At 55.5% G+C, this 69,821-nt stretch overlaps 2 protein-coding genes across 7 annotated transcripts; one reads left to right on the plus strand and one right to left on the minus strand.

Annotated features, from left to right (window-relative positions):
- Positions 1-608: 608 nt before the first annotated feature.
- LOC111156141 (mahogunin ring finger 1) lies at positions 609-55,359 on the minus strand. 5 transcript variants are annotated; one of them, XM_022516814.1, is made up of 17 exons: positions 55,165-55,359; positions 32,298-32,416; positions 30,879-30,967; positions 30,138-30,284; positions 27,526-27,643; positions 21,243-21,309; positions 20,545-20,594; positions 18,360-18,407; positions 17,670-17,738; positions 15,909-16,068; positions 14,178-14,287; positions 11,898-11,963; positions 10,066-10,292; positions 8,525-8,642; positions 8,255-8,300; positions 6,823-6,921; positions 609-2,370 (listed from the first exon to the last, which is right to left on the minus strand). In XM_022516814.1, the coding sequence occupies exons 1-17, from the start codon at positions 55,250-55,252 to the stop codon at positions 2,279-2,281; spliced, it is 1,713 nt and encodes a 570-aa protein (XP_022372522.1). In that variant the 5' UTR covers positions 55,253-55,359; the 3' UTR covers positions 609-2,278. The 5 variants fall into 5 exon arrangements, with proteins under 5 accessions (XP_022372522.1, XP_022372524.1, XP_022372525.1 ...); XM_022516815.1 differs by lacking the exon at positions 609-2,370 and adding an exon at positions 3,875-4,136; XM_022516818.1 differs by lacking the exons at positions 609-2,370; positions 55,165-55,359 and adding exons at positions 3,877-4,136; positions 33,725-33,740.
- A 5,771-nt stretch (positions 55,360-61,130) lies between these two features.
- Positions 61,131-66,513, plus strand: LOC111156159 (UBA like domain containing 1). Of its 2 annotated transcripts, none has more exons than XM_022516853.1 (3): positions 61,131-61,400; positions 65,020-65,079; positions 65,418-66,513. In XM_022516853.1, exons 1-3 carry the CDS (start codon positions 61,131-61,133, stop codon positions 65,769-65,771), a joined length of 684 nt encoding a protein of 227 aa, XP_022372561.1. In that variant the 3' UTR covers positions 65,772-66,513. The 2 variants fall into 2 exon arrangements, with proteins under 2 accessions (XP_022372561.1, XP_022372562.1); XM_022516854.1 differs by having other exon boundaries at positions 65,493-66,513.
- Positions 66,514-69,821: the final 3,308 nt, after the last annotated feature.

Raw genomic sequence — 69,821 nt, forward strand, 5'->3', positions numbered from 1 at the left:
TCCAGCAACCAGAGCCACTGGGTCTTGTTCCTGCTCAGTGGTCGTACTAGGCTCACTGTGGCCTCAGGGCCTTTGTGGGCACCCGGGGGCTCGGCTGAAACACCCCTCAGAGAAGCCCTCCTCCACCACAGGTTAACTCAAGTACCCCGTGGAGCTCCAGCTTGTCACCCGCCGACTCCTCCCACAGCCATCACGCCTGGGAAGCTTCGGATCACTTGCACAGTATCTCTGGACCTAGAACACAAACTCCCGAAGGCCTGACCCATGCTGGTTTGAGGCACGGTAGGAGCTCAGGAAATATCTGTGAAGACGGGGATGGCTCTGCTGCCAGAAGACGAGCCCCAACCCCAGAGTCCGCGTCACTCCAACCCAGAATCAGCACAGGGACGACCTCAGCTGTAATAAACAGCAGGTCACGCGCTTCACATACCATCTCATGCCCTGTCGTCCTCTTGGAAGTCACGTGTCACTGACCTCTCACACACGGCGTGCTCGTGCTGCAGTGGGGGCGCCCAGAGCCACCAGGAGCCGCGCAGCCGTCCTGCCTCCAGACTAGGCCAACAGCGGAGGTCCCTCAGGGCAATGTGCAGAGGAAGGAGCGGACAAGATATTGCTGCATGATTTTATTACTATAAATATACAGTAAAAACGAACCAAAACTAGCCAATCAGAGTACATCAAATGATAGCACATTACGTCCAAGACAGGCCAGTCTGCATCCTGGCCTTCAAACAGAGTACTGGCACCAATACCAACGGTTAGAGGCCAGGGCTGGCGGGTCAGGAGCAGGAAGGAGCGGGAGGGCGGGAGGGAGGCAGCCAGGCTGCGTGTGCGGGTGTCTGCACCTCTCGGGGTATGTGCGGGCATGAGCACACGGCGGGCAGCAGGGGAGGGCAGGGGGGCCAGGGAGTCTGGAGGCTGGGGGAAGCTGGCCTGAGCATGTCTGAGAGCCGTGTCTGGGGCAGCACCCTGCTCACAGGCTCAAATGGAGAGATGAGTCCCCTACTGCTAGTTTCTCTCCTGAGCACACTGCGGAACGAGCCACAGGGAGGTGCTGCGGTGGGGGCCAGGGCTTTGCACACACAGGCCGGCTGGGCCACAGGGCTCCGTGGACCAGTGCCGGCTGCCCCAGAACCATCCTTCCCAGGGCAGCTCCTCAGGAAGCGGGCCACTCTGCACCCCTCACCCCAGACCAGGAAAGTCTTCCCACCTCAGGGACCTGCACAGACCCAACCACCTGGAAGGTCCCTCCCGGGGCAGCTGTCACCTAGGACACCAGGGCTGGATGCCCCCTTTTTGCCTTTGTCGTCGAGAAAGTTTTGCTTTAAAAAAAAAAAAGGCAAGGTCACCTCAGACAGGATCTGCCACGTGCATCCCCCAGGCTGGTCCACCACAGGGACCCCAGATAGAACAAGTCAAAGAAAAACCAAGGGATGCTTCGGTGGTCAAGAGGGAGCAGGGAAGCCACTCAGATCCCTCCCTGGGGCAAGTGGACAGCAGCCCCACGAACCCAGCAGAAAGCCCCTCACCTGCCGGCACCTGCCACATGACCAAAGCCACTTCAGAAAAGGCGCGCGGGGCCAAAAGGGGCCACCAGTCACTACCTGCCGTCTCGGCCCCTCAGTCAGACCCAGCCCCCAAGGGCTGAGTGGGCCTGAGTGAGGAGGGGTAGCTATGGGAGGCAGCCTTGCCCCCCAGGACTGGAGCAGGAAGGGGAAGAAGCAGCAGAGGGCAACAGCCAGGCTGCCAAGGACACAGGCGCAGGGGGGAGGGGACAGGCACTGTTTCCTTCATTGACCATGACTCAGACCCCACTTCCTTTCCACCTCGGCCAACAAGACCCTTAGGACATCTCCTGTGAAGACACCACCTCACCCACCAATACACTTTTCTTCGGAGAATTTGTGCTGAGTTCTTGGGATGTCAAGTCCCCAGTAGCTAGGATGCTGGGAGAAGCTGGTCCAGGCTGCATGTGGGTGGTCAGGCCCCAGTCCCAGCCACTGAGCCAATGGGACGTTTGGGGGAAACCTCAGAACCCAGAATAGAAAGCTGTTGTCCTTCATCTTGTACCATTGACAAATACATCGACTGTAGAAAAAGGAATTTGTCAGAGGAGATAGTCCACTGTGCTCTTCAATCAAGGGTTGTGTGGCCCCTCAGAGCCAGCGGCCACGCAGAGCGTGCAAGACGGGAGAGGCCAGGGGTCACGCAGAATCTGGTGGCCCCCCGGCAAAGTCTGGGGAGCTAAGGGCTCCATGCTGCCAGCCTGGCCAGGCTCTCAAAGTGGGGTCAGCTCGGTGGCCCCAGGGTCAGGCCGGGGTGGGCCAGCGGTACGGAGGCTGTGGGGCGTCTCCATGGAGGCGGGTCTTCCTGCGGGCAGGAGCAGAGGAGAGGGGGGTCATGGGTGCCCCAGTCACCCACTCAGCCATCGGGCTCAGCTTCCACCAACCATGACCCCCCCCCCCAGAGAGCAGGGCCACCCAGCACCCCCTACACTGTGTGTGTGTGGCAGGACCACACAGAGATCTAGAACTCCAGCCTCAGCAGAGTAAGGGGGGGCGCCTGTCTCTCCTGGAACAGAACCCAGGCAACAGCACCAGCTGATGCCCCAAATAGAATGCAACAGGTGCCATGGGCTCCTGCCCCCCCGGGGCCTCCTCCCTCACCTGGCCCCTGCTTCCTGGGATCTGACCAGCCACTATCCTTCACTACCGAATTAGACTGGGACTCGGGCAAGCACAGGCAAGCACTTGGACCTGGAGGCAACTCTGTGCTCAGAGCAGCCCCCAGAGCCCCACCCTGCCTTCTTCAGAGGCCTCCTGATGCCACGAGGGACTCTGTCCCTGGATGGAGGGTGCCCCCCGCTGACACAAGCCCATAGCAGCAAGTGACGGGCACAACTACCAGAGCTACAGAGGGACGGCTGCCCGCCGCCCATCCACTGAATACGGGCTCCACGGGGAGAGCCTTCAAATCACAAACCAAGGAGTGTGTCTGCCCCGTCACCTATGACACAGACCCTGAGGTGAAGGAACTAATTTCTTAGGTGGCTTTGTGTGGGGCGTCAGCTCTGCCATGCAGCCTGCAGGCAAAATACAGTTCTCTGGAGCTCAGCCTGACCTCTGTGCATTTTCTACTTCTGGAAGTTTCACCTTGATCACAGCACTCAACATCCACTGACATGGAGACCAGGACCAACTTTATAAAAGTGTTGGGCCCGACTTCAATAAAGATGAATATTTGTCAGAAGAAACATTCAAGCAGAAGAAGAGTTCGTGCGAGGACATAAATGCAGGTGTCAGAATGAGCAGACAGACATGGAAGCTCGGGACAGCTGGCCAGGAGGAAGGCCGCACACCAGCCTGGGGCGCATCTCCCCGCAGGGGCTGCTGGGCCCTCACTGCCAGGATGGGCCGGGGGCCCTGCTGGAGCGCTCCACCCCACGCACGTCTGGGAAAGCTTGGGCCACTAAAGGCACCGGCTTCTCCACTACCGGACTTCCAGAACCACTACTGTCACGTGAAGGAGGGGAAGAAGGTCCTAAACGCAGTCACCCGTCCGGCTGGCGCTCTGAATGACCTTCCGTGGAACGGTCGTTTGGCAAGGTCACCCAGGTAGAGGCCATTTCCCAATCAGGGAGAGGTCAACCTCCCATGGCTTCCTAGTACATGGATTTCAGCCATGTGCTGGTATTCCGGAAAGTTCCACAGGTAGGCTGGGGGACAGGTTAGTCAGCAGCAACGGGGGTGTCTCAGCAAGGACTAAGTCACCATTCCTAGGACCTTAAAGGCTAACAAAGCCTGCCTGGGCCACCTAGTCCAGACAGAAAGAGCTCCGGCTCCAAAAGTCTGCCAATGTCATATCCCTAGGGACCACCTCTTAGGAGCAAAGGTGTAGCACGTTTGGAGAGTTCTGGATTCAGAATTCAAGACCCCGGGGAAGACACGGACGTGGAAGAAGCCCAGAAAAGGGCAAGGCACCCGCAGGGAGGGAGCAGGAGAGGGAGAGGCAGCTGGGGAGGTCCTCAGTCCAGCACCATCTAGGATGCCCCTCAGAGCCACCCCGCGACATGGATGCAGGCGATCACGTACCAGCTTACTCCTCTATACCAACAGAGCAGGAGTCAGGCCCCAGGGCTGTGCAGAGGAGGAGAGAGATGGAAGCTCAGTTAGCAAAGCACTGACAGACCCGCACATTCTGCAGCGAACGCACTGCTTTACAACAAGACTGCCTGGGTGGGGACACACGGGACTAAATGCCCACAGACTCACGTGCTGAAATAAAGGAGAACAGAGCACGGGCCACAGCCCAACGCAGATGGACTCAGCCCAGGGAAGCGCGCACAGGGCAGAGATCTGGGCAGGTGGGGTTCACCTTGAGGAAGGGGGATCCCGGGGGGGCCCCCCGCCCCACAGGACCGCCCACATCTAGCTTTCCCACACGGATCTGCCCAGCCTCCTCATCATCCCCCTATCAACACTGAGAACACGAAGGTTCGCTACACCGTGCCTGTCCTTCTAGGGACAGCTGTGCAGCTGCCATAAAGAACAAAGACAATCGAGTGCACGTCCCCGTTCTCGAACACACCCCGATGTGGAAGACGTTTAGCATTCTTTGCTAAGCGAGACCCCGTAGCAGGATAGAGCGTGCCGGCTCAGGAATAAAGGAAGACAGGTACACGTATGCTTACGACGGTATGCACGTCTGCAAGGCCCCCTGCCCAGCCCGCAGGTACCATCGGCAATGCCCGTGGGGAGCAGCCCCTCGATGCACATGGCAGTGCCCAGGGCACAGCACACAGTGTGCACAAGCCGGGGGGTAGGGGGTGTGGGCCCCAGAGCCTCAGTATCGCCCTCCCCATGGGCTCCAGTGGGGCCACAGCTCTGTGGCTGGATTCCGGCTTCTGCTGCCCCAAACACAGATTTCAGCCTCTCCGTTAGCCCCTCCACAGCTGGCCTGCCCCCCACCACCTGTGGAGCCGAAGGAGGCACATCACTGGCCTGGGGTTGGGGGGTGAGAGAGGCAGAGAGCCTGGTGTCCCGTTCTGACCTCCAGACACCGTGGGGCAGGGACTGGCACTGCTGGGTGCGCTCAAGGTATCCCTTCAACCACAGGATCACAATTCTTGACTGTGCTTCTAGGAAGTCCCTCTCTGGGCTCTCCCCATCCCCCCGAAGCTTGTAATTATATGGAAATCACTGAAGTTCCTTGAAAGAACTTACTGGAATTTTCTGTTGCTCTATGGGACGCTGGTCCTAAACATGGCTTTCACCCATGGGTTTCTCTTGGGGCCGGGCCTCAAGTACTGATGGCACTTACTGCCCTTGCTACCCCTGATGACCGTGCCACCCTCTGGGCTAACCGGACCCTTTGTCTGCACAGCCCACTGCTTATCCAGATGCTGGGGTGGGCGGGACAAGACACCTTCAAACCAAAGCACATCACAGCCAGGCCCGCTGCACGGGTCACCGAAAACTAGGGCAGGCGGCGGGGCAAAGGTGCTTCCTAGCCACATGGCACCGGCCAGACTTTGAGGGCATAATGGTTATTTATCTTGATTTTAGATCCTCAGATGGTTATCTTTTTTTTAAAGATTTTATTTATTTATTTGACAGAGAGAGATCACAAGTAGGCAGAGAGGCAGGCAGAGAGAGAGGAGGAAGCAGGCTCCCTGCTGAGCAGAGAGCCCGATGCAGGCCTCGATCCCAGGACACTGGGACCATGACCTGAGCCGAAGGCAGAGGCTTTAACCCACTGAGCCACCCAGGCGCCTTTCTGACTCTTTTTTTTTTTTTTTTTTTAAAGATTTTATTTATTCCTCAGATGGTATCTTAACAGGCAGCAGGCACAAGTCTCTGAGGGCCCCCGACTCCTGTCCCCCATCTTTGGAGCCCAGGACTTAAAGATGAGTATCTTGACCCACAGGAACAAAGAAGAAAGGAGTTGGGGGCAGCCAGCAGGGGGGCAGAAGCCTTTGAAAAAGGGGGCCAGAGGGGTGCCTGGGTGGCTCAGTGGGTTAAAGCCGCTGCCTTCGGCTCAGGTCATGGTCCCAGTGTCCTGGGATCGAGCCCCACATTGGGCTCTCTGCTCAGCAGGGAGCCTGCTTCCTCCTCTCTCTCTCTGCCTGCCTCTCTGCCTGCTTGTGATCTCTGTCAAATAAATAAATAAATAAATCTTTAAAAGGGCGGGGGGCAGAGAAGCAAGGCCCTTCCCCCACTGCCCTTGGGCCTTGCAGGTGCCCAGCACCCCACCTGGCCTCCCAGCCCCGGCTTGCGATGTGCGGCTTCACCTGGGCCCCGTCAGCCCCTCAGGCAGGAGGTGGAGGACTGGTGGCCTGCGTCAGGCCTGGGGCACGCAGGTGGCTTTGTGTGTGTAGCTCCCTGGGGCCGAGGCCCTGCTGTTGGGGTACCCGAACAGGGCCTACTGGGCCCATGGGTGAAGTAAGAGTGGGAGATAGCAGCGGGGCTAGATCTGCCTACCAGGCCCCAAGCAAGAGGTGGATGGAAAGAAGGACAAGCAGTCCCTCCGGCCTTCCTGATGCTAAAGTGGCTCTAGGTGCGAAGGGGCCTCACGCACAAGCCCTGCCCCAGACAGCAAGCGGCTGCACGGGGTAACTGTGTGGCCAGGGTCTGGCTGTGCTTTGGGGTCAATGGAAGGAGTGTGGGTAGAGCCAGGGAGAGAGACCTGGGCTCCTGACAAGCCAGCCCCTCCATGACCAGTCCAGCCAGACCCCCAGCTCCATGGGGACAGTCACTGCACACTCCATGTGGATGGACAGTGACAGTATACCCACCCCCCAGCCCGACTGCCCAGTGCGGTTACCTGGCAGGTAGACATCGGCGGGCAGGCGGGGCTGGCCGTGGCTGCAGGCCTCAGGGCTGCCGTCCTGTAGGACATTCTCAAAGGATGGCACCCGGCTCCCTGCAGAGGACGGGGCAGGTCAGAGGCCTATAGGCGGAAGGTGGTCATTGACCCTCTGGTCAGGATCCCCAGGAGCCTGTCTTCCCTCACTGAGGGCTCTGCAGCAGCTGCGGGCCAGACCCTACCCCGTCTCCCTCCTCTGTGCTTAGGGCCTGAGAGGCCAAGGTTTGCTCTTCATTACTACTCTCCTCTCCCAACCCTGTTTGGGGTTTTGTTCTTCATGACAGAAACACTACATACTCCTGTTTACAAAAACAAGAAGGTAATAGATTGAACGTCTCCTGTTTCTCCTTCCACCTGGGCCACGCGCCCTGCAGTGGGGAGCTAGTGTGGCCCACGTCAGACAGGAGCAGCAGGTCCCCTCCGGCAGAAGGGGGGGGTCTCAGGCCCTGGGATGGGCACAGGCTCTGCCCAGGAAGGAAGGAATGGCAAGAGAGGGTCGGGCCCATTCTGAGGTGGGGAGCCTGCTCCTGGGAGGGACACAGGTCAAAGCAGCACAATGCTGGCTGGGGAGCCTGCTGGTAAGGAGGAGGTCACAGCAACAGGGTGGCTGCAGGTTACTCCAGGGTCTCTACCATGCCAGCCAGCCAGCCACGGCTACTTTCTGCCTGTCACCTCCCAATTAAATGGTGGGGGGGGGGTGCCAGGGTGGTTCAGCCATAAAGCGTTTGCCTTCGGCTCAGGTCATGATCCCGGGGTCCTAGGACATAGCCCCACATCAGGCTCCCTGCTCTGCGGGGAGCCTGCTTCTCCCTCTGCCCCTCCTTCTGCTTGTGCTCTGTCAAATAAATAAACGAATAAAATCTTTAAAAAAAAAAAAAAAATGGCTGTGAGCCTCCTGCCACACCCCCCAAGCCAGCAGGGGGAGGCACCCCGTTATATACCACAACCACTGGGAGGTCAGGGCCTGTTAGTGGCAGGTGGGACTCAAGCCCCAGCAGGCTCTCTGTGCTAAAGCTCCCCCACTCCGGACAGGTGCAAAGCAGACCCAGGGACACGCAGAGAAGGGGCCTGGCTAAGCTGTGCACCTGCACTGGCGGTCCAGCGCACAGCCCCAGGAGGGACCCTGAGTCTCTCCGGGCGCCAGAAGGGCAGCCCGTACGGGACACACGCAAGCAGCTGGCTGCCTGCGGAAGGATGGCCGCTGCAAAGCGCTGGCTGGGCGTGAAGGAAAATCAGGCCGACCGGGGGGCTGTGCACAGGGAGAGCCTGCAGTAAGGAGTGCGGGACGCCCAGGAGGGAGCCAGCCTGCGCTCCCCAGAACCGCAGCAAAGTCTCCCGGGAGGCCTCCCTACAGCGAGGCCGCACACGCTCCTCAGGTTACTCAGCTTACCCTGCTTCAGGGCCACCGCCTCGTCCGCCTCCTCCGTGACAAAGCTCTAGGAGACAAGGACAAAGAGCGCCTGCAGCTCCGGGGCCGCCAGCCGGGGATTTCCTGCGCAGCGCCCCCGCCCTGCCCCGAAACGAGGCGCACCCCCAAGATGAGGAAACTGGCTGAGGCTGGCCCATGAGCAAGTGGCGGAGGGGGACCGGGGCACACTTCGCCCCAGGTATGGAGTCCACCCCCACAGGCACTGGGGACAGGGTAACAGAAGGGGCTCACCTCGGGGGAGCTGCTGAGCGCCAGCCCCGCCCCACTCAGCGGGGGAGGGGCGTCTGAGTCCTGGGACAGCTTCTCCTCATCCTCTTCGTGGATGGGGGACGACGGAGATCGCAGGGTGCTGGGGACAGAGAAGACAGGAGGGGAGGATGGGAGGACGTGCGGAGGATAAACACCAGCCCACCATGGCCAACGGTGCCCGTGGGTGAGACTGCACACCCGGAGGGCCCGGGGGGAGGCACATGCGCCAGGGGGCACTGTCTGCCAGAGGACAGCGGCTGGACAGTCTCGGAGGCACGGGCCTGACCCCGGCTCTGTGGTTCCAGGGGGAGGAGAGCATCACAGAAGTAAAGCCCGGGAGTGGGGGGCAGGGGACGGGGCAGGAGAAACCCCATGCTTCTTTCTGGATCTGGAGGGGCCCGGCCACGTGTGCAAGTCGCTGCAGCGTGGGGGGTTTTACAAAACTTCCACCTTTTCTTAAGAAAACAGAACCCGTAAAGAAACCAAGGGTATCGTGCAGAGCAAGTAAGTCAAACAGAGAAAGACAATTATCATTCGATCTCACTTCTATGTGGAATTCAAGAAACAAAACAGAGGATCATAGGGGAAGGGAGAAAAAAATAAGATAAAATCAGAGAGGGAAACAAACCATGTGACTCTTAATCACGGAACAAAGCGGAGGCTGCTGGAGGGAGGTGGGTCGGGTGGGGCGACTGGGGGCCTGAGCAAGAAGGCGGGCGTGTGACGGAATGAGCGCGGGGTGCTGTGTGCAACTGAGGAGCCACTGAACCCTTCCTCTGAAACTAACTTGAATTTAAGTTAAAAAATAAACACATGTGTGACAAGAGGGAGCACATGTCTCGCATCTGTCCAGCAGAAGCGTGACCAGACTCTCTGCTTGTTGGGCACAACACGGGCGCCAACATGCTCCTGGTTTCATGGCGGCCCAGGTTTGGTGCCACAGCTGTTCACCCAGCAGGACGTGCCCATGCGACAGCCCCCAGGACGTCCCGGGACCCTGAGACTCAGGGGGCTCCCACTGTGTCCTGTGTGGCCTGGGACAGGGACGGACGCTGGGCACTCGTGGCCTCTCCCAGGGCATCTTTCCAGCTGCTGTGTTCTGTGTCCTTTGCTATAACTGACCTTAGCTGTAACCTAACCTGCTACTGGTTCTGGGAGTCACTCTGGTCAATCACCCAACAAAACATTCTAAAACTAATGCCGCAAATACACCAGCTTTGTACATCTTTGTTTTCTTAGTGTTATATTTATTTAAAGCAACGGAGCGTGCATGTGAGCAGGGGGAGCGCGACAGAGAATCTCAAGCAGACTCCCCATGGAGTGTGGAGCCCGATCCCGGCATCCCGGGATCCCAGGATCATGACCTGAGCTGAAGTCAGATCGTGAACAAACTGAGCCACCCAGGTGGCCCCCTGCTTTGCACTTCTTACATGATACCACATGCTTCCCCGACCCTCGCCACGGAGCAGACGTGTGGGTTCCCACGTACCACACCCCAGAGGGAATCCCGGCACCAGCCTCACCTGTCAGGGGATTTGCTCCTTGGCTTGCCCTTCTGGTGGCTGCTTTCCAGGATTCGATCCATCCCCGCAAGTGGACAACTGGCCTGGGACAGGCCATCTGAGACGCCTGAGTAGGTGATCTCTTCATAAAGGGGGGCTGAAGGGATGGCCGGGGAGATGGCCCGAAGGCCGTTGAGCGCCTCAAGTAAGGAGATGGGCTCATAGCCAGGTGGGATGCTGTCAGAGCTCTGTGGGGACAAGAGTGGGTGAGGGATGGGCTGGCCACACTCCCCGTCTGCTGCCCTGGGCCACAAAGCCCTAGACGCTGGCCTTGTGCCCCAGGGACATGCTACTCCCCCGAACCTGCCTTCTGACCATCTCCTGTCCACTCCACCTTCCAGGGACCTAAATCCCCCTCCCTCAGAGGGGCGCCCAGAACTCCAGAGCACCTCCCCAGGGCTCTCTCAGCCGTCAGCTGTAGCACGCAGCCTGGGATGCCCGAATGGCCCACTCTGCCACAGATGAAGGAAGAGAGGCCACCTAGAAGAGCCCCCCCCCCGACCCTTGGTCTCGGCCAGCCCCTACCTGGCTTTCTGTTCCTGCCTGGCACGGGTGGAGAGTGAGGGCTCAGAAAGAGAAAGGAGGCTCAGGAGCGGGTGGCGAGCAAAGCCATGCCAAAGGCGGGAGAGGCCAATAGAGCTGCGTGTGTTCTAGATCAGGGAGGGCCTGGCCCCGCAGGGAGCTTTGCCCAACACAGGCATCTGGCCCAACTCGAGATCCTCTGTGTGCCTGGAACAAGCATCCACTGAGGGGGACACGTGTTCCAGATGGTTCTAATGGGCACCCCTGGTTCAGAACCAGTCTTTCCTCTTGCTAGGAGTGGAGCAAATCAATAGCCTGAGTCTCGCTTTAGGGTTAGTGTGGGGAAACGCCCAGCTGCTGGGAGATGTTAGGCCGTCAGGCTGTTGTGCAGGTGGGACAGCCACCTGCCTCGCTCTCACTACACAAGGCAAAGGGCAAATGCCCAGCAGTGCTCCCAGGGTGAAGCCCCTGCCTGCATGCCCACTCTGCTGGGAGGACGGAGGGCTGCCTTCCAGGGCGGCGATGGGACCAGAGGAAGGCAGAGGAGCCAGGGTTAAGGGTTCCCTGCCCTCAGCGAGCACCTCCTGAGTCCCCTGGTCACCTGGGCCCATGGAGCCTTGCATCTGCTCCCAACGTGCCTTCCACTTAAAGGCCAGTAATACTATGAACCTCCTCATCCTCCGAACTGGAAAAACCTCCATCTCGGGGCTGGGCTTCCAGGGACTTCCACCTAAGTTCTGCCAAGGGACCACGAGGGTCAGTAGAGGCCCAGGTAGAGGCCCCCGCCTGCTCCCTGAGATGCAGGGAAAATGCCAGAAAACCACATCCTTGGCCCAAAGAGCTAACATCCAAGGGGGAAAGAGCAGGGATGCGGGACGACAAGCAAGCGCGAGGAAGACAGTTTGCAAAAGCTAGCAAGTGAGTTCCACCTCCAACATCGTTCCACTGCCAGCAAGAAAAAAAAGGGAAACGAGGCCACTGGGGACCACGGGCAGAAGCAGAGCTGGCGAGAAGGGGCGGCCCGAGGTGGGCGCTGCTGCCGCCTGACAGCGGGGTCAGAGACATCGGCTTTTTGCTGACAGACCTTGAGCTTTGCTCGTTCCACAAAACTCCCTTCCAGGGCAGGGATGCCGGGACTGGGGAGAGTGGATTTGACAGATTAAATTAACCAAACACGTTAGCCTGGGGTGAAAATGACTTCCCACAGTTGTCACTGGTTGAATCATTAAGGCACGGGGCAAAGATGTGGCCATAGGGCCAAACACACTTACTGTTTCCCTTTTAGGTTTCTTGCTGGCCAGTGAGGCGGGGTGCGCCTTTGATTTTTTAAAGGGACACTGTCAAGATAAAAATCATACGTTTTACGACTGCCACCCCCCAAACGGCGCTGGAGCTGGCGGGCTGGGGGCCTCCCAGGTTTGCTGGCCTCTAGGGGTGCCGTGAGCCTGTGCTTGGCAAGTGTAACCCGCACGTGAAGTCCGGGGACCTGGCCAAGTGCAGATTCTGCAGGGCCTGGGCCCAGACATCAATGCAACTCCCAGGAATTTTGCCGCTGGTCGAGCCCGTCCCTATCCCACTGCCCACTTATGGCCTGGGTCACCCCAAGAAGGTGGTCCTGGCCAGCATAGGCATGAGGCTGGCCAGGCGTTCCCCACGGTGGGCCCAGCTCAGCAGGGGAAAGGGACACCGCCCCCTGTCCCTCTAGGAGGCTCAGCACTGCCTCATGAACTTATCACCAATGTCCAACTAGAAGCAGCCGGGGCAAAAAACCAGCCCCAAATCGCCCCCACTCCTCAATGATCTTAATGGTGTCACTGAAGAAAATCTGGGATCTCTGTGGCACTACATGGAAACTGCTTATACCGGGAATGTGGCAGAGCACAGGAGCCCATTCATTCGGCTCCCTTAACCCTCTGCAGGGGAAGGCACAGGCCCTCCGGGACACGGGAAGCAAGCAACCCAAACCCGTCTGCCCAGTGGTGTGAGCGGCATCTCCGCTCTCTCAGGATAAGAGAGTAAATGTGGGAAGGTCAGGCCGGATGCTCAGACTCCAGGGCAGGGCCTGGGATCGAGGGGCACACACAAGGAGTAAGAAAACCCACCATCCATCCCCGAGCTCCCATCCCGCAGAACAATGACTCCAATCCCAGGAACAAATCACATCTTAGGGCCACTCCTCTCTCCACTAAAACTGCATTGCTGGAAAAAATATTCAGTGTTCGTAAATCCAGCCCAACACCAAATTCACCGGAGGGCTGTTTCGGAAGGAGGAAGCCCTGATACTGACAGGGACCCAGCAGGCAAAACACACAGTCTGGTTGGCCAGGAAGAGTGGGGGTGATGGGGACCCCACCTCTGAGGCGGCCTTGCATCTGCTCCAGGTACACAACCACGGCTTCAAATTTCAAAAGAGAAGCCAAAAATCTGAGTCTTAAGGAAATGTCCAGACTTGTAAACACTGGCCCAATATTTGGAATCACCATAGAGGCCAAACACATCACCCCCTGGCCCAGGGCAGAAGGCCATCTCGTGGATGCAAGAACCACAGGGTGTGGGTCCTTCTCCTCTAAGAATCACTGAGTCCAACAATGGACCCACTGGCTGCAAACAGCTGTGGCCAGCTGGGGCCCAGGAGCTGCAGACCTAGGGCTGCCCCTGCCTGTCCCGCCCACCCACGCCAGCCACCCCATCCTGCCCCATCTGTCTCACCGTGTCTCTCTGCCAATGTCTCAGTACCTACTTTTCTACTCTCATCCAGGTCTGGGTCTCTCTCCATGTCTCTGTGACTCTGTGTCTCTGCCCATCTCTCTCCATGTCTTTCTCTGTCTCTGCCTATGGTTCTGGGTCTCTTCGTCTCTCTCTGTCCGCCTATCTCTTGAGGCAGAAAGCCATCTCTCTCTCCAAAGCCCAAGTCCACGTTCCCTCACGTGCCTACAAGCTCTACCTCCCAGTTTCCCAGGAAGCAAGTGAGGTGGGTGGCTGTCAAGGCGCTCCCTGCCCCCCATGTCCAGGCTGGGCACCACCTCTCAGTGGGCAGAGTGTGTGTGTGTGTGGGGGGGGGGACATGGGACAGGCATCCGCTGGGCGGGACCTCACCTCCTAGAACCCACACAGTGGCCCTGGCTGTCTGGCAGGTTGAGTGACGGTGATGGATATTCAAATTTGAGGCAGGGTTGCATGCCATCAGATGGCCCTTGTTCTCAGAGAAACTACAACACTCTCGAGAGCTGGGGCTCACTGGGCCCAGCCTAGGTCACCCCTTCAAACTCACCACCACCTCTGGGGACCAAGGCTGGCCCACCAGGCAGATGAGGATGGAGAGAGCCAGCAGGCAGGGAGAGGCAGACAGTCTGGCCCTGCCTTTCCTTTCAGCCCCCAACCAGGGCCTCTCAACATGGCCCCACTGGGAACCTAAAGCCATCCTAACATGAAGGTAAGCCCTGAGGGCATCCAGACACCTGATGGGCTCTGCAAGTGGGCAGGGGCTTCCTCCAGACACCCTCCTCTCTGCCCCACACCACCCCCCCAACACAGAGGAAAAAGGCACTTACTGAATGCTCATCATGGTCCATGCTCTGGGCCAGAACAGGGCTGAAGGAGACAGGGGACAGGGCTCCCGGCTTCTTCCTCACCGCCCGGATCTGCAAAAGGGCCCGGAAGGCTGTGGCAGAGGAAAGGGCTCACATCAGGCAAGGGGCAGCCGGTTCCAGCACCACTGGGCCCCTCGGGGCTCCAGGGACATTGGCCACCTCCCCCTCCCCATTGGAGGTCCTAGAATAAGCTACGTCTCCAAATCAGAGGCAAACAGAGTCACACGAGAACGCCCAGAAGGGAGACAGGTGAGGCCAAGAGTGCATGACCCCGGTTCAGGCGGAACTTCTGGGGCAGCGGGCAGGGTGCCACTAGCCTCCCACAGGCCAAACCCTGGACCATGCAATGATGGTGCGTCTGTGTCACACCTGACGACCAACTAAAAGCACCCAGTGCGCCCTGGACACTGGCCAGTCTCTTCCTGGAAATCATACCAAGGGCAAGCAGACGCACGTATGTGAATGCCCCTGACAGGACGATCTCTACTCAGGAAAACCAGCAGCAGCAATGGGGAAAGTAAGTTAGGGTGCAGGCTACTGGTCGTCCTGGACCATCAGCTTCCCTAACAAGAGGGTAACGCTAATGAAAAGTGCAGGTCGCGCACGCCGTCAACAGCCGCACACTGTACCAGCACCCGCTGGGGCACCCACGTCTGCAGCTCTGATGGCGGCTGCCTCGGGCTGCAGGCTCAGAGACAAGGGCCCCTAGGCCTCCACACCCGGGAGACAGGGTCCGTGGGGAAGGCTGGCGTTCAGCTCCTGCTCCCCGGCTCCTCGCCTGTCCCTCACAGAGGAGAGGCTACTGGCCCTGCTGCCTGACCCTCCAGGGCTGGCACACCAGCCCCCTGCAGGTTCCCCACCAACCCCTGAGGTCTCATCAGGGCTCTGGACCCCCACCACCCCACAGCCTCATCCTCCACTGCCACATGCCCGGCCTGCCCTGTGGCCCCTGCACGCAGCTGTCTCTCCCAGAAGGACAACCCGTTTAGACCCACCCACCCCTTACTAGCTGTGAGCCCCGAGACAGCGACAAGACAGGTGTGGCACTGGGGGCCGCCCGGCTGCGCAGTGACTCAGGGGTGCAGGGTGAGGCACGAGGACTCCCAGGCGGCCCCAGGGACGCTGACTGGCGCACCAAGGGGTAAAAGGGCAGGAAGGCTTTTTCCAAAAAGCTATCCTTTCCCCACCAAATGGAAACCCACAGCACCCGGGGTGGGCTCACTTCTCTCCCGCAGCCTGGGCTCCCACACTGCCAGGACCCACCCACCAGCCTGATGCTCATTTTGACCCAGTGGGATTTGTTTTGCCCTGAGAATGTTTAGATTCCCTCCACCAGACGACAAACACTTGAACCAGAATTAACTTGGAGAAAATGTCTACAGGGTTCCCAAGAACCTATCCCTCAGTCAGCTTTCCACCTCACCGGGACTATTTTTTTAAATCAAAAAACATTTTCCACAAAACACTTCAAGACTGGATTTGCTGGCCAGTGTCTGTCCAGGTCCAATTTCACCACAAGCTCCCACCCGGCCACATCCTTCCCAGCCATTAACTCCAAAGTCTAAATTTTGGAAGATGTCAGCCGCGCACGTGCCAGCATGGTTGCCGTGGGTCCCCACCACCCGCACCCAGTATGGCATCAAGCTTGCTGTGCCCAGGGCAGGCAGCTGACAGCCCCCCGGCCCCACTCACGCAGCCGGCAGATGGGGCAGTTGCTGGCCTGGTAGCGCAGCGTGTCCGCGCACGAGTTACACAGGCACAGGTGCCGGCACGGCAGGATGAGCGTGTCCCGAAGGTCTGACAGGCACACCACACACTCGTTGCTGTTGTCACTGTTCTCCTCGTCTGAGGGCTGCAGGGGGACACCAAGGGTCTGAGTGTCAGCGGGTTCCCAAGGACCACAGGCAAGAGCTGGGACAGGGGTGGGGCAGGGAGGTGTTCCTGTCCCTGGCCGCCCCGCTGGCTGTCCCCTGCTTCCCCAGAGGGAAGCCAGTGAGCAGAGGAAGGTCCTGGTGGAGCAGCAGTCCTCAGGAGACACGGCCCAGAGCTGACCCAGCCTGTGCCTGCCCCAGGACAGAGACAAGGATCTGTGCTCCACCAAGAACACTCAGGTCTCGTTCTACTCATCAGAACCACAGAGAAAACACGGGAAAGACCCAACAGTTCAGATCATGTCCTGCACAGGCCACCCACTTACTGGGCTGAAACTGGAAAAATCTGGTAAGTCTAACTTATCTAATTAGCATCTGGATCAAGAGTCCACGAACAACAGCCCCACCACCTGTTTCCACACCCCAGGTGCGGCCAGAAGCTGGCTCTGCCCCCTTGTTTCCGAGTGGCTACGCTGTGAGTGCGTGATCTGTGCCATCGGGCACAGAGCGGATCCGACAGACGGCCAGTCAAGGTGGAAACGCACACGCAGGCCGCTTAGGGACAGTGGGCCACCTGCGGCGTGAGCGCACGAACACTGAGAGCTAGCCTCAGAGAACAGGGGCCTGACCGAACTGCCCTGACTTCTGGCTTTCAGCCGGTCCCAGCTGTCCCAGAAGCTCACGTGTTAAGACTTCCAAAAACATTTAAAAAGAGATGACAGTTTCCCTGTGCCTTTCAAAGGATGACAAGGGTACAGGCTGATTCTCTGCCACCCTACCCTGGCCGGGCCAGACCACAGCTCTGTCAGCCACACGCTTCAGCTACGTGCGGATGGGGGACAGGTCGGCTGGCAGGGGCAGCACTGGCTCACCCTGACGGGGTGGGAAGGGGCCCTAATGCCAGGCTGTCCCTCCCCACCTGACGGTTGGTGACCCAATGATGTTAACAAGTCAGGGAATTTGCTGGAAAAAGAACTAAATGCCTACAGACTCTGTTAACTTGTCTATTTATTCATTCATTATTGTTAATATTTTTAAGTCATCTCTACTCCCAATGGGAGCTTGAATCTATAACCCCATGATCAAGAACTGCATACCCACCGACCCCAAGAGCCAGGTGCCTCTCTCTACTAACTTTGAAAAATTAAGAAAAAATGGGCACCTGGGTGGCTTAATCTGTTAAGCATCTGCCTTCAGCTTGGGTCACGATCCCAGGGTCCTAGGATCAAGTTCCGCATTGGGCTCCCTGCTCAGTGGGAAGTCTGCTTCTCTCTCTACCATTCCCCACTGCTTGTGATCAATACCTCTTTCTCTCTCTCTCAAATAAGCAAAATCTTTAAAAAATAAATAAATAAAAATAGAACAAAAAATTAAGGTAAAATGGGAGTCTGGGGTCCCAGGGCCTCCTGGGGAAGGCACACAGGGGGACTAGCTCATCTACCACCAGCTGACAGGGCCCTGGCCAGGGCTGGGGGCAGGGCGGGGGCAAGCCCCTCTGGGAGTCTTCTTCCATGCAGGTGGAAAGGAAGCTGGGGAGTGAAGTCCTCCTGCAGTCCCAGCAAATGTCAGCACAAGCGCATACCTTCGTCTCCTGGTTGTTCTTGTTCTCGATGCCATAGATCTCCTGCAGCAGGTAGCTGACCCGGTCCACCTGCAGAACAGACAGGAATCTGGGCACCTGCCGGCTCCCACTCAAGGGCTCCGCTGCACCCACCTGGCCCAACACCACTTCCCAGGGGCTGGGCTCGGGTCCAGAGCAGGTGTGGTTTGAAATTCTGTCCACCTGCTCCTCAGGGAGTAGGCCCAGTGCTAGGAGAATAGCAGAGAACCTGCTTCCTGCCCAACCCATCCAGTACCCGGGGCCATGTGGTGGGGGGGGCGGGGGGCGTCCAGTGGTTCTGCTCACCAGGGGGCATGGAGCCAACTTGTATACAGGTCAGGCAACCGTACCCTGTGCCCACCTTACCATCCCCCTCCCCAGACAAAAACACTTTGGACCCACCCATCACCAGCCACACAAGAGTGACCAGAGTCAGACCTCAAACTATGTTCAGAAGTGGTATGTTCAGAAGTAGCCCTATGGACGCAAACAGACCTTATCAAGCCGGACACAGCTTGGGGCTACAAGTCAGCACTGCGACTTGGTGGGGGCACACACACACCCGATGCAGTAGACCGGACTTCCCAGAGCCCAGAGGATCCCTCCGGAGAGTGAGAGTTTATGTGTCTTTTAAATCAAAAGGGGCCATGATACTTCTTCTACCAGACTTACAATTTGCTTCTGCTTTAAAGGTTTCACAGAGAAGCTGCCGTCGACATGCTACAGGGAAGACAGACAGGTTAACTCAGTCACGTGGCGCCACTGAGCACTCCCAGCGGCAAGCTGAAGGCCCTTCCTTGGCCGTTCCACTTCCACCGCTGAAGGACGGAGCCCGGCCAGGTCTCTCCAAATGGGGGCCTCCGACTGGGCCTCGAAACTACCTGGAGGACTGCCTCCTGGGTCCTCCCAGCTCCCCGGGCAGGGGTCAAGCACACTCAGGTTTACGACCATCAGGCAAGTTCTGACAACAGCCCAGAGCCCCCAGCAGCAAACAGCAGCACCTGGACGGCAAGATCTCGCACAGCCCACTTCTAACCCAGAAAGGGCTTGGCTTCGTTCAGAAGACAAACGTGCACACACATACGTGTACAGAAAAGCCCCAAACCCTAAATACTCTTAAGAACTAAGGAGGGTGTTTGGTAGCATCCGGGGAAACACACCACCCAGAAGTCGAGGTTAGTGAACACCTGAGATCTTGTGACAAGGCCAGTTACCCCTCGTAATCCACAGAGACCAGCACGTGGCATCTGCAGTGCAACGGAGTCCAGAAGGAAAGCAGCCTCTCCTTGCACTCTAAACTAGAGGTCCAGATGGAGCCGGCCATCGACAGCCCACCCGGCCCACCAGAGACACAACCAACAGCCACCATCTCTTCCGACAAGGCCAGGCTTGGGGAGCACAGCTGGCGAGGGAGAGGCCCACCCTCTGGCCTAGGCGCCCCATGTCCCCAGGGGAACACGGGACAAATGGGCCACAGGGGCCTTGGGCCCAGCTGTCCTAACTACCCGGCGAGTCTGGAAAGACCAGATCACTGGGAGGAGCTGGGCGCTGCCCTCAACCTCTCAAGGCTGCAGACACACAATGGGCTGAGGAAGCTGGGGGTCTGCATGGGGTGCAAAGTCCAGAAACAGCAACCTGAGTCTGGTTTCCTCATGGGGGTCCCTGGTCCTTGTCTACCCAGGCCACAGGCTGGTGCCAGAAACACTTTACCACTGCAGGATGTGGGCCAATGTCAAAGAGCCCTGGGGGTGGGGGACATCTGTCATGACATTCTCCAACAGGGAACGCGCCCACTACCTCCAGCAAGGGTCTCGGTAAGCAGGGATCTCCTCCCAACACAGCCAGGCACTTGCCTGCTACATGAACACATACAACTGCTTGGGCCCCACGAACAGCACTGACAGGGAACCAGAACCATCCCTAGACCCCACGACAGCCTCATGCAGAAACGATGGTGAGACTGACCATTCTCTCCCCCCTGCACCCTACATAATGTGGCCACAAAACACGAACAGCTGGGGAGACTGGGGACTCGGGTCTGCGTGGAAGAAAGGGGCAAACCTCGAAGTTCAAATACACATCAGGCGGACTGTAATACTAAGTGAATGCTTACATGTAAATGGTCTCCTTATACATGAGGCACCCACAGGGCAAGGACTCCAGGAGGACCTGGACGTCTTTTCTCTGCCACCAGAGAGGGTCTAGAGCCACACTAGAAAAGTGGCAGACCCCCAACAATTGGTTCACTGAGCATCTACTGCACACCAAGGACACAACAAACAAGGGGCCCAGTTCCGTCCTCATAACACAGGAGAAGTAAGTACCACAAGTGTCTGTCCCTGAAGTCTGAAAGGCCCCAGTGGGGAGTGAGGTCAATGTAGGCCTGTGGCACCGGGTGACACAGCTACTTGGAGGCAGGGTAGAATACACCTGTGAAGACCAGGCCAGGCTGGGAGGTTCCAGTGGGACTGGTGGGGAAGGCAGGGGTCCTGAGAGGTGGTAACCTGGGTGATCCCCACACATCCCAGAGAAAAGCTGGTCTTTGAGGACAGCCCTCCACATGGGTGTCCAGGTCCATGTGGGCAGGTCAGAGGGCGTTCCCGAGGGGCTGGCCCCCTAAAACACACCCCCTCACCATACATCGCATGCCCTTCAAAAACCCAAAGGTGATGCTACCTCGAGGCCCGGCCTCCCAGAGCCCAGAGGAACCAGAAGGCCTCCCATCTGCTCCAAGCCTCTGACGCGAAGCCCATGTGGTCAAGCCCAGACCCCAAGTTCAGACTTCTAGTCTCAGACCACCGTCCTTCTACCCATGCTCCCTGGTCACGGGCACAGTAAGGGGCAGGATGGCACTTACCTTTTCAAAGGCGGCCAAGAGCACATGGGCATGGCCAGTCACTTCCACAACTGCCCGGGAGAGAGAGGAGGGAGTGGTCAGAGCTGGCCTCAACCCCTCCTCTGTCCCCTACCCTGAACTTCTGCTTCTTAGCGGGAGCTTCCCTATGCTCTTCCTAGCGGGTGTTTTGGAGCCCAAAACCCATGGGAGGATTGTCCTCATCTCGCCTCCCTCTGCCTGGGGGGCCTGCTGCTCCTGCCAGCCATTCCTCCTCCAAAGTCACCTCAAAGTGCCCCCTGCTGGCTCTGCACGGAGGAACATTCCAACACGGCTTAGAAGCCAGGACTCCGCGCTCCCATGCTCCCATGTCAGCCTGCCTCGCTGACAGCCCACAGCACGGACCCGCCCTGCTCCATGCCCTCTCCGCTGTTTTCTGTCATGCCGATGAGCGCGGACGCCAGAATCCGAGGCCTGGCTAGCTGTTGTCACTGCAGCGGGAGCCAGGCAGCTGGCAATTCCTGAGTCAGGAGAAGGAGCTGAAGAGAGGGCCCTGCAGCCCAGCCCCAAGACAGACAGTTTGGGGCTTAAACCCCATGGCCCTAAATGCGCTAAGTGGGCTGAGCCAACGTCTTTCATCACTTCTGGAATAAACTCCCTGCAGACTGCGGTGAGAAGGACCCATAGCCCGGAAGGAAGAGGGACGGAGAAGGGCCGCTCACCATCTCCTTCATCCACCACGGCCTGGATGACCACTGGAAACACACCCCGGTCCAGGTCGAAGTTCAACTGAGGAGAAAAGGAGGCGAGAACAGTCAGACTGAGCTGGAGGGGGGAGGCGCCGTGAGCAGGACGGTGACGCGGCAGAGCTCACAAAGACAGACAAAATGGCCACGGAAGACAGCTGTGTACCTCTTTTCCGTTTTGGCAAAACATAAAAAATGATTGAGATGGCAAAGTCATGTAACTCAGTAGCACTAAGTGCATCTGTAAGGCCACATTAACCATGACCACCATCCACTTCCAGAGCGCTCTCATCATCCCAACGGAGCCCTGTCCCCACGACCATGCACCCTCCCCACTGTGTAAGCCCCACTCAACTGTGCACCCACGGATTTGCCTGGTCTGCACCTTTCACAGAAGTGGGACGTCACAGCACGGATCTCTCCCACCTGGCTCGTTCACCGAGCACCACGTTTACGAGGCTCGCGCACGCTGCACGGGTGTCAGTGCTTCCTCCCTGGGCTGAATACTCCTCCACTGCACGGCCAGACCCTGCTCACCCATTTGCCTGCTACGGGACACCGGGGCTGTCCCCCGGGACACCAGCAACAGCGTCTGAGTCCCGGGCAAACGGTGTTCAGCCTTGTAAAGAAAGTGCCTGGCTTGTCCCCATGAAGGGCAGAAGGAAGGGGGCCACAGTGTGGCATGCAACTGAGCTCAAGGAAACACCATCCCCCTCACTTTTCCTTCTCCATGGCTCCCTGGCCAAAGGCCACTCTCCTCCCCACACACGTAGCCTCCACATCTGCTCACCAGCAGAGGCCACAGACCAGGACCCACAGGACAGAGGCAACCAGCTGAGGACACCCCAGGCAGGGTTGCAAGGGGAGGCCAACAAGGTGCCTGTGGGTCCCAGACTGTCAGGGGGAGACAGGACTCGAAGGAACCAGGTACTGGAATCGAGTCTGACTCTACCACCTGAGCCTCAGTTTCCCCATCTGTAACACAGGGCTAAAAGCTGTGTCTGGTGCATGGGGCAGCTGAGAAAACACACAGCGAACACCAGCCATGCAAAGCCTCAAATGTTCAGGCAGCAGGAGCTGAGGAGGAACGTAGCCCCGGAGGACCTCACGGAGTGACACAGGGCACAGACTCCCAGGCACACAGGCCCCTGGGGGCCCAAATGCACACCAGCTGCAGGCAGGGAAGTGGAGGACGTGTTCAGGCCCCCCCAGTACTCAGCCAGGCCTCATGCTCGCTGCAGCCTCAGGGGAGAGGCCTATACCACAGATATCCAGACTTTAAAGGAGGGGGGCCTCTCTGCAAGGCCTCCCTTGCTCTGGGGTGACCCATGGGGGGGTGGAGGAGGTGATCATGTGAGACAGGAAATACAGGTCACCCGCAGCTATCCATGGGACAGAGGCCCCCCTGCAAGCCTGTACCTGCCCTTCCCACCCTGAGTCAGGGCACAGGGCCGCGACCATCCCGCAGTTATCCTGGTGACGCAGACGCTGGGTGACGTTCAGGTGCTGCCCTTATGAGGGTTCGAAGTACGCCGAGGAAGGGGAGCATTCAGGTAAGAGCCCGATGGGGAGCAGAGTCCTGAACACACAGCCCGCTCGCCCCCGCACGTCGGGTCGGTTTCTGGAACAAAAGCCCTGTACTCCTGCAGGCCAGGTGCTCAACAAGCAGCCCCGCGCCCTGCGGAGCCGGGGTGACCAGCGCTGTCCTCCCTCTCACACCGAGTGCGGCCCGAGCACCCACAGCCAGTCGTGTTCCGCTGGTCTGAAGAGACCTGTATGGTGACCCCACCAGCAGCCAGTGACCCCCGCCCTCCTCTCTGGTCTCACGGCCCCACGGGGCGCACAATGGACAGACCCCGTCTTCCTCTCTGTGGCCAGATTGAGCTGTGTTTCCGCCGCTCGACCAAAACAGTCCTGCCGCAGATACCATCCGAAGGCTCCGCGACCGCGTCCACGGAGCCCAGAGTAGCGACCGACGCTCGGCACTCCTTCCACGGACTCAGCGAGGCCTGAGATAAGACCTGCCCTGGCCGGTGCAGGCTGCGGCCAGAGGACCGTGGCGGGAATGAAGGGACACAGAGCCCCGGCTCTCCCTGGCACCCGGGCCCGCGCCCCGCGCCCCTTGAATGCCCGGCCACGACAACCCTCCACAGGAGGAGCGGCCGCCCCCACCCGCCAGCCGGATACCTGTCCTGTGCTGCCATCGCCAGAGCTGCGGCCATGTCACACCGGAGGGACCGGGGAGTGTGGGGACTCGGGGCGAGAACCATCTCCCCTAAAATGCTATTCCCCAGAACTCTGCACCCGACTCACTCCCTGGAGCTGAGTACGCAGCGGCGGGGAGGGGGAGGGCGGAGACTCCCGCCCACCCGCGTCTGAGGGAGACGTTTATTTTTAACGCAGGAAGAGACTTCTCTTAGGAAAGAGCGGACATCCCAGTCAGGTGGAGAGCCGGGCAGCTGACACCGGGAGGGGCCACAGCAGGCTCTCGAGCTCAGGCCTCCTCTTCCACAACACAGGCACGGGTGGGAGCCTCGCTCCACGGCACCTTGGGCTTGCCCACTGCACAGGAGCTTCCAGACAAGGGTCTTTGCAAGCCCCAGGCCAGATGGACACCGGGAAATAGAGGCAAGGCAAAGGACGGAAGAGCAGGGATGTGGCTCTCACTGAAATGAATGGAAGCCCGAGAAAAATGGAAGGGAAACCCAGCAAAGAAGCCACTCCGGCCACGAGGCCATCTCTAAGACGTCCACAATATGATTCAGTAAACAAAGTTATGCATGAGTGGGGACGGGGGAATATGGGAAATCTCCATGCCTTCCTCTTAATTGTGCTATGAACCTGTCTTAAAAAAGTCTTTAAAAAAAAAAATTGGCACCTGGGTGGCTCAGTGGGTTAAAGCCTCTGCCTTTGGCTCAGGTCATGATCCCAGGGTCCTGGGATCGAGCCCCACATCAGGCTCTCTGCTCAGCGGGAAACCTGCTTCCCCCTCTCTCTCTGCCTGCTGCTTTGCCTATTTGTGATCTCTCTCTTTGTGTCAAATAAATAAATTAAAATCTTTAAAAAATAATAATAAAATAAATTATTTTAAAAATACTTTGAGAGTAAACGAGCATGAGCAGGGGATAGGGACAGAGTGGAGAGGGAGAAGCAGACTCCCCGCTGAGCAGGAAGCACAACGTGGGGCTCGATCCCAGGACCTTAGGATCATAACCTGAGCAAAAGACAGATGCTTAATTGACTGAGCCACCCAGGCGCCCCAATAAAATAATTAAATTAAATTAAAAAGCAAGCCACAACCAAGAGAAATGAAAACATACATCCACACACAAATTTGTATAGCATTGTCCGTTTGTCTCCCAAAGCTGGAGACAACCTAAACGCCCATCCACATCCACAGATGAACAGATAAACAAAACATGGTCCAGCCATAGCGGGGATATTACGGGCCACAGGAAGGAACAAAGTACTGACAGCTGCTACCACGTGGGTGAAGACATGGTGCTCGGGGACAGAAGCCAGGCACAAAAGGTCACACACTGTACGCGTCTGCTTATATGAAACGTCCGAACAGGCCAATGCAGAATGACGAGCGGCTGTCGGGGGCTGAGGGGAGGCGAGGGGAGGGCCTGCTGGCAGGCAGAGTGTTTCTTGTGGGGGTGACAAAATCGTCCCGCAGTCGGATGGCACTGATGGCTGCACCACTCTGAACACAGACCCTCTTCAGCTTACGACAGGGTTTCAGCTTGAGAAGCCCCTCGCAAGCTGAAAATACCAGAGGCTGGAATTGCACTTCCCGCGCTCACTTCCGTCAGCCTCCCACAGAGCCTGCTGCACTGGGAAGCACTGAGTAGCTCATGTGATACACTGAGTCCCGCGCCGAGGGAGAGAAACAGAACGGCAGTCAGTCCGTTGGCCGTCTCTGGTCATTTCCCCTCGTGATAGAGTGGCTGACCGGGAGCTGCGGCTCCGGCCACCCACACCACCAGAGAGGACTGAGCTAAAGATCGCTAGCCTGGCGGGAGCCCGTACTCCAAAATTCGAAGTATGATTTCGACCAAGTGTGTATCACTTTTGTGCCAGCGTGAAGCTGAAAAATCAAAGATAACCATCTTAAGTCGAGGACCATCTATCTGGTAAATATCACTGAACTGTACACTTTAAAAGAGCTAACTGGGGGGCATCCGGGTGGCTCAGGTGGTTAGACGACTACCTTCGGCTCAGGTCATGATCCTGGAGTACCAGGATCGAGTCCGCGTCGGGCTCCCTCTGACCCTCCCCTTCTCATGCTTTCTCTCTCACTCTCACTCTCTCTCTCTCTCAAATAAATAAATTGAAAAAAATGAAATAAAATAAAGAAAAGGGCTAACTGTGGGGCACCTGGGTGGCTCAGATGGTCAAGTGTGGGCCTTCGGCTTAGGTCATGATCTCCAGGTCTTGGGATCGAGCCCTATGTCAGGCTCCCTACTCCAAGAGGAGCCTGCTTCTCCCTCTGCCTCTCCCTGCCGCTACCCCTGCTTGTGCTCTCTTTGTCAAATACATACATACGTACAAACATCTTCCAAAAAAAAAAAAAAAAAAAAAAAGTGAGCTGATCTGAGAACACATTAGCTGAGGACCTGAGGACATAATCCGAGAAGGTGAAGATGAGGAAGGGGTCCTGGGATAAGTCCACATGAGACAGGCCCACGTGGCTGCCCACCACACCCTCTGCACCTGCCACCACCCCCGCCACGTCCACCGTGCCACACGCTGACAAGCTGCAATGTGGGCCCCTGCTGCGCCAAGGGAGGAAAGGGGGTCCCCCCATGTGGCACTTCAAACTGGTTTAATGAGCCAAGTGTGCCCCCAGGACAAATGACCGCACCAGGAGTCTGGAACCCAAACTGTCCGCCTGACTCGGCACATTTGCAAACTCGCAAGGATGTGTTCTGCGGCTGAAACGCCAGCCAAGGAGCTGCCCTAGGAGCAGAGGTCACCAAAGTGAGGTGCAGCCTGAGCCCAACCCTCCCCACAGGCGACCACAGGGTGGGGGTACCCACTTGTCTGCCCAACACCCTCTGCCTACCCAGCCCCCTCCTTTCTTTGGGGAGAGGCTTTCCCCCTTTCACAGGAGGGTGGGCAGGACCACAGGCACTTGCTGGGTACCCCAACCGGGAGTGTGGACATGCAGGGATGGACCTGACGGAATGGGGCTGGGGGCGAGGCTCCAGTGGCCCCATCCTTCTTTCAGCGACACAACAGCAGCTCCTGCTGCTTTGCCATCAAAGCACCCTGACAAGCACACACACAGCCGAGAGCAAACACCGTGGTGCGGCCTTCCCCTTCTGACACCATCCACCAGCCCCAACCTTCCTGCCCAATTCCTACGCCACCCATGCCCCACTGCCCCGTTCCTTCCCCCCGATTTATTTTAGTGATTTACAACTGCCGTCTTTAAAAAAAACTACAGAATTCCGCTAAACGAGAACCGCCTGACACAAAAGGCCACATATTGTATGACTCCATTTATATAAAACAATCCAGAAAAGCCGAATCCGTCCAGAAAGTAGAGTAATGTAGGGGCTGGGGCTAGGAACAGGGATGAACTATGCATGGGCATGAGGGATCTACTGGAAGGATGGAAATGTTCGAGAATTGGATTGTGGTGATCATGGCATGTAAATTACATCTTAACAGACCTGCTCCAACAATTCAGACATGAATCCAGTGCTGGCACACACACCGTTCACATACAGCCTGTATATGCGTGTGCATGCGTGTGTTCTAGAACTCAGTCCTATCCCAAGATAGGACATCTGTTACAGAGGTGAACCGTGGTGCCTGTATCATGCAGACCGATGGCTCCCACGACCTCGGTGAACAAGCAATCACAGACACACAGACTGTTTCCATTTTTCTGCTACTACAGACAAAGCTTCCATCACCATCCCTCACATGATGTAAATTACCGACCCCAGCTACGGAACCATGGGGTGGAAGGGTTCCGCCGTGCTGCAGTCCTGTGGCCCCAACAAGGCACCAAAGCCGGGTACCACAGCCTGTAGCTGTGCCGATACGTGACTTGAACGCCACTCTTGGGTCTGGCACACACCCAAGAGAGCACACGAACCCAGGGCAGCAGCCACTCCTGATGCGTATCACCCACATGAGGAATCTGAGCACACAGGCCCCGAGGGGTTCATCCCCTGCCACAAGGGGCAGGGAATTCCGGAAAGGGGCCGGGGCCAGGGCCAGAGGGGCCTGCCCAGAAGCTTACCTCATCATCCTTCCACTCGGAGAAGTCGATCTTGAAGGAGGGCAGGGAGAACTGCTGGCTCACCCCTCTCTTGTAGTGGGCGGTCTCGGACTGCAGGGCGGGGCTCTTGGGGCTGTACCTGAAGGGGCAGAAAGGCTGCTGACCCTTGGCGGAGAGCACACGGTCTGCTGTGTCTGGTCCTCAGGCCGCAACCCCCCACCCTGGAGCACAGGGGCCTCTGACGTGGGGGCTGGCAGGAACCAGGCTTTCGGGACCCAGCAGAAATAAAACATGCAGGACCCACACTTTCCTTCTCCTCCTGCAAGTGCCAACCATCCTCTGGCGGGCCGGGGCCCTCAGCCTGCCACCGGCTTCGGCGGCCTCATTCCGCTTGCCAGCTCTGCCTGGAGCCTGCCTGGTGACAAGTCCTCTAGAGCCCACAGCTGCCCAGTAACTACCTGCCTTTCCAGACCCAACTACACCTTTCCATTTGGCTTCTCTGACGTGTCTCCTCTGCTGCACAAACACGGGACAGACACGTACGCTGCGGGCGGCCTGCCCCACAGCCCACCCTCACGCGCACTGCCCGCCGCCCGCGTCTCTGCGTCACCCACAACCCACGCCGGAAGGCACAGGCGTCTGCTCTCCCATGTTCGAGGGCCAGTTGGCCCACAACCGCTCCCTCACTGTGGTCAGTCCCGGCGCTGTCCCGACCGTCACATGCAGGGCCCGTGCTCTGCGGACACTGTACGGTCTTCAGTGTGGAGCGAACACCAGATGGTCCCCAACACCCCACTGTTGCACACAAGGCCTCCAGGACCTCTTCCACATCCAGCCCAGCCGCACACACATGCACCTTCCCAGAGAAGGAACAATGGGGTCAAAGGGCGCTCACACTTTCCATTCTGACCAACTCTGGCTTCTCCCCATTCCCAATCCCGATCCGGACACACAACCCTGACAAAGCTTCCTCCACCTGCCCCACGCCCGCCATTCCTGAGGCATTTCTCAGTCTCTTAGACAAAAGACACTCTGGAAAGCCTGAGACGCTGGTGGCTGGTGGGGGAGCTGTTCTTGTATGCCCCGAGAGGGGGGAGGGGGGCTCCTCTGCCTGCCAGAGGCCAGAGGCACTTTTTTCCCTGTGAGAAGCCAGGCCTCAGCCGGTGGTAAAGATACAGGCTAGGACTCTACTGCCATTCAACCCTGGGCTTTTCTCTGGGACCTCAGATCTGCCCCCTTTCTTGCCTGTCAGGAAGCAGGGAGGCGATCAGGGAATGCAAAGAGAATTCCCAGGCTAAGGTAAAGGTCCCCGGGGACAGGCTTCTGGGTCCTGGAACATACCTGCTTCTCTTTGTTTCGGTGACTTCTGAGCTCACACCACTAAACACCAGCAAACTCCGAAGGGAAGCAGGCCCCCAGCCACTCCTGCCAGCTATCAGGAAGGGGACAGAGCAGCATTTCTTCCCCTAGGGGGAGGAGTCCCCCAGGGGTCCAAGACACAGGCTCCAGGGGCAGCTATACCCTTTGCTCATGCGTCTACTGTCCTTCTGTGAGCAACAGACCCTCAAGCATATGGCACCTCTTACTGTGCCCAAGTGTGACACACACAAAAGCTGGAGTGTGGGGTGGGTGGGCTGCTTGCCAGGTCCCCCTCTCTGTGGCAACCCTCAGACCTCACCCCACTAGCCAGGACTTCTCCACTGTGGCAGGCAAATGAGCAGAAAGGAGAGAACATGGAAGCCTCATCCAACCGTTGGGGCACTGTGGCCCTCCCACATGGGTCCTCCCACCTCCTAGTCAGGGGCCAGAGCAGGTGACCATGGCTGAGGACAAAGATCAGGCAGGCAGAGTTACAAAGAAAGAGCCCACAGGGCACCAGGAGGGCCACAGAGGGACCCGAATGGCGACATCAGCAACAGCACCCGCAGGCCATTGTGCTCACCTCTGGGGGGGAAGGTCCCCAGATACTCCTGGATCTTCTCATTCTTGGCTTATGGTAAGAACACATTTTTAATGGCTTGCATCACTGAAAAAACTAACGTAATCCAATGTTTGGGTCAGTATGGAGCCTCAAAGAAGGAAGTATAGGAAAAGGAACCTTGTCCTCTGGTTGCTGCCAGGGAGGGTACGAGTGGGGGATGGGTGAGAAAATGGGGGTGGTAAGGGCAGCCCCTCAGGGGCCCAGACCCCAAGCCCCGTGAGCCCCATGGAGGACAAAGCATTCACTCCCTGCCCCCCACCAACCCCCACGTCTGCGTTTTCTCCAGTAGCAGCAGCAAGGTCCTTACACCAAGTACAAGACGGCCGCTCCTACCCCCAGCTCAGGAAACTGAGGCACAGGCGGTCCCATGCCAGGAGCTGCTTGGCGGGTGCAGGGCAGGGCCAGCACCTGAAGCCTGAGCCCCAATCCCAGAGCCAATCAGGCCCTCCGGTGGCTTTCCCCAACAGGACCCAAGCAGGCACATTTTTGCTGGTCTGTCCCAGTCTCTGGTGCTGCTGAAGTTGCAGATTTCAAACCTGTGACGCCAGCAGGACCCTTATTGCAAATAAACCCTCCGAAAGCTCAAGCACACAACTCGGACACAGAAGCACAGCGGCCGGGCCGCAGCGCTGCCCCTGGTGCGGACACTCACACTGCCATCCCGTTCAGGAACTCCTCCACCGCCTGGCAGTAGATGGTGATGGCCACCCGGGCGTCGGCGTCAAAGGTGAACTCCAGGCTGTAGAGGACTCGGGGCTTCTCGCTGTCCTCTGAAGGGCTGTCGGCACCATCTTTGTACCTGCCCGGGAGGCAGAGGGACAGGCGGCAGGTCAGGGGCTGTGCCCAAGTGCCCCCACCCTGCGCGGCACACATGTCCCCACCACCACTGGCGCTCAGTGGTGGCCACCTGGAAATGTGGGGGCCCGCTCCCTGGGGGCAATGAGGGCCGACACCGCATCGCTGTCCTTCCCTCGCCTCCCGCCCACAGGAAGGGAGGAGTCGTCCCAGCTGGAGACAGCCCCGGATGCCTCAAGCCTTCCAGGTCTAAAGCAGCATCTCAGCCCACTGATGCTGGACACTGGCTCAGTCCTGGCTGCGGGGCTGCCCCATGCACTGCAGGGGCTGAGCAGCATCTCTGGCCTCTGCCCCCCACGGACCCAGAGCACTGACCCCCGAGCTGTGACAGCGGACACGGGCCAGCTGCCAGCTGAGAAGCCCTGGTTCAAAGACGAAAGCTCCACCAGCAGGGCCCTGCTGGCCTCTCCCGCTGCACCCACACCCCAGGATCAATTCTGGGGCTCGACACCCGAGGTTAGCAGAGCCCAAGGTCGCTCGTCGCTGCCCCCCATCCCAGGCACTAGGGGCCACAGAGCAGGGCGGGACGCAGCCTTACCTCACAAGCCGCAGGGAGTCCTTCCGGATGTTCACCAGGCTCCTGAGTGTCTTCACTGGCTCATGGGGGGCAGGGGTGACGTATGGAAACTAGGAGGGAAAAACCCAAAGCAATGCCCAGTGACTCCCTCGGGTGTGTCAGGGACAGAAAACAGGGATAATCGAAGCAACAGTCACGTCCGGACTCCCTGGCCCTTGTGCTCGTTCATGAAGGAAACCATGGGCAGCGCAGCCAGGGAGCGAGGGAGCAGGGCCCAGGCCACCCTGGAGAACTGTGGCCCCACGGATCTCACCACGGTCCTCCAGTTCCGGGAGGACCCTCGGCAAGCGTTTAAGGTGGCACAAGGGACCCCAGGGGCGGTGAGGGGGTGGGGAAGGATGGTGGTCAGGAAAGATTCTGGAGGGGACTTGCACACACACACACACACACGGAATCATCTGGAAAGTTCCGGCCTGCAATAGCACATCAGAGCTTTACCAGATGTTGGCACTGGGGAAACAGAGCGGAGGGCATATGGATCTCTCTGCATCACTTCTCACCGAGGCAGGTGAGGCTATGATGGTTCCAAAGTTTAAAAAATAACGGATTTATGGAGGTCTGTAAAAGCCAGATCCTGCGTGTGAGCTGAGGCTTCAAAGATGGAAGTGAGGTTGCTTTCTTGCTCTCGTGGACTCAGGAGGCTGGGGGAGACCTGGCACCACCCGAAAGCCGCACTTACACGGCACTCACACGGCACACCAGGCCCCGGCTTCTTGCCTCCTGTCCACTGAAGGACCAAGATTTCATATCATCCAGGTGCTCTGCTGTAGAACAGCCTAAAGACTCCTGGTCCAGAGGACATCCCACCTGGGATGGGGACAGGACCAGGGACATCCCAGGATTCAGCAGCCTTAGGGAACAGAGTCCAATGTCTCCTGATAGAGAGGGCCTCTGGCCTGGCCCCTCACCCACACTGGGGACCGTTATTTCAAAGTACAAAATACCCAATCTCTGCTTGGCAGCCCCCACCCCACCAGCCCTCACTCATCCTTCTCTCTCTTTAGTCTCCATTTGTGAAATGTTCTCTTCTTCATTGTCCACACCCCCTGCAGGGAATGGGGTGGGATCTGTCCTCCACCTCCACAATCCCCCCAGCCCGTGGAAGAGCCCTAGGCACACAGCAGGTGCCAAATGTGTTTTGAGTAAACGGACAGCATGGATAAGCGTGCAATTCTCTGGTGACTAGTGAAAGCGAACCTGAGGGAGCCCCACAGCCTGGACAAGCCCCCCGCACACGCACACACGTCCCGCCAGCTGCTCTGCCCGTCTGGGGCTGCTCCGTGCCTGCTTGTCCTTGAAGCTGGCTATGGACAGCGGAGGGGAGGCACCGTACCGTTGCCACCCCCGTGCCTAGCCCCAGTGAGACCCACCTGGACCCACCTGGACTGGGCGATTGCCCAGGAAATTCAGATCCATGTTTTCTCCAAAGAGGTAACCTTCAGGGTGGGGGGTGTCAAATTTCTCACCTCCCATGAAAAAGTGTGAGGCAAAGTAGTTTCCTGATTAAAAAAGGGAAACAAAAGTTGTAAATTATAAGGCTCGACACAGCCCAGGGGAAGCGTGATGGCCAGAGGCTCAGCCCCGAGAACAACCAACTCCATTTGGAAAGAAGCCTCGCAGGCGGTCCCTCCCACTCACAGCCGGGCCGCAGCCCTTCAACCCTGTCAACCTCTGCACCCCAGTACCCTCTTGCTCCCAGACCACCCCTCCCCGCTCAGAGGCACACCCTGTCCTCTGCTCCGCTATCCTTTCCCTCTGTGGCAGCCCGAGTTGTGTCCTCCCCAAGGATACGTCTCAGGTCCTCCCCTACACCCTTGTGTGTGAACTTAGCTGGGAACAGACTGAAGTACAAAAGTGGTCAAAACTCACAGTAAAACTCAGTAAAGTATCAGTACTCAGTATCAGTAAAACTCAGTCAAGTGACTCACAAAATAAAAGGATGTAAAGTACAACACCATGTATCTAAAATGTGAGGAGGAAAAGAACAAGGAATGGGTTCAAACTTAAGTGACCCTCAACTTAGTACAGACTGCTCTATGCAGAGGCTGTTACATACGAGCTAAATGGTAACCACAAATCACAAACCAGTAAAAGATACGCAAAAAAACAGAGAGAAATCCAAGTATATCATTAAAGAAAGCCCACTAATGGGGCACCTGGGTGGCTCAGAGGGGTGAGCCTCTGCCTTCAGCTTGGGTCATGATCACAGGGTCCTGGGATCGAGTCCCACATCGGGCTCTCTGCTCGACGGGGAGCCTGCTTCCTCCCTCTCTCTCTCTCTGCCTGACTCTCTGCCTACTTGTGATCTCTCTCTGTCAAATAAATAAAATCTTTTTAAAAATTAAAAAAAAAAAAAAAAGAAAGCCCACTAATCATGAGAGAAGAGAGCAGAAGAGAGGAATGGAGAAAAACCACACAAACAACCATAAAACAAGTAATAAAACGGCCACACATACACACACATCAATAATTACTCTGAACGTAACTGGACTGAATACGCCAATCAGAAGACAAAGTCGGTGATGGAATGGGTAAGAAAACAAGAGCGATGTATATGTGGCCTCCAAGAGACTCATTTCAGGCGTAAAGACACACGCAGATTGAAAGTGAAGGGGTAGAGAAGCATTCATCATGCAAATGGTGTGAAAAGAAAAGAAAGCTAGGGCAGCAATACTTAAATGGCACAAAACAGACTTTCAAACAAAGACTGTAAAAAAGAGATAAAGGACATCCAACATGGGCACACCCAACTACACAAGTTAATAACCACCGCGAGGGAAGTAACTGGTAATAATTAACACACTTACATCAATGGACAGATCTTCCAAACAGAAAATCAACAAGGAAACAGTGGCTTTGAATGACACAGTGGATCAGATGGATCTGACAGATCTATTCGGAACATTCCATCCTAAAACAGTAGAATACACATTCTTTACAAGTGCACAGGGAACATTCTCTAGAAGAGATCCCACATTAGGCCACAGCACAAGTCCTGACAAAGTCAAAGATCAAAGTCACCCCATGCGTCTCCTCTGATGACAACACTATGAAACTAGCAATCAACAAGAAAAAACCTGGGAGACCACAAATACATGTTACTGAAAAATGAATGGATCAACCAAGAAATCAAAGAGGAAATTAAAAAATATATATGAAAATGAAAACACAATGGTCTAAAATCTTTGAGGGGCCCCTGAGTGGCTCAGTGGGTTAAGCCTCTACCTTCAGCTCAGGTCATGATCCCAGGGTCCTAGAATCGAGCCCCCCATCGGGCTCTCTGCTCAGCAAGCAGCCTGCTGCCCTCTCTCTCTCTGCCTGCCTCTCTGCCTACTTGTGATCTCTGTCTGTCAAATAAATAAATAAAATCTTTAAAAAATAAATAAAATAAAATCTCTGAGATGCAGCAAAAGTGGTCCTAAGAGGGAAGTTTCTAGCAATATAGGCGTACCTCAAGAAGCAAGAAAAATCTAAAATGAGCACACCTAAGGGAGCAAGAGCAAGAACAAATAAAACCCCAAACCAACAGAACAAGAAAGTAATAAAGATCAGGGCACAAATGTAATAGAAACTAAACAAGTAACAGAACAGATCAATGAGACCAAGAGCTGATTCTTTGAAAAGATGGACAAAGCTGATAAACCTTTAGCCAGACTCATAAAAAATAAAAAGAGAGAGAGAAACTCAAAATCAGAAATGAAAGAAGAGAAATAACAACCAATACCAAAAAATACGAAGGATTATAAAACAATACTTTTAAAAATTATGACAACCAGGAAGAGATAGATAAATTTCTGGAAACATACAATGTCCCAAAATTGAAACAAGAAGAAACAGAAAATTTGAACAGACCAATTACCAGCAACGAAACTGAACCAGTCATCAAAAAACTACCAACAAACAAAAGTCCAGGACCAGATGGATTCACAGGTGAATTCTAGTAAAACATTTAAAAAGGGTTAATGATATTGAGATACCACCTTATACCAGTCAGAATGGCCAAAATTAACAAGACAGTAAACAATGTGTGCTGGAGAGGATGTGGAGAAAGGGGAACCCTCGTACACTGTTGGTGGGAATGCAAGCTGGTGCATCCACTCTGGAGAACAGTGTGGAGATTCCTTAAGAAATTAAATATAGGGGCGCCTGGGTGGCTCAGTGGGTTAAAGCCTCTGCCTTCGGCTCAGGTCATGATCCCAGTGTCCTGGGATCGAGCCCCGCATGTGGCTCTCTGCTCAGCAGGGGGCCTGCTTCCCTTCCTCTCTCTCTGCCTGAGTATCTGCCTACCTATGATCTCTGTCAAATAAATAAATAAATAAAATCTTCAAAAAAAAAAAAAAAAAAAGAAGAAGAAGAAGAAATTAAATATAGAGCTTCCCTATGATCCTGCAATTTCACTACTGGGTATTTACCCCAAAGATACAGATGTGTGAAAAGAAGGGCTACCTTCTTTTCATACCAGCAATGACACAATCGCCAAACTGTGGAAAGAGCCAAGATGCCCTTAAACAGACAAATGGATAAAGAAGATGTGGTCCATATATACAATGGGATATTATGGCTCCATCAGAAAGGAAGAATACCCAACTTTTGTATCAACATGGACGGGACTGGAGGAGATTATGCTGAGTGAAGTAAATCAAGCAGAGAAAGTCAATCACCATATGGTTTCGCTTATTTGTGGAGCAAAAGGAGTAACATGGAGGACATTGGGAGATGAAGAGAAGTGAGTTGGGGGAAATCGCAGGGGGAGACAAACCATGACAGACTGTGGACTCTGAGAGACAAACTGAGGGTTTTTTGGGGGGTGGACGGTGGGGGGGGTGAACCTGGTGGTGGGTATTGTGGAGGGCACATATTGCATGGAGCACTGGGTGTGGTACATAAACAACGAATTTTGGAACACTGAAAAATAAAATAAAATTAAAAAAAAATAAAAAGGGTTAATGCTTATTCTTCTCAAACTGTTACAAAAAAATAGAAGAGGGGCGCCTGGGTGGCTCATTTAGTTAAGCATCTGTCTTTGGCTCGGGTCATGATCCCAGGGTCCTGGGAGTCCCTGCATCGGGCTCCTTGCTCATCAGGGAGTCTGCTTCTCCCTCACCCTGTGCCTTCTCCCCACTGCTTGTGTGCACGTGCACTCTCTCTCGCTCAAATAAACAAAATCTTTAAAAAATAAAAAAACAGGGGCACCTGGGTGACTCAGTGGGTTAAGCCTCTTCCTTAGGCTCAAGTCATGACCTCAGGGTACAGGGATCGAGTCCGGAGCCCGGCACAGGCGCACTCTGCTCAGTGGGGAGCCTGCTTCCCCCTCTCTGTCTGCCTACCTCTCTGCCTACTTGTGATCTCTGTCAAATAAATAAATAAAATCCTAAAAATAAAATAATAAAAAAGTAAATACAAGAGGAAGAAAAGCTTCCAAATTCATTCTACAAGGCAAGCATTACCTGATACCAAAATCAGATAAAGACAGTACCAAAAAAAGAGAACTATAGGCCAATATCTCTGACGAACATAGATACAAAAATGCTCAGCAAACAAATCCAACAACATTAAAAAAAAAATCATTCATCATAATCAAACGGAATTTATCCCTGGGATGCAAAGGTGGTTCAATATTTGCAAATCAGTTAATGGGATATATCACATCCAGAAGAGAAAGGATTAAAAACCATATGATCACCTTAATAAAGGCAAAAAAAAGCATTTGATGAAGTACAACATACATTCATAATAGAAACCCTCAACAAAGTAGGTTTATAAAGAGATAACATACCTCAACCTAATAAAGGTCATAGATGAAAAACCACAGCTAACATCATCCTCCAAGGGGAAAAATTGAGAGCGTTCACCTAAGATCAGGATCAAGACAAAGATGTCCACTGTCACCACTATTATTCAACAGAGCACCGGAAGTCACAACCACAGCAATCAGAAAAGAGAAAGGAATAAAAGGCAGCCAAACTGGTAAGGAAGTAAAACTTTCACAATCTGCAGATGACATGACGCTATATATAAAAATACTGAAGACGCCACCAAAAAGCTACTAGAACTGATAAATGAATCCAGTAAGCCTGCAGGATATAAAATCAATGTACAGTAATCCACTGCGTTTCAGGGCGCCTGGGTGGCTCAGTCGTTAGGCGTCTGCCTTCAGCTCAGGTCATGATCCCAGCACCCTGGGATCAAGCCCCGAATCCAGGCTCCCTGCTCCGCAGGAGGCCTGCTTCTCCCTCTCCCGCTTCCCCTGCTTGTATTCCCTCTCTCACTGTCTCTCTGTCAAATAAATTAAAAAAATCTTAAGAAAAAAAAGAAGAGGGGGTCGGGGGTTGGGCGAGCCTGGTGGTGGGTATTATGGAGGGCACGTACTGCATGGAACACTGGGTGTAGTGCATAAACAATGAATTCTGGAACACTGAGAAGAAATAAAATAAAATGAAATGAAAAAAAATTAAAAAATAAAACAAGAAAAAAAAAGAAATCCACTGCATTTCTATACATTAAGAATGAAGCAACAGAAAGAAAACTTTTTTTAAAAAATCCAATTTACGGGCACCTGAGTGGCTCAGTTGGTTAAGTGACTGCCTTCGGCTCAGGTCATGATCCCGGGGTCATGGGATCGAGTCCCACATCGGGCTCCCTGCTCAGTGGGGAGCCTGCTTCTCCCTCTCTCTCTGCTGCTCCTCCCCCTGCTTGTGCTCTCCCTCTTGCTCTCTGTCAAATAAGAAAAAAAAAAAAAATCCAATTTACAATTACACCAAAAATAATAAAATACCTAGGAATAAACTTAACCAAGGAGGTGAAAGGCCTGCACTCTGAAAATTATAAAACACTGAGGAAAGAAACTGAATATGTCACAAACAAATGGAAAGCTATCCCATGCTCGTGGAGTGGGAGAACAAATATTAAAATGTCCATATTGCCCAAAGCAATCTGAAGATTTAATGCAATTCCCATCAAAATATCAACAGCATTTTTCAAAGAACCAGAACCAAGAATCGTAAAATTGGGATGCAACCACAAGAGACCCCAAACAGCCAGGACAATCTTGAAAAAGAAAAACAAAGCGGAAGGTATCACACTTCCAGATTTGAAGATCTACTACCGAGCTGTTGTCACCAAAACGGTCTAGTACTGGCACAAAAACAGATGCGAAGATCAACCGGACAGCACACAAAGCCCAGACACAAACCCACGACTATATGGTCCATTAATCTTTGGCCCAAGAGGCAAGAATATGCCAGGGGAAAGGGACAGGCCCCTCAACAAATGGTGTTGGGAAAACTGGCCAGCCACACGCAAAAGAATGAAACTGGACCACTTTCTTATGCCATACACAAAAATAAACTCAAAACAGCTTAAGGACCTAAATGTGAGACCCAAAACCATAAAAATCCTAGAAGAGAACAGAGGCGGTAATTTCTCTGACATCGGCTGTAGCAACATTTTTCTAGATACGTCTCCTGAGACAAGAGACCAAAAGCAAAAAAAAAACTAAAATAAACTACACCAAAATAAAAAGCTTCTGCACGGCAGAAGAAATAATCAACTAAATTAAATGACAACCTAACGAATGACAGAAGATATCTGTAAATGACATATCTGGCCAGGGGTTAATATCCAGAATATTTAAAGAACTCATGTAACTGAACACCGAACAAAACCAAATAATCCAATTTAAAAATAGGCAGAAGACATGAGCAGATGCTTCTCCAAAGAAGACATCCAGATGGCCACAAGACACATGAAAAATGCTCAAGGTCACTCATCATCAGGGAAATGCCGATCAAAACTACAATGAACTACCACCTCACACCGGTCAGAATGGCTAAAAATCAACAACACGAGAAGCAACAGGGGCTGACAAGGGTGTGGAGAAAAAGGAGCCCTTGTGCACTGCTGGTGGCAACGCAAGCTGGTGTGGAAGACAGTATGGAGGGTCCTCAAAAAGTTACAAATACAACTACCCTGTGACTCAATAATTGCAGTATTTACCCAAAGAATATAAGAACACTGACTCGGGGCGCCTGGGTGGCTCAGTGGGTTAAGCCTCTGCCTTTGGCTCGGGTCGTGATCCCAGGGTTCTGGGATCGAGCCCCGCATCGGGCTCTCTGCTCTGCGGGGAGCCTGCTTCCCCTCCTCTCTCTGCCTGCCTCTCTGCCTACTTGTGATCTCTGTCTGTCAAATAAATAAATAAAATCTTAAAAAAAAAAAAAGCCAAAAAAAGAACACTGACTCAAACAAATACATGCACCTGATGTTCACAGCAGCATTATGACGACAGCCAAATTATGGAAGTAGCCCAAGTGCCTACTGACTGATGAACAGACGCAAATATGGTAACGTCTACATCTGCGTGTGCGCGCGCACGCACACACACGCACACAGGAATATTACTCGGCCATAAAAAATGAAACCATTTGCATTGGCACTCCATTGCCATTTGCAACCACACAGATGGATCTAGAGTATAATGCTAAACAAAATAAGTCCGTCAGAGAAAGAAAAATACGGTAGGAGTTCATTCATGTGTGGAGTTTAAGAAACAAAACAAACAAACAAAGGAAACAAAACAGACAAATCAAGAAACAGTCTTAACTGTAAAGAACAAACATGGTTACGGGGAGGGGTGGGGAGGATGGGGACTAAGGAGCACACCTGTCACAGTGAGCACAGGGTCAGGTATGGAAGCGCTCGATCACTATATTGTGCACTGGAAACTAACACAACACTGTATGTTAACTAACTAGAATTAAAATTTTTAAAAAAAGGGGCGCCTGGGTGGCTCAGTGGGTTAAAGCCTCTGCCTTCGGCTCAGGTCATGATCCCAGGGTCCTGGAATTGAGCCCCGAATCAGGCTCTCTGCTCCGCAGGGAGCCTGCTTCCTCCTCTCTCTCTGCCTGCCTCTCTGCCTACTTGTGATCTCTCTGTCAAATAAATAAATAAAATCTTTAAAAAAAAAATTTTTTTTTAAGAAAAAAAAAAAAAAAAAGAAGAGTCAAACCAGACTGGGGACACTATATCCAGTGACCAATGTCTTCACACAACAGAGGGAGATTTGGACACAGAGGCCCACACAGAGGGAAGAAGGCAGCGTGACTAGACTACAAGGTAAGGGGCACGCAGAGCTGCCAGCAGCCAGGAGGCAGGAAGGACGACCCCCTAGAGCCCCCAGAGGGACCAACCTCTGTTGACACCCTGACTTAGAACTCCCAGCCTCCAGAGCTGCGAGAATAAACTCTGCTGTTATAAACCATTCGCCCTGTGGCGCTCTGCACTGCAGCCACAGGACACTAACACGGTTTCCCAGGCCTCTAGACTAAGTCGGTTCCCCCATCCCACACCTGAGCCCTGAGCACACTTTCACCTCCGCACAGACCACAGATGAAAACTGTGTGGACCTGAGTATCTGACACCCCCCACCACGAGAAATGAGGTTCTAAGCTGTTCCCCATTATGTCCCTGGCACACTTAGGCCCCAAATTCAGTTTTCGTAAAAATCAATGGATAAAAAGGTCAGCTTCAAATAAGAGAGCTCACAGCTTTGATGGGGAACCATGAGAGTATCTCTCGCCTCTCCCAAGATTCCTGATGTGGTGCTCACTCTCTGTCCCCCATTCCTCTCTGGCACAGACAACCCAGAGAAAAGCCCAGGTGGCCATAGGGCCCGGGATTTGGGGGACACTCAGGCCATGCGTCCCGCAGGCATGGCAGGCACATCTGGGCACCCGAACCTATGTGGGTCCTTCCTGGAGCCCCCAGAAGGAATTCTGAGCCCTTCAAACTCCAGGGCACACCCGGCCCAGAGGCGTGTGTCGTTGCCGAGAGCCGCAGCCCCGGCTACGTGCACACAGCCCTGGCTGCCCAAGCAAACAGGCCCGGAACCAGGAGTCCAGCTTGGGGGCTCGCGCCTACAGGGAACACTGGCAAGGGCATAACCCCAGCCGTTACACTCAGGGCCAGGAACCAGACAGAGCCAACCCCAGTGAGAGTCAGGTGGGGACTAAATAAACAGAACACTCCTGATTTTATGCGATACCAAGCAGCTGCTAACGGGAATCAAACACACTTGGATACACACATGGAAAGACGATCACGGAGTATTTATTAAAAACACAAGCTGAAGGTGTTCCAGGTTCCCATTTGAAAGGTTATCTGCACACAGCTGGGTGCACATAACATAAGTTGTGAGCACACACAGAACGTTCAGGAAGGACGCACACGAAAAGCTGCTGAGAAGTCAGTCAGGACTGCAGGCAACAGGGACAAAAATGCAGACATTCTCACACCTCCCATCTCGCCAGATAACGACACGGACAAGCAGACGGAGGCTGTCACTAGATGGGACCACATGTCAGGTAAAAGGAATGCGCCAGGTCCCACGAGTCAACACGGAGCAGATGCACAACGAGCAAGACTCCCAGGGCAGTGGGAGACCGTCTCGCAGGGAAAGCAGCCGTGCAGCTCTGATGTGGAGCAGGGGCAATACAGGGGCCACAATGGGGCTGCCCTAAAGGGAGATGCGACAGGAAAATGGGAAGCATGGACTGTGAAAGGAGGGCATTTGCTCTTATCTCTGTGCCTTCCTAGGTTTCTCAAATGCTCACGTTTTTTAAAAGGGAACTTTTTTTTTTAAGATTTTATTTATTTATTTGACAGAGAGAGAGCACAAGCAGGGGGAGCAGCAGAGGGAGAGAGAGAAGCAGGCTCCCCACTGAGCAGCGAGCCCGATGCGGGACTCGATCCCAGGATGCTGGGACCATGACCTGAGCCGAAAGCAGAGGCTTAACCATCTAAGCCATCCAGGCGCCCCTAAAGGGGAACTTTTAAAGGAAAGGAAGAACTGAGGACCAAGGAGGCGTGTGCGCTCGTGTGTACACGTGTGCAGCATGTGGTGTACACACCCACAGGTGTGCACGTGTGTCTGGGTGTGTGCTTGTGTGTATACGTGGGCTTCTGTGTGCGTACAGGTAGTTTAGGACCCAGATGAGCAGGCAGAGCTCTGAAGAGGAGGGAGAGAAAAGCAAGGAAACATCATGAAGGGCAGAAACATAAAGCAGACAGACTGGAAGATGGAAGGAGAAGAGAAGAGAGTCCCGGCCCCCTGTGTCTTAACCCCCTGCCCGGCCTTCCCTACTGCCACACGGGGACAGCAGCCAGTGGTGTCACCTCATGGCTGACTACAAAGGGCAGCCGTCTGCACACAATGAATGAGCCTCGCGGGAAGGCCTTCCCAATCAGGCCAGCTGAAAACCCTTCTAAGGCCACACTTGGAAGCCGGCCAGAGGCCACGATTTTGGCCCTGAAGCCCTGGCTAGGCGGCAACGACACGCTTGGAGATCACACCACCTCAGAGGAATTCGGCCGGTTCAGCTCCTCTGTAGGGAGGAATTCAGACTCCACCCTACTTACAAGCATCCAGGTGACCTGGAGAAGCAACAGGTGGCCAGCCACCAAAATAAAGACCAAAGGGAGGAGACCTCCCCTGGAGGCCTCCCCGAGTTCCCACACACAGCTGTTTTCCTTCACACATGTGCGTCCGATGTGGATGGACATGCGTGTTCCTCATCTTTTACAGAGGAGGAAAATCAAAACCATGAGGCTCCCTTCGGGAGGCTGCTCCAGTGATGGCCGGCTCTGGGGCTGTTCTGTCTGTTCCCCTTTCGTTTTTTTTTTTTTTTTTAAGATTTTTATTTATTTATTTGACAGACACGGATCACAAGTAGGCAGAGAGGCAGGCAGAGAGAGAGGAAGGGAAGTAGGCTCCCTGTTGAGCACAGAGCCTGATGCGGGGCTAGATCCCAGGACCCTGAGATCATGACCTGAGCTGAAGGCAGAGGTTTAACCCAATGAGCAACCCAGGCACCCCCATTGCCCTTTCAGATGTCTGCTCGTACACATGGTGGACCACGTTCATCACTTCCAGCCCCCACATGGAAACACTCTCAATTACATAAGCGGATTCACCCTGCTAAGAGACGAGGCACCAGGACAAGCTCTCCAAAGCACACAATGATCCACCCCCAAGTTCCTAGAATGTCCCAGGAGGCAGGCGAGGAGGGGGAAGAGTAAAAGGGGGACCTGGAAGCTCTCCCAGAAGACACCTGCTCAACTCACTCCCCCCTTGGCTACACATTCACAGATCGCAAGTTTCATCAAGACCAAAGTTTAAGACCCTGCTACAGACCAAATGTTCATGTCTCCTCCAGATTCACATGCTGAAACCTCACCCCTAACACCATGGTACCGGGAGCTGGGGCCTTCAGGGGTGTGACCAGGTCATGAGGACGTGCTGAGGGGTAGACTCAGTGCCCTTATAACAGAGGCCCCTGGAGTCTCCAAACCCAGCCACGTGAGGCCATGAGAAGACAGCTGTCTACGAACCAGGAGGAGGCTCTGGTCAGACACCGAACACCTTGATCTTGGACTTCCCTGGTTCCAGAACTGTGACACAAACATATGTCCATGGTTCATAAGTCACCCAGACTGCGGCGTTGCTAGAACAGTGCAGCTGGACTGGGTCTGAGGTCCAGAAGCATGTGAACCAAACCCACCAAGCTATGGGACACATACAGAGAAAGAAACTGAGCGGTCTTCAGCCACCACCATCACAGCCAGTGCTGTGGGGCAGCTCGTGGCTTCATCACCAGGTGATGTAGCCTACTGTTCTGGGTGGTCCCCAAGGGGCCTTCTCACAGTTCTGGAGGGATCAGATTAAAACACAAACTGGGATATCTATACTCAAGCCCTGACCCCTTCGGAACCCCTGCCTGCACCCTGGATCCTTGTGGAGACTCAGGCCTGACATTCTCACCTCCTGCAATTCCCAGCAGTGGCTCACCTTCCTCCCAGCCTCGAGTCTCTGTGTGGTTGCAGGTAATGCAAGACATGAACAATCAGTTCTAGGGGGTGCAGGCTCCCTCCGTGCACTGCAGATGCTCCAGACCTGCGACACTGATTCCATCTCCAGCCACACACATCCCCATGCCTCGACCTCAGGGCCAGGCCCCACTCACTGCCCCGAAAACTAGTGACTCTGCTCTGTAATGCCCACCTCGCCTCACCCAGCACCACCTTCCGGGCCTGTCCCCCAGAATGCTGGAGCTTTCTCCACTCCCTGTGACCAAAGGGATGCTCCCACCCTGCCACTCAGTAGAAGGCTTCCTACAACCTCCTTGCGAGCCATCTGTCTACCCGAGAGAAACCCTCCGGCCTCCACTGTCTTCACAGTGGGGTCACTGTTTTTCTTCCCTTGCTGGTTGGTTCACACTCCAACCAGGGCGTCACAAGTTTGTCCACCATCCTGTACCCCAGTGGCCCCCACCTGGCCTGCACACAGGAGCTTCATAAAAATCGGCTGAATGAACAGAGGTGGAGGGTGGATGACACCCTTACTACTGGTTGGCAGTCAAGGAAACGGGAGGCACAGAGAGGTCACGTGACCTGCTCAAGCCCCAGCACCAGGCAGAGGTGGTGTCCTCAGAGCAGCACACTCAATTATACCAGCCCCTGTGTGTCCCTCCCACACTACCCAGCAACTCTGTAATTCCTGTGCACACTGACCGGGTGACCTAAAAATTCAGCTCAATCCTGACACTACCCACCCAGGGACAGCACCAGATCCCACAGATTAATAAGAGCTCAGCCCCACGCCAGTGCCCTCTCCTTTCAGATGCCAATCCCCACTCCAGCTGGTCACCTGTCAACTGGCTATAAACTGGACATTCCCATGACCCCCAGTTTGCTAGAGCAGCTCACAAAACTCAAGGTAACGGTTCACTTACTAGACCTCCAGTTTACTATAAAAGTAGGAGGAGGAGCCAGATGGAGGAGGCCACAGACAAGGCACGTGGAAGGACACAGGTGCTTCCCAGCCCTCCCTGAGGGCTCCACCTCTTGGCGTCTCACTGCGCTCACCAACCGGAAAGCCATTCGAGCCCAGCCGTTTCGGGTTTGCATGGAGCCTTTGTTACACAGCCACGGTTGACTGAAGCACTGGCTGCTGGTGACCCTCTCAATCTCCAGTCTCTGATCACAAGGCTGAGTCCAAGGGCAGCCAGGACCCATCTTTAGGTGCTTTCCAAAATCTCCTCACTAACATAACATAACATAACACTCAGGTGTGGTGGAAAGGCTCATTCTGAGTATCAAGACTCTGATTTCACTTCTACCACTCACCGCTTAGGAAATCCCAAGGGTTTTAGGGGCTCTGCAACAGGAACAGGTGAAAAACAAATATTTATTTCTTACTATAAATCACAATGTCCCTGCCAGGTAAGCCATGACATGACTAAAGACTGTGCACAACCCCCCCTGCTAAAATACACAACTGGTCCTGGGACACTGGGCACGCGTCCTGCTCAGCAGCCCCAGTAGGGGGAGGCGGAGAGCCGAGCAGGAATGTGCAATGGCTGGGGACAGTTCATGGACACCAACAGCCCAAAATTCTTCTCATTCTCTACCAAGACAGATGTTCCCGGTTACCAGCTTCCCGAATCCAATGCGGCTAAGCCCCGGGTGAGCCTGACAATCCAATGAAAACATCACAGTCCCCACAGAGTGATCTCAGGAAAGAAAAGCATCTTCAGGCTCCTGAGGCTCCTGAAACTCCTGGCCAGGTGGGAGGCCCCACAGCCTGGGAGCAGGTTCCCAATCAGAAAGAAAAGACTGACCCCAAGGGGGTCCCACCCATCTCTAATCACCCTGCTCCCTGATTCCTGGGCCAAGGTCCTGCCCATAGCCACCACAGCGCTTCTCTGTGCAGCCTAGGTGACCTAGGGCAGGCTAACCTCTGTGGGCCTCAGTGTCCCCATCTGCAACATGGAGGCCTCAGTGAGTAACACAGGACATCTCAGGCTGTCCTAAGGATAAAAGTAGCCGATAACGCAAAGGAGCCTTGCACAGGTGAAAAGCCACCTGATAAACATTTCCTTCCCAGCCCCACTCCAGCATGAAGGCCTGACCACAGTGGAATCTTGTTCAATAAAACCTCTCGATCCCCAATATCACAGAGGGAAGAACAATGAACTGAAAACAACTCTAAGCAAAGATTCCGGTTCACAGAGTTCCAGAGTAAGTGGCTGCAGCCACCTTTTCTTGGGAGAAGGGGTCCTGCCCTTTTCTGGAAACAGCTTCCACCACCCACTGGGTGGGCCCCGGCTGCCACCAGATCGTGCAGCCCCCATCCCCTAGACACTGCTGGCTGGTCAAGGTGGACACCTGACTGTGCAAGACCAACACGTAGATTCTCTCTCCCATGGAACTGAACCAGAGACCAAAGGACTTGGTCCTTGAGGGCCCCAGATGGGGAGCAGTCAGCTTTGGGAAAGTCACAGCAGAAGGATGCTGAGCCCAGAGGGGATGAGAGGCTTTTGTGTTCAGATGGCTCCCACTTCTTGGCTTCCCACCCTTGGGTTACAGAGACCCACCCCGCACCAGCCTTCCAGTACTTTCCACCTCCTGCCTAAGCTAGTCTGCATAAATGCCATAGCAACAGCCAATTTCCAGAGAATTAAAAATGTAATAAACAGCACTTACGAAAGAACTCCCACAAATCAGTGAGAAAGGGGACAATCCAGTGTGAAGAATGCACAAACGATTTCAACAGACACCTCACAAAAAGGGAAGAGAAATGAACGGTGATTTGCATATGAAAAGGTGCCGGGACCTCACTGGTCATCAGGGAAAAGTAAACTCAAACTCAATGAGATTTCCACAGCTGAAGTTAGAAAACAACAAATCACAAGCAGCTGACGCTCCCCAGCGCGGGTGAGGACGCACAGCAGACGGGCCCTGCTCAGCAGATGGGAATGTGAATGGGCTCAGCAGCTCCAAAAACCTGCCTGCAAAACCCACTGTAGCCGAACACACGCGCCTCAGGGCCCCACACCCACTGCGGGGCGCCAACGTGACCAGACACGGGTCCTGGGGGCGTCAAAAGTCGCGAACACCAAGAGTGGCAGCTGCCAGGGGCTGGGTGCAGGGGAAGGGGGAGTCGGTGCTGAAGGGCACAGGGTCCAACGAGTCGAAGAGAAGTGATGGCGGACGGCTGTACAACAGGGTGGAAGCGCTTCATGTCACCGAACTGCACATTTCCAGGGTTAGGACAGTCACTGCTGCATGGATTTGCCCACGATTCGGAGAAACATGGACCCCAGGCAATCTGACTCATGGGCACCAGGGCAGTCACGGGAGGGTCTGGGGCAGTATTTTCCCTAAGAGCCCGAACTGGAAATGCGCCCACTGCCCCTCCACATGAACGGATGAAGACGGCAGAGACCAAACCGACTACAGACCCCCACAAGCAGCGTCAGGGCCTCTCATCACTGAGTGTGGAGCAAAGAGCAGCCAGTTACTTAGATCAGACCAGAAACAGGCGACAGCACCTGCGCTGGAGTCGGAAGGGGTTTCCAGGGAGAAGGGAGACAGAGATTGGGAAGGGGCACCAGGGTTTGGGGGGCGGCTACTGTTCTATTCGACATGTTCACCATGATCACCCATCAAGCTTACACTCTGAACACTTTCTAAATGCCCGTGACACTTCGATGTTAAATATATATATGTGGTCCCTGCCTTACAACGGTTCCACACACAAGCTTTAGACTTTAGGATGGTGCAAAAGTGACAGGCATTCATTAAAACCCATCCTTCAAACTGTGAATGTGGATCTTTCCGGGCTAATGATCTGTGCGTGGGATCGGTGGGATCCTCACTCTGGACGCGGGGCAGTGGCAGGAGCCCCAGCTCCCAATCAGCAACGCAGTCACCAGGGTGTACAACTGACACTCCCCACCCTGCCGCGCCTGGACCACCACTCTGTGCTTCCCTTTCAGTACGTGTTCAACCAATTACACGGCCATCGAACACTTATAAAACAGGCTTTGTGTTAGATTATTTTGACTACCTGTCGGCTAATTTAAGTGTTCTGAGCACATTTAAGGTTGGCGAAGCTAAGTTACAATGTTCACTATGGGGGCGCCTGAGGGGGCCCAGTTGGTTAAGCATCTGCGTTCGGCTCAGGGCATGATTCTGGATCCCAGGGTCCTGGGATCGAGCCCCGCACCCAGCTCCCTCCTCGGCCGGGATCCTGCTTCTCCCTCTCCCTCTGCTCCTCCCCATGCTTGTGCTCGCTCACTCTGTCAAATAAATAAAATTAAAAACAAACAAACAGAAAAACAATGTTCAGTAGCTTAGGTGTATTCGATGTATTTTCGACTTCTGGTCACTCCAGCTTATGACAGATTTATGGCCACACAGACCCATCGCGAGTCAAGGAAGATCTTTGTATGGGTGTACACACACACACACACACACACACACACACACACACACACGCATTTCGTAACCCATGAACCAAACACAATTCCTTCTTTTGATCCCCCCTGGAGGCCCCCAGGGAGTCTGGTCACTCGGGGACGTCACGTGGCAGGAGGGGCAGGAGGTCTGGATAACAGAAAGCTGCAGTTATCTGAACAGGGGATGCCAGGGCCACCCGGAGGGGACCAATATAGCAGTGCGCCTGCCCTGGGTGCAGGCACCCAGGGCCAAGTGGGAGGGCCCGAATCAGTACCAGGCAGGAGCAAAGCACAGCAGAAATCCCTGAGACGGAGATGGAGGCATGTCCCAGCAGGCACTCCTCAAGCCTTGTGCCACCTCCTGTTTCTCTGACTAAGCAAGCGACGGACTCCGTGCCGAACGCACCCTCTCCCACGCTGTTCCTTACCATGCGCTTTACTGCCCATGGCAGAGGCCGAGGGCCTCACTCCTCCTCCCTCGCACTCCCATCCTGGTGGGACGCTCACCCCCTCAGACACACACTGGGGCGGAGCCGGGCAGACGCAGGGGCAGCTGGCAGAATAACAACTGCTTGGTTATTCACTGAGGCCGAATCAGGCGCTACACGGAGCAGGGGTTGCCTGTGACACCATCCGTCCTTTTATGGGACACCATTCGTCCTTTTATGGGACACCATTTCATGGAATAACACAGAATCGTGAGGCTGGGTGACAACACAACCATGCAGAAATGCACACAGGAAATGCCAAATGGAACACGGTCCCACACAAATGTCTGGTCCCAGCGGCACTGGGTTTGGGAGGAGAGGCAGACGGCAGTGGTCACTGCCTGCCGGGGTCATCCAGGAAGCACAGGACATCCTCCAGGAAACTTCTGGGCCTGCTGGAAAACAAAAGTTGGGCAGGGCGTGGTATCACCCTGCCCGCTCACGTGGACTCACAGAGTCCCAACAGTAAAGAGGCCTGGGCAACCAGAGGTTAACCCCAGTGAGTCAGGGAAATGGGGCCAGAGAGCAAGCTCCTGGCTCAAGGCCACAGACCAGAGCCAGACTCAGGCCTCAGGACTCAGAATCTAGTGCTCCTTCCACCGCACCTCTACTGTGGGGAGGTGGAGGACAGAGGACTGCTCCCAGGTTCAATCTCATGTGCTAAACTAATCCTCACTTGTCCATGTTTGTGGATGGGTGTGTTGTAAACACTAAAGGTCACCCCACCTGTGAGGAAGAGGACACACACATGCACACCCACACCCCCCTATCCGGGCAGGGGGGCCCTCAGCACCACGGCTGACTAGGGAACGGCAGCAGCCACCTCCCGGCGCGGGGATGAAAGGCCCACTGGCTCTGCCACCAGACAGCACAAGCTCAGGCCGTGTGGGCTGCGGAGTCGGCGGGAAAGTCCAACAAACCCAGGCCAGGGAGGCTGCCAGGAGCTGGCTGACAGCCAGGTTATGTTCAAGTCAACAGGGGGTGACAGCTTCTCTACGATCCCCAGAGGAACTCTGAAAGGGCCCCAGAGTCGCTGAGCCCCGACACACGCCCGGAGCTGAGTAAAGGATGCGAGACCTCAGAAACAAGCACACCGAGCCCCCGGCCTCTCAGAACCCCGAGCGCAGGCAACACTCCGACAGGGACCCGTGGGACCTCAGCTCCCTGGGGCCCCAGGGCCCGGGCGCCAAAGCAAGCTCCTGAACCCCAGCAACTCTGGGCTGCGGCTTCAGGGAACAGGTGCTCAGATGCCCACCCAGCGCAGCCCACTTACTACGCTTCTTGTTGCCTTTGCTTTTACCTGAAGTGTAACAACTGGAGCTCCGAAAACACAGTTTATTTATGCAGCAAGTCCAACGATAAAACCCAAACCAAGCTGACGAGAACAGAAGCACAGAACTAGGTCTCATCGGTGAACAGCACAGGACGGAGACAGGACAGGAGCCCAGCTGAGCTGCCCCACACTGGAGGGGACGGTGCAGGTCCCTGAGCAAGAAGGTGAGCCGCCTGTGAGCAGGAGGAGCCCCCTTCTCTCCACCCCCCACCCTACTGCCACCAACCCATGGGGCCCAGCACAAGCTCCCTCCCTTGGAACAGGGATGGCCGGGAGACCCAGAATGCCCCCAATGACAGAGACTGTCCTCTCTCATCTGAACACCGGCCTCGGCTCTTTCCTTTAGATACCAAAGAAACGAGTCCGAAAGGGTATACCCAACACAAGTGCTCACGAGACGTTCCTAGACAGCCAGCAACACAAAAACACACACCAGAAGTCTGGCTCTCACCTTGGGCCCCTCCATCACATGGCAGGAGACCCAGGAGTCCCCGGACCCCCACCCGCCACCCCAAGGGGTCAGATGCAGCCCAGCCTGAGCAGCCCGTACATGAGGGAGATGGGGCTGGTCTCCTTCGGGGCCTGTTGCACAAGTACTTGTTACTCGCCTACCGTACACCCCAGGCTCAGATGCCACATGACAAAAGGCTCCGTCTGACTTCTGGTTCCTCCACCACAGGACGGAAGTTTGGCGTCACAAGGAGAAGGCTCCGGTAAGGAGGAGGAGCTGAGAACACTCTGCAAGCACACGCGCACACACACACACACACACACAGGGTTTAGGTCTGGGGCATATCTCGCCTTCCCTCCCTCCACTGCCTGGGCTGGTAGGCCACATGTCTGACCGCCTCCCCTTCTGACACTTCTCCTGGGTGACCTGGTCCCAGCACGACCTCCCTCCAACACAAGGGCAGGGCAGGCGGCATCCTCAGAGACACACGATTAACAGGAACAACTCCAGCAGGAGGTGAGGCTGTGGCAGCAGCTGCCCACAGCCAGGCCCTCCGTGGGGGCACGTGCTACACTCCGGGCCCCTCCTGCAGGTCTGTACCTTCTCTTTACGGCTGAGCCACAGTGTCCTCACTCCCGCTCTGACCCTCGGCTGAAGACAGGCCAGCTGTGTGATCAGGGCCACGCAGTACAGAATTAAACCCTCATATTTATGGTGAACTCATATTTTACAAAAGTGCAGACGTAGCTGGATGGGACAAGAATAGTCTTTTCAACAGATGATAATGAAATAACTAAATATCCACATGCAAAGTAAGAACACATAGTTTTACCTGAAACTACACATGAAAACCTTACCTCAAGACGGATCCCAGTGCTTGCTTTGGCAGTATATACAAATACTGGAACAAAATGGATCACAGACCCAAACGCATGAGCTGAAACTGTAAAATTTCCGAGGAAAAAAACACAGAAAATCTTTGTGACCTTGGCCTAAGCAAAGATCTCCTAGATATAACCCCAAAGACATCAACCACTAAAAAGACTGACAAACTGAACTTAACCAAAACTTAAAACCTGTGACCCTCAGAAGACACCATTAAGAAAAATGAAGACAAGCCAAAGACTAGGAAAAATGTTAGCAAGTCACAGAGCTGATAAAGGAATTGTATCATTGTACCCAGAATAAGGAAATGTTACACCTGAGTAAGAAGACAAACAATCCAATCTTTAAAAAAATGAACAACAGACAAAAACAGGGGCGCCTGGGTGGCTCAGTGGGTTAAAGCCTCTGCCTTCAGCTCAGGTCATGATCCCAGGGTCCTGGGATAGAGCTCCACATCAAGCTCTCCGTTCAGCAGGGAGCCTGCTTCCTCCTCTCTCTCTGCCTGCCTCTCTGCCTACTTATGATCTCTGTCTATCAAACAAATAAAATCTTTAAAAAAAAAAAAAAGACAAAAATAAACGTCTGGCACCTGTGCCCATGCCGTGCACGCTCTGGCTCGCTCGCGCGCGCGCTCTCTCTCCCCCTCTCTCACACACACACAGAATACAAATGGCTGATAAGCACGTGAAAAGGTGTTCCACATCATCAGTCATCAAGGAAATGCAAATCAAAACCACAATGGGATACCACTTCACACCCACAAGGATGATTATAGTGAAAAAGGTAGACAACAGGGGTGCCTGGTGGACTAGGTAGGTAGAACATAGGGCTCCTAATCTCAGGACCTTGAGTTCAAGCCCCATGTTGGGCGTAGAGCCTATTAAAAAAAAAAAAAGAAAGAAAGAAAGAAAAAGTAGACAATAATAAGTGTTGGCAGGCGAGAATTCTACCACTGAACCACCAATGCTCATTATAGCCAAAAAATGGAAACAACCCAACTGTTGACTGGCAAATAAAATGTATGATATCTGTACTGTACAATAAGGTGCAAGACACCTGTTACAACAGGGATGAACTTCAAAGACATCATTCCAAGTGCAAGAAGTCAGATGCAAGAGAGACTACATGTTGCATGATTCCTTTTTTATGAAGTGTCCAGAGAGGGCACAATTTAAAGACAGAAAGCAGATCAGAGTAATGGGATGGGGGCCGGGCAGGGGCACAGACGGACTGCAAAGAGGCACCAGGAAACTTTGGACGGTGCTGGAAATGTCTAAAACCTGACTGTGGTGACCGCTGGACAATTCTGTATGTTTACTGAAAGTCAACAAATCATATGTTTACAATGAATGCATTGTATGGCACACATTTTATATCTCAATAAAACCACTTAAAAAGTAAAATGAAAAAATAAATACAATGAAAACAAAGCAAATGTTATTAAATTTAAGCTAGATACCTTTGCAGTACATGCTCAAAGTTCCATAAGCAGAAGAAAACTGGACAGGATGTGCATCCCCATGTGCACGCATATCAAATCATCAGTGTGTACACCTTAAACTTGCACAACGTTATGTCAATTTTATCTCAAAAAAGCTGGAATGGACTGGACAAAATTATAGATGTGTTTTTAAAAATTAGCATCTAATCATTTTTCTCTGTTTGATATTATCAACAAAATTAACAGAGACCTGAAAAGATACTTTCTCATCAGGTGCCTGAAGGCTCCATGGGGCCATCCCCTAAAAATCATCTGAACCCCCCCGGGGCTCCCCAGTCCACCCTTGGGGAAACATATGAAAGTACTGCTAAGAACATTTCTCAGACCGAACCTCCCTGAGCAAGGTGGCCCGAGGCACAAGGAAGCCGAGAGGACAGCTTATGGACTGGACAGGTCCAGGAGAGCACAGCTGTGGTGCTCTAAGGTAGCCTACGACATTCACCGTGGGCGCCAGACCCAATCGATTAGTTGTGGCTGACCGGGGTGTTTGTTAATGGATTCTGAAACCAAGTCCAGACTTCGTGTCAAAGAGTGTCCCGAATGATTAGCAAGGTCTACCACACAGAATCTGAAAGTGGTATTATAAAGGCCTTGTATTTGTGATTTGTCCAAACACCCAGGCAAAGTGTGTCCTAGTCCCAGGTTCTATAGGAAATGCCACATTAAACTCAGATACCTCTGCCATGCCACAGGTAGGTGCTATTACGGCCTGCACTGGCCACCTAATATTCTTTTTAGGCCATTACAGCAATCAGTATTTTGAGGACTTAAGGTGCACTATTCTGACCAGTGTACAAGCATCAACCCACTGTAGAGATAAGGAAACTGTGACCCAGAGCGCAGAGCAGCTTCCAGAATGTCACTCAGCCTAAGAGGATGGAAGAACATCAGAGATGGAAGACGATGAATTCAAACAACCGCTTCAATCACATGTGGGGACGTCAGCCCACCGGCCTCCAGGGGATCCCCATACCCGGCTGAGCTGCCCCGTACTTCTGCCTGGGACATAAGCAGGCAATAAGTCCTTCTACCCACTTCTGGGTGTTCCAAAAACTGTGCTATCTCCACCCCCTCTATTTTCCCAGACACACCCCCTGTTGGACTTCCAAAATCAGGGCAGAGCGGTTCTCAAATTTCAGTGGACATCAGACTCACTTGAGAAAGGGTTTCAATGCCAGTTCCTAGGCCCCAGCAGGTCCGAGGCAGGGCCTGCGAGATGCACGTTGAATAAGCTTCCCCACTAGTGGCAGTGGGTGGTCCTGGACTACATTTGAAGGAAACCTGGCCTGGTGGGTGTCCCAAGGCCAACTGTGAGGTCTAGGAGACCCCCAGATCAGAACACATTCTTCAGAAGCCAGGATCAGGAGACCCAACTTCACAGTCTCCCTCATGTCCAAATTATCTGTCCTTTTCCTTCTTTTCTTTCCATGGCAAATGACCCCCATGAGAAGATGGAAAGGGAGGAACCCAAGCTAACGTTCTCGGTCAGGCCACACTCTTTACAGGCAGCAAAGCAGAGTGGGAACAAATCGACTGGGAGTCCAATTTGTGGTTCTGCTCCCAGAGACGCTTCCAACCAGCTGAGACCTTGGGCAAGTAACTTCCTCGCTGGTGTCTCAGGTCTCCCTGCCACCAAAAAAAAAAAAAAAAAAAGGCCAGAGAACCAGGCACGTTCCTCTCCAACCAGGACTCGCAGCCTCTCCCCCATTGATCATAATCTCCTTGGGCCGAGAGCCACTCCCCCTACCCACCCACCATATTCACAGGCACCAGGTGGTCAGAAGAGAGCGAAGCTTCTGTCCAGATGGCGCGGCGAGTGTTCAGAACCACTGGCCGGGTCGTCACACTAAGCCACCAAAGAAAGCCAAAACTGGCGATGGCGTGATGTCAATCCCTTTGACAATGACCACTTTGTAAGCACAAGCGAAGCGCCAGGCACCGTGCTAACCCCTCGCCAGCGTCGCACCAGGAACCTCAACCCCGCCCTAGGGGTTTCCCACTCAATCTCCCCTGTGTGCAGACCAGGGAGCTGAGGAGCACAGGGGCGAAGCGACTGACCCAAGGTCACCCCGCCGGAGGGGCCGGGACGCGAAAGCCCAGGGCCCCACCCACGGTCTGAGTGGAGGTCGCGCGGAGCCCAGGGCGGTGAGGCGCAGGGACGGCCCAGTAGAACCCACGGCCCAGTAGAACCCACCGCACGTCTGCGGGGCGCACCGCGCGGGCGCGTCCTGCCCACTCCGCGTTCCGCCCCAGGCCTCGCCCTGCCGCGCGCCCGGGGCCGCGCCGGCCGCTCACCAGACTTCGGCGGGTAGCGATAGGCCGAGTTCGCCTGGATGTCGATGTCCTCCACGCCCGCGATGCGGCGGCTCAGAATGGAGCCCATGGTGAGCGGCGAGCCGGGCCGGGCCGGGGCCTGGACGCAGGCGTCAGCGGCGTCCTCACGCGGACATAGCCCGGACCAGGCCACACGGACACTCGCCCACCGCCGCGGCTACCGCGGCCTCCAAGCCCCAACCCCCAGCTCGGCCCGGGCCGCGACGCCACGGCGGCCCTCCCCCCACCACCGGGCACGAGGCACCTCGGGAAATAGAGTCCCCTCGCTACCGAGGGCGACGGACTGCGCCGCAGGAAGCCCGCCAAAGAACTACATGTCCCAGGATGCCCTTCGCTGAGGCCCCGAGAAGATGCTGACCGGGACTCTGGGACAAACCAAATGGACCTGAATCCAGAGGGGAGGAACCATCACCCACACCGCAAACGGACTTTCCCTCTGCATTCCAAGCACGGCATTAACGTCCTTACTCTTTAGTCTCCTAATAATCTGTTCACATATAGATTCTTATAGGAACCCAGCGCCTTCCATTTACCCCCTCTCTGAAATATCTCCCTGAGCCACCGTGGTTCTCCCCACTTCCCAGGGTTGATCTCCTGCCCCGTCCAGAAGAGGGCACACCTTACCTGCCACCTGGCAATAGCTGGGAGGGAACCCAAGCCCAGCAGGAGTTGGGGTTCACAGGAAAAGCTAAGCGCTTCTTTTGGCCTTTTCCAGAACTCAAGGCTTCTCTTTAGCTCTACATCCAGAACAATTACTTTGAAGACATAATTATACAGCCCCACAGACCTCTCCCCATTTTACGTATAGAGAAACTGAGGCACAAAGAAGGGACGGCTGCATATGAGGTGCTGAAGGCAAGTTTAAAAAATTGGTTAGGGGGTCGCCTGGGTGGCTCGGTGGGTTGAGCCGCTGCCTTCGGCTCGGGTCATGATCCCAGGTCCTGGGTTCGGGCCCCGCATCGGGCTTTCTGTTCGGCGGGGAGCCTGCTTCCTCCTCTCTCTCTGCCTGCCTCTCTGCCTGCTTGTGATTTCTCTCTGTCAAATAAATAAATAAATAAATAAATAATCTTTAAAAATAAATAAATAAAAAAATAAAAAATTGGTTAGGATTAAAGGCCTGCAGTTTGCAATGTACTTTCCTGGCTTTTGATTCACATAAAATTCTGTAAGCAGACCCAGTGGAGATTATTTTCACCTGCTCTTCAGTTGAGAAAGAAATGGTCTCCCAAGGCAAGCCTGCTGTAGCAGGAAAGCAGCTGGGGAGGGCAGCAGGTGCTGAAGGGTCTCAAATGATAAATGCACCACATTCCACATTAAAATGAGTCCTGCACCTCTGGAGGCCAGAATCTGGTATACAACCTATTTTCAGGGAACCTGGGAAGCCAAAATTAATAAAAGAGGTGAAAGATTTATGTGCTTATGAGTAGAGTCCAGGTCTTGGAAGAGCCTGATTAAATCTCTGCTTCATAATCAAGATCCCCATTTACTGAGCACCTACTATGTGCCAGACATCATGTTAAGACAATCTAATTTTCTGATGTAGCTTTTATTTTCATTCCAAATTCACACACACACACACACACACAAGTGAAGCTGGAAGAGGTGAAGTACCCCACTTAGGCTGCACAAGAGATAAACGGTAATAAAGCTGAAACTTGTACCAATCCATACTCCTGCCATACTCCCCTGCCACTGCAAAGCAGAAACATTCCAATGTGCTAGCTTTCATGTCTCTTGCCACTAGGTGGGCCTAAAGACACCCCCCTCCCTGTGTGATCTTTCTTCCCTTATCTTTATTAAAATCACATAACAGTTATGTGTATACACATATACATATACCAACACTGAATTCAAATTACTGGCCTCCCTGCTTGGGGGGGAGGCAAGGAAAGTAGGATAGACCCTGATGTTATTGAAAAACAACCCTAGAGGGGCGCCTGGGTGGCTCAGTGGCTTGGGGCCTCTGCCTTCGGCTCGGGTCATGATCGCAGAGTCCCGGGATCGAGCCCCACGTCGGGCTCTCTGCTCAGTGGGGAGCCTGCTTCCCCCCTCTCTCTGCCTGCCTCTCTGTGTACTTGTGATCTCTCTCTGTCAAATAAATAAAATCTTAAAAAAAAAAAAAAGGAAAGAAAAGAAAAGTAAAACAACCCTAGAGCGTGCCTTCCTGGGCTAGGGCAGTCGTTTCCATGGGCTGGATGTTTGATTAAACATTCCTCTTAGTAGAGCTTTGGACTTGCTCTTCTGTGCTTATCCATGCCCCGCTGGGAGACAGGCCCTTTCTGATTTGTTATTAGTTCTACTGTCAACATCTGCGCTGATTCATTTATTTATTCAACAAATATTTATCATGCAGCTACTATGTAACAGGCAATGAGCCAGGCTACGAGCCAGGCAACTGGTTTCAAATGGAAGAACCCTAGATGTGGAGCACACAGGTTAATGAGGAAAGACACTTAAAAGGTTAACAGGTGCATAAATACAAAATGTGATGGGTGCTACAGGAGGATAGAGGTGCAATGAAATAATAGGGGAGATTTATTATTGATAGGGGTGTCAGGGAAGGCTTCTCTGAAGAGGTGACATTTAAGCCAGGATTTGAAATACAAATAAGAGCAAATGGGGTGGAGGGGGGCAAACTCTAGGTAAGTCGGTCCCAAGTTCCAAGCAGGGGAAACACTATGTGCAAAGGCCTGAGACTTCAAAGGGCTGAGTATGATCTAGGGGCTCAAAGGCCAGTGTGGTTAAATTCAAATGGGGGAGTATAGGAACAGAAAAGTGAAGCAGTGGCAAGACCTCAAGTCCTCTCAGTCCGCCAGCACTGGGTCTTTTGAAACAGACACTAGGCACAGTTAATGGGAACTCGGGCAGAGTCCCTTGGGTTCAGGCTTCTTCCTGAGCCTCCTGAGCAGGCAGGATCCTTGCCTATTCATTTTTGGGCTCCCAGAATCAGGCACCCAATGATCTGTGGACTATTTAAAGGAATGGAGGTGGAGGGGCACCTGGCTGCCTCCGTGGAGCATAAGACTCTGATCACAGAATTGTGGGGCTGAGCCCCACATTGGGTGTGGAGATAATAAAATCTTTTTAAAAAGTGGGGGGGATGGAGGTGGAAAGGAGGAGGCCAGAGCATGCTGGGGAGACTTTGGCAGGGCCCCCAACTTCCTAGAACTTCAGGTGAGATATGGGCACTACTAGAAATAACTTTTTGTCCCCCTGTCCGTATCTACTGGTCCCAGCTGTCGGGCCCCATCTGAGCTTGCTAAGAAATCCAAAGTCCACTCTCTAGTCAGGCTGATCCTGGATAAAAACAAGATTGTTTTTTCCTTTCCTGCTGCCTCTGGGAAAACAAGCAGGCTAGGGGTGCCATGGGGGCCAGAGGAGTAACCTTTGCTCCTACCAGCCTCACCTGTCCCACCCCAGTCAGCCTACTGGCTTGGAAGTGCTCCTCCGGAGCTGAACAAGCCGGGACAGGTAACTGAGTGTTGCTGGCTAAGGTTAGGGGGGAGGGGGAAGGTACTTCCTGTTTCCTTGAGCCAGAAAAATCCCCTAGTAGGCCCTGCCAGGGCAGTGCCCCCTCTCACTGGCCAGAAATGCACCCTCATAGTCTGCTGGGTACCTGGTCTCCAATGACTGGCAAGAGCATAAGGGGGTGTGGATTCCAGCCTGTTTCTTCATCAGTCAAACGGGGCTTGGGCTCCCTAGAGTGGTCTGGATGCAAGCAAAGAGGTGCATACTAAAAATGGTAGGTACACTGAGTGCCAGGCCCCTGCTAAGCACTGCCCGCGAATTAATCCCCTCGGCAGTCCTGGGATTGCTCCACACTCCTAGCTCAGGTTCTACAAATGAAACAAAGCTCAGGGCTGCAGTAGCTTATCCAACATCAGTCAGTAAGCAGCAGAGTTGACTCATACCCAGGTCTGGCTCCAGAGCTCACTTCCCTTCCAGCATGCCCTGATGCTGTCCCTGTGTAACAGGGACAGCAATAACCACTTTCAGAGCCACCTTCCTCGTGCTGGGCGCTTTATCCACATTAATTCAAGTTCATGATGCTTTGTTAAGGAGCGGGTCCATGCTTCACAAGACCAGAAATCTGGCATTATCGGGGTTTGCAAAAAATGGTGGAGCCTGAGTGATCCTGTGTGGCAGAAGAGACATGCCCCAGCCCCCACAATCCTGGGATCCTTCAGGCCCTGTCAGCCAGTCTCCCATTATCCTCCTCCCACTCACCAAAGCCAGAACCTCTGGAAGGGTTAAAGGACCCGGGTGGGGCTTCTCCCCACCCCTCCAGTGTGGCATAGTTCTCTCCATCCAGTGCATTTCCTCTAGTGAGGGGCGCTGAAGGGAGTGGGGGGCACTCCACTAGAAACAGACACATCCAAAACATCTCCTGATCTGGACTGGGCCCCTCTGCCACCATTAGGACCTCACACTAAGCCTAAAGCCAACAACAGATGAAATATAGGAAAACCTCCCAATGACCTTTAGCCCAAGCCCCTAGGGCCTGTGTCACTTTCTGGAGAGCACTTTCCATACTTCTACATTTCCCCAAGTCTACATCTGTCCTAGGGATTTTTTTTTTTAATATTTTATTTATTTATTTATTTGACAGAGAGAGAGATCACAAGTAAGCAGAGACAGGCAGAGAGGGGGAAGCAGGCTCCTCGCTGAGCAGAGAGCCGCTGCGGGGCTCGATCCCAGGACCCTGAGATCATGAGCTGAGCCGAAGGCAGAAGCCCAATCCACTGAGCCACCCAGGCGCCCCTGTCCTAGGGATTGACACACGATCCCAAACCGCCCTCGCTCCTTTCCCGCCCCAGACAACGCTTCTCAGATGTGCTCTCCGCAGTAACCTGGGCCGGGTCAGGGCAGGGCAAGAGAAAGGGCCCAAAGAACGGTTGCCCAACGGATGAAACTGGAGCCCAGGGAGCGCGAGGAACCCGGCCAAGGTCACTCAGAGCCGGGGTGACCGAGCCAGACCTCTCCCCGCTCCCCGGCCGGGATCCCGTTCCGAGCCCGTCCTGGCCCCGCACGCCCAACCCGCGACGTCACCCGGAAGCGGCGCGTGCGGAGCTGTAAACACAACCCGCAACTACCCCTTACCCGTGCTCCCCAGTCCCACCCCCGCCCGCCACGTGACGCGCCCCCGCCGTCCCCGACCCAGCGCCCGCCCCCGCTGCAGCCCCATTGGGCGGCCAGCTTTGTTTACCTTATATGGCCAGGTCCTAACACTCTGCGGCCGCTCATTGGCCATGGCGTGGTCTCACTCACCTAACGTCATTCGGGACAGTACGATGCAAATAAACCGGGGCATTCTGGGAATAGGAGTTCGGGGCCGCCCCGGAACTGGCTCCGCCAGGTCCTGGCGCCGGCATCTAGAAGCCGAGATTTCCGGCAGAACGCACGAGATTTTGCGTGGGAAAGTGGGAGCCCTGCGGGGAGGGCACCCCGAGGCACCAGAGCCTGCCCGCCTTGCCGGCTTGTTCGGGCGCAATCCCATCCCAAACGTTCCTCGGGTCTACTGTGTGCCTGGCCGAGCGCCAGGCTGGGAAGGGACCCGCATCACGAGTGGGCGCTGTGAGCTTGTGCTCGGGGCGCTGGGGAGACCGGAAGGCTTCCTGGAGGCGGTGGCTTTCTGCAAAGCCCTAGAAGGCACATTCATTCATTCAGTAAAGAAGTATTTATTGGCGCCTACTGTGTGCCAGGCCTTCGGGGCTGTACGTCCTAGTGCCTACGATTTGTGCCAAAATGTCTAGGGGCCCCCTTTCCAAGCGTGCGCCCATTCAACAGAGGGAAGCCAGGCACACCGGGCCGAGAACCCAGAGGGCCCGCGGACGCGCCCGTCCGCTTCCGCACACAGCAGGGGCAGCGTCCGGACACACCTCCCTGCGCCCCCCGGCCGGCCGCGGCGCGGGACTACATCTCCCAGCATGCCCCCGCGGCCCCGAGCCAGGCGAGGCTCGGTGAGTCAGAGCCGCACAGTAAATATTTGTATTAGCCGGAGCCGGCTCGCTAATGGTGGACGCGTGAGGCGGAGGAGCGCGGCGACGGGAGGCAGCGGGCAGCGCGGCGGCGGCGCCATGTCCGTGAACATGGACGAGCTCAAGCACCAGGTCATGATCAACCAGTTCGTGCTGACGGCGGGCTGCGCGGCCGACCAGGCGAAGCAGCTGCTGCAGGCGGCCCACTGGCAGTTCGAGGTGCGCGGCCGGGGCCGGGGTCGGGGTCTGGGTCCGGGTCCGTCCCGCCAACCGCGCGTGTGTGGGCCGGTGTGGACACGTGCCGATGCGCGCTCCGCCTGGGCCGGGCCGAGGCCGCGCACTCGGCTCGGTGTCCCGGTGGCCGCGCGCCCCGGCGGCCGGGCCCTAGCGCGCACACGCGGCTTGCGGGTCCGGCCGAACAGCGCGGCCGCGTCTACGCGGCCCCCGGAAACGCCGCCCGCGCGGGGTGGGCGGGAGGGGCGGCCCGCCCCCGCCGGCGCCCCGAATCCCCGCCCGCGCCCCGAATCCCCGCCCCCCCGCGTCCCCGGGCGGTCTGGATGCGGGGACCCCCCTCTTTTGTTCGGGTAACGGCCAGGGCGGGGCGGCGTCGCGGCCCGGACGGACAGTCGGTAGGAGGCCGGAAGGAGGACGCCCGGGCGGGGATCGCGCGCCGCCCCCACCTCGGGAGCCGCGGGGTGGGACAGGCAGTCCCGGGGCAAGCCGGCAGAGCCGCCCGGCGCGAGTGGGTCGGAGGGTCTGCGTGCCCGGTGGGCAGTTCGGCGGCGCCTGTGTTCACGTACATGTGCATTTGTATTTACGCACGCGCCACGCTACGTGCGGGCATGTTGGCGTGTGTGTAAACACGCAGTCCACCCGGCGCGCGGGTGCGGGCTCTGTGTGTTCCGTGTACACACACGTCGCCGTCTTTGCAGATGATGCCCACGCGTGTACGCACACGAGTGTACCAGTACTGTGTTGGAGCCCCACACTACAGCTACGGGTGTGCATCCGTGCACCCCGCCCCAGAGGCGTGCCCGGGTGGCCGCCTCCATGCTGGCAAGGGACTACCTGCACAGTGCGCGGCGTGGTTTACATGGCTCAGTAGCTTTCAGTCAGCTGGGCAGGAGGTGGGGCTGCCCCAGTCAGGACCCCACCCACCAGGCCTCCCTGACCCATAGGGCGCTAGTGCCTGCAGCTTGTGCTGCCGAGAGGCCACCTGGCTTTGCCTAACTCAGCTGCCACAGAAATAATACCACCAGAGTGGTATCTAGAAAAGAGGCCAGAGTCCTAGAGCTCCACCCCTCACAGGTGTAAGGTCACAGCCCAGCCGGTGTCTGTGCCCAGCCAGGGCCTGGGATCCTCATTTCCTGGTGGGGAGCCATCCCAGGAAAGGGGTTTGGGTCTGCTGAGGGGACAGTGAGCCAGGGGATTCCAGGGCTCAGTTCCTGAGAGTGGGATGGGGATCAGAATTGCAGCCCAAAGGTTTGGACAGCCTGGGGAAGCAGTGTCCTGTTCAGCCCTGGGGGCACTTTGCTCACCCACATCCACCAGAGCTCTCAGGAGGGACCACTGCCCCTTTGTGGTCCTCACAGCACAGGATGGGAGGCTGCTTTCTCTGGGCAAGTCCCTTCCCTCCTCTGGCCTCAGTTTTCTCTACACCTCCAGTGTGGGAGTTGACCTCTAAGAAGTGAATGGCCACTCCCTCCACCACCACCCACCTAGGGCCTGCAGCCCCACCCTGCAGGAAGCACCCTAATCAGCCTGTTTGTCTCAGAGCTAGATGTGGCAAAACTTGTAAAACCACATTCAGGGCAGTTTGCATGGGTCCCACATCTGCATACACTCCCTCCCTGCCTGGGGCAGGGCAGGCAGGTGTCTGGTGGGAAGTCCATTGTGGGTCCGGACTCTGAGCCCAGCACCGAGCCTAGCACCTGCTGGGCTGTCTCTCAGCACGGGTTGGTGTCCATTGAGGGAATTAAAAACGGAGCTTTGAGGATTGAAATGTCTGGGGAAAACTCTGTCCCTAAGAGGGGCAGGAGCTGCCTGCAGACTTGTAGCTCTGGTGGCTCCCTGAGTTTCCGTTTCACATCTGTAAAATGGAGGATAAGGATACTAGGGAGGTTCATGTAAGGTGAAAATGAGGTGTGAACCCCCAAATCTTAAGTCCTTGCATGAAAGTGAGGGCTACCCCTTCCCCTTAGTAACCTCCCACTAACAGGCTCACAGGCTGAGGGTTGACCCAGGCTAAGGCGGTCTTTTGGGTCTTAGCTCTGTGATTCAGGTGTTAATGAGGACAGGTGGCTGCGGGGGGGGGGGGGGGGGGGGGGGGGGGGGGAGGGGGGGGGGGGGGCGCAACCTGGGTGTTTTAAGTGGTGGTGCTTCGAGGCAGCAGCTTCTCCCTGGAATCCCCACTCTGGGGACCTTTGGGTCTGCTGCTGGGAATGAATGGTTTGGGTGTGTCCCGGGGCTCCCAGGTAGGAGGGAGTCCAGACAAGGTACTTAACCCTAGCCCGCTCCCACACCCAGTTTGGAGAAAATGGGGTAGGGCATCTCCAACAGGAAATTCCCAGAAAAATTCATCTGAATGTAAAAAAAATGACAAAACCCCAGGGCAAGCCCTGAAAGTCAGCTTGGTCTGTCTGTGCTGGGGGGCGGGGCGGGGGGGGCGCACGGTGGGCAAGGGATTGGTCTGGGCTGTGTTTGGGGACAGGGAGCCTAAAGGGGTGACGATGGAGGGCAGCTGGGACTGGGGCTGGGACTTGGCAGGGCCACGCAGACCCTTCACACACTCCCTCACCCAGCACTTACGCAAGAGCAGCTGGCTGCCTCATTTTCCTCAGCGGGCTCCTGGAGCCCCCTCTCGCCAGTCCCCCGGGGCCTCCAGAAGAGCTTGTCTGGCACAGGCCTGCACACTGTCTCCTTTCCCGCTCCCCTTCTCACCAGCCTGGGTGCAGACCTTCTCCTGTCACCCTCCTGCTCTGCACCTTAACATTCCAAGGGAGGCTTGGGTGAGTGGGGCAATGAGTGCAAAGCCCAGACCATCCTCCCTAATTGTGGCTCTCCTAGCTGGAACGTGGATCTTAGGTTATTGCAGCCGGGGGGGGGGGGGTATCTGGAAACCACCTCATCCAGTTTCCTTGTGCAGATGGAGAAACTGAGGCCCAGATCGTGGCAATCTCCCATGGCCAGCCAAGGAAAAGGGGAGTCAGGTCATGGACTTAACATCCAGGAGTCTGTGCCATCCCCTGGCTCAGTGAGGAGGAAATTGAGGGGCTCCTGGGTGGCTCAGTTGTTAAGCGTCTGCCTTCGGCTCAGGTCATGATCCCAGGGTCCTGGGATGGAGCCTGGCATCGGGCTCCCTGCTCCACCGGAGGCCTGCTTCTCCCTCTCCCACTCCCCCTGCTTGTGTTCCCTCTCTCGCTGTGCCTCCATCAAATAAATAAAATCTTTAAAACAAACAATTAAAAATGAGGAAATTAAGGCCCAGATTAGGGAGTTGCCACCCATGGAGTTGGTGACAGGCTAGAATTTCAGTCAAAGGCCGTTCTCCGTGAGAACTGGAAAGGGTGCTGCCTGCTCCCCTCCCAAGGTCACAGTGACCACATTAGGTGTATGCCAGCTAGAGGCAGTGTTGTGTCTTTACCCCCTCCAGACCTGCCCAGAAGTCCACCGTGCCTCCTTGGGGGGGGGGTGCGGGTGGCAGGTGTCGAGTGGTGACAGGCATGGTCCTTCCACTCCCTTCTCTCCCACTCGGTAGCCAGGCCCAGGGGCACACCAAGCTGAGAGATTCTGGGAGCAAGGGCCTGAGGGTAATGAAATCTGGGCCTTCTTTCCACAGACGGCCCTCAGCGCCTTTTTCCAGGAGACCAACATCCCCTACAGCCACCACCACCAGATGGTAAGTGTCCCTGCAGCCCCAGGGGTGGCGATAGGGGGTGCTCCTGGGTCGGGGCAGGGAGGCCTCGCCCCCCTGAGGAAGCCACAGTGGCTCTCTGCTGTGGGGGGGCCTCCCTGGGGACTGCTGGTGGGTGTGCTGGGCCAGCCCATCTCAGCTGCGCCTTCCCTCCCTGAGCCCCGAGCTAGTGGTCGGTGTCCGGAGCCAGAAGGCAGCCTGGGGAGAGGCCCAGAAGCTCGCAGCCGTGGCAGAGTGTGGGTCTCCTCCTACGAGGCAGCGAGAGGCCAGGCGGCCTCCCAGGAAGGGGTTCTCACCCCAGCCTCTCTGTTTTCCCCCCACAGATGTGCACTCCTGCCAACACCCCCGCCACGCCCCCCAACTTCCCTGATGCCCTCACCATGTTCTCCCGTCTCAAGGCTTCCGAGAGCTTTCATGGGGGCGGCAGTGGCAGCCCGATGGCCGCCACGGCCACGTCCCCCCCGCCGCACTGCCCCCACGCCGCCACCGGCAGCTTCGCGGCACCGAGCTGGCCATCTGCGGCCTCGCCCCCCGGGGGGCCACAGCACCACCAGCTGCAGCAGCCGCCCCTGTGGACTCCGGCACCCCCCTCCCCGGCGTCAGACTGGCCACCCCTGGCCCCCCAACAGGCCGCCTCAGAACCGAGGGCCCACCCTGCCATGGAGGCGGAGAGATAAGGGAGGCCCCTCCCCCCTCCCGGAGGCCAGGACCCTGTGGGGCGGGGGAGAGGATGTCTCCGCGGGCCCCCTTTACCCTGCTCTGTCTGCACCCCCGTTCCCCGGAGCCCTGGAGGGGAGAGACTGGACCCTGGTGCCAGCACACGGGCTGCCTGCGCGCAAACATGGGAGTGCAGGCACGGGGCCCCCACCTTGCATGGATGTGGTTCAGAGTCGTCTTGGTGCTGGTGGACAGAACTTCAGAGAACAAGCAGCCTTCCCCAGAGGACTCGCTCGCCCTGCCCCACCCCAGGGGACTGCGGAGAATCGCCACAGCAGGGGAGACTTGGCTGGCTCCTGCCTGGGAGCTCCTCAGGGGCCAGCAGGCCTAGATCCCCACCCTCGGGAATGCAGAGGCTTCTCCGCATGTGTGTGTGTAGCTGTGTCTGTATTTATATGTATGTCGCTCTACAAGAAGCAACCTAGTTTATGGGGCAGCTGGACTTTGCATGTTAGAGTGAGCCCCCAAGCCCCCTGTCTGCCACCTGTCTCCCCAGGGCCCTGCCCCTCTCTCCCACCCCCTGCCCAGCCAGCCTTGCTGTTCCCTGCAGAAAAAAGAATTGTGGGAAACTCCAGGACTCTTCCCACCCATTCCCCAGCGCCTGCCTGCTGGGGCTGCCTGCATGCCTCCCCCAGAACCCGGGGGTACCTCACACCCTTTCCCTTCCTCCTTTTAACAAAAGAGAAGAAAGAGTTCAAACCACCACCAGGCTCTGTGGTCTTGCCTCGCATCCTGAGCTTTGCTGCTGGCTGGCTCCGTGCAGAGAGGCAGGGCATGGACAGCCCAGAGCAGAGGGCACCCCCAGTCCCACCTGCCTCCACATGGCACCCGTCTGCTGCTGTCTCTCAGTCACAACATGGCACTGGAACCTTCTTGCCCATCTAAGGCTCTTCCCATGAAGTTATTTCTGGCCTGTGTTCCCAGAAACCCTGCCTCCTGCCCATCCTTTCCTCCTGTCCGACTGGACTGGTCCTGAACTCCAGGGCTAACAGCTGCCTTCCGGTCTGCTTGGGTTTCATGTAGGACCTTTCGTTGTGTGTTAGGGTCCTGGGGCTGGCTGCAGGCTGGACTCTGCAAGCCCAGCCTCCAACAAACATGCCGGGTAGAGCAGGGCCCTCCCCCTTGGAAGGAGTGCATAGCAGGCTTCTGTGCAGAGCCAGTGGGGGCTTGAGCAGGGACAGGACGAGCCCAGGGCAGAGTCCAGCCTGCAGCTCAAACCTTTGGTCACTAAGGAGACTGGCAACCTAGGAGCAATAGACGAGATCCTGGGCTGCTCCCAAGCTGGGCTGGGGCAGACACCTGCTCTCACCCCAAAGGAGAAGCCGTGGTGCTCTGTTCTGCACAGCACCCCTCCACCACTTCTGGCTGCCCTTGCTGGGGAAGGGGCTTCCTGGGGCAGCCTCAGCCTTGCACACCTTGTGAGGGGCTGGGCGTTGCAGAAGGAAAGAGGCCAAGGTCTCTGCCCAGCCTTCGGTACAGGCACACCTCACTCTAACTTAGGATAGCCCGCCTGGCACTGGGTCTTCTGCGGCTGATAATGTGGGTTGGCGAGTTTCTTCTGTTTCAGAAGGTCTGCTGGACTGCCGTCTCTGCGCTCCCCACGGGCAGTCCTGCCTCCTGAGGACGATGCTCCTGGGTCAGGTGTTCCCAGAGCCACCGCCTGGCCTCCCCAGCCTGTCTCTGCCCTGGCTGGACCCTGGACAGGCTCAGGGGTCAACTCTTCTCTGGCTGTTAATCGAAGAAGACTGACTGCTGGGCCCCCTCTCCAGCTGTTGCTTCTGTCCTGGAATCGTGTCCTCACCCTGAAAACCCTTCCAGCAGCCTCCCAGGCCTTCCCGGCAGAGGAGGTCTAGAGGGGACCACAGCTCTGTGAGGGCGGTTCTTGTGCAGAGAGGAGGGACGGAGGGGCAGGACACAGGGAGGGGAAGGGTGTCTTGGGCCTCCTGAATCTTCACCACAGCATTCTGATGGGAGAAATGCTCAGATAACTGCCAAACGCCCCCCCCCCCCCCCCCCGGGGTGTCAGGAGATCGCAGAGGCAAGTATGTTTCCGTGGGCGCTCTGCTCTGTAGGCGTGCGTCTGCCCAGGTTGTCCCAGCGAGCAGGCGGCTGGGGTGCTGTGTGTGTCAGACATGGGAGACTGCGCACCCTCAAGAATTTGCACTCCTGGGGCGCCTGGGTGGCCCAGTGGGTTAAGCTGCTGCCTTCGGCTCAGGTCATGATCTCAGGGTCCTGGGATCGAGCCCCGCATCGGGCTCTCTGCTCAGCAGGGAGCCTGCTTCTTCCTCTCTCTCTGCCTGCCTCTCTGCCTGCTTGTGATCTCTGTCTGTCAAATAAAATCTTTAAAAAAAAAAAAAAAAGAATTTGCACTCCTGGAGGCGAGGCTCAACCCTGGGCAGGCCAGGGGGGCGGCCTGTAAACAACCCACATTCTGGCTACTCAGCTGTGGCAGTCCTGGGTTTCCAGCCTGGGCACTGTGGACATTTGGAGCTGGGTTAGTCTGCCATGGGACGTCCTATGCTCTGTGGATACTGGCCAGCATCCTGGCCCCCACCACTAGATGCCCGTAGCATCCCCCAGTTGTGACAGAAGTATGTGCAGACACGGCAAAATGTCCCCTAAACCCGGGGTTCCCATAGTTGGCTACAGAGCAGAGCGACCGGGGAGGTCTGTAAAAAGACCACAGCATCAGAGTCCCTGGGGAGAAGCCCTCACAGTATTTGCAACGTCCACAGGATATTGGTTGATCAACTTCAGAAAAAAAACCACTTAATCATATACCTTGAAAGGGTGAACTTTAGAGAATGTCAACTGTATGTTAAAGCTGAACTCACACAGCTCCCAGGTGATTGTGAGGCAGGAGCGGGACGCGCGCTTCCCAGCGGCCAGGAGCCACCAGACTCATGACCCCGAACTTGGAGAGCATAAGGGTCCCCTGGGTGCTTGAGGCAACTGCTCTGGAAGAGGGCCCAGGAATCTGATTTTTTGTCATTGCCCCAACCAAGGTGGGAACCCAAGCCAGAGCCGGCGCTGGGGCCTCTCTGAACTTACCAGCACATGCAGAGGCCCTGCCAGGTGTACTGGGAACCCCTGGTCTGAGCATCTCACTGTCAAGGGAAAGGCTGCAAAAGCAGGCCAGACAAACTCGAGGGGGAGCCAGAGCTGGGAGCCTTCCTCAATTCCCTAAGGGTGAAAGTTCAGAAGCGAAGCTGGAGTTAGTAACGGTCTCTCACATGTTCAAGTCTAAACTGGCTGGAAGGCAGAGGGGCTGGTGCAGGAACAGAAGGGAACAGACACCACCATCCTCAGCTGGCCTTCGTCTCCGCGCCTCCTGGGAGCTGTCCCAGCGGCACACATGGGAAACTGGCCTTGTTACCTCAAAGCCCAGCGTCTTCTGGGCATGGTCACCCCTTACCTGCCTGCCACACTTGAGCGCAAATGACCGTTTCCAAAGTTCTGCTCTAAACGCCATCTGCATCTACGACCTTGCTAGGATGCTGGGAGCTCTGTCTCATTTCTGAAGGGCGGACGTTGCAGCATGTGGGGTGAAGGTCCGGCTTAACCAGGTGACAGGCAGTGGGTGTGCCTTTCTGGTCTGCTGTTACAAAACCTGGGAATGCTAACGGGGGTTTGCAAACTCCTAGTGCCCCGATGTGCTTCTTGACTGGCGTGACATGCTGCTTGGCTCGCAGGACGTGCCATGTGTTCCTGAATGGCCTGCCAACATTTTAAAATCAGGAGAGTTTGTGGGAGAAGAGTTCCTTCTGGCTCACCTCGGATGTTTGCCACGGCTGGCCCGGGTTCCTGCAAGGCCGCCACTGGCTGAAGCGGAGCCTCCCAGCGGGCCACAGCCAGCCTGGCCCTCGTCAGCCAGTCCACTCCACTGGCCGCAGACGTGTGTGTACAATTCCTGTATCCAAATCAGTTACAGTCTGGAGAGAATCTTGTTTTTCACCAGGAAGAGCTTCCCAAGTAAAAGGCCGGCTCTGTGGGGCAGACGGGGGCACCTG

This window comes from Enhydra lutris, unplaced genomic scaffold (genome assembly GCF_002288905.1).
Source record: "Enhydra lutris kenyoni isolate GAN:26980312 unplaced genomic scaffold, ASM228890v2 scaffoldscaffold45, whole genome shotgun sequence".
NCBI lineage: Eukaryota > Metazoa > Chordata > Mammalia > Carnivora > Mustelidae > Enhydra > Enhydra lutris.

What these genes read in the sequence shown, in the direction of transcription:
- LOC111156141 (XM_022516814.1), bottom strand. Translation starts at nt 55,252, where the DNA reads ATGGGCTCCATTCTGAGCCGCCGCATCGCGGGCGTGGAGGACATCGAC. An exon ending in CCGAGTGGAAGGATGATGAG is followed by an intron (nt 21,310 to 27,525) that starts GTAAGCTTCTGG and finishes TTTTCTCCTCAG; the next exon opens with TTGAACTTCGACCTGGACCG. An exon ending in TCTTGGCCGCCTTTGAAAAG is followed by an intron (nt 18,408 to 20,544) that starts GTAAGTGCCATC and finishes TCTTCCCTGTAG; the next exon opens with CATGTCGACGGCAGCTTCTC.
- LOC111156159 (XM_022516853.1), top strand. Translation starts at nt 61,131, where the DNA reads ATGCCCCCGCGGCCCCGAGCCAGGCGAGGCTCGGTGAGTCAGAGCCGC. An exon ending in CGGCCCACTGGCAGTTCGAG is followed by an intron (nt 61,401 to 65,019) that starts GTGCGCGGCCGG and finishes TTCTTTCCACAG; the next exon opens with ACGGCCCTCAGCGCCTTTTT. An exon ending in ACAGCCACCACCACCAGATG is followed by an intron (nt 65,080 to 65,417) that starts GTAAGTGTCCCT and finishes TTCCCCCCACAG; the next exon opens with ATGTGCACTCCTGCCAACAC.